Raw genomic sequence first — 72089 nt, forward strand, 5'->3', positions numbered from 1 at the left:
GCATATTTGTCTGTCACTTTGAAGCGGAACGAACTTTTTACAAGGACGTAAACCAACCTCTCACAACGGCTCATGAGCTCACAGACTACATGACTGACCCTGACATCGATGACGATGAAGAGCGAGAAAAACTGCGAGATATCAAGTACTTCAATGGCACCCTCTACTGGACGAAGGAAGGCAGTCACAAAGGCATCGCTGTAATGACTTACGATCAAGGCAACCCATTATTCCACATCATAGAAACCAGTGAGATTGACACTCCCTTTCAATTCCTCATCACTAATGTAGAGCCATGATCAATATTTGAACAGAGCCCGGAGGTCTATAGTTCATTTGATTCAGCGCAGTCAACATTGTCATGTCAGATATGACATGGGAAACCACCGAAAAAAACGCCCGTTTTTTGTTTTTATGGGGGGGGGGGGGGGGTTAATTTTTTTGGGGGTGAGTTTATCTAATGTAAATGAATGACAACAAAGGTCCTAAGCGTATTCACTGAATTCAGATACTGTTGTCAGATACAGAAATATGAAGCGCATTACACTTCATCATTACGTCATCTTAAAAATAAAAACACCGCCGAATTTTTGCCACGTCATATCTGAACGAGGTTTAAGAGACAAAATCTCCCGCTCTCCACCACTTTGGAAACACCGGCCCAGACCCCCCCCCCCCACTCCAGGAACGGAGGGACCGCATTCATGTTTCCAAAATGTCCGGTAAAGGGGTACTTTTCACGCAGCAAAGTCCAGCTCGTAACACACACAAAAATCGGCCCATATTGACTTATCACACCGGACTTAGGGGGGTGTTTTCATAAGGAGGGAACATGCTTATACACGTACCCTAAATAACGCTGTAGCTATAATTATGTAAAAGTGTACTCATCTTAAAGGGAGAATGCTTGAAAGTCTCATATCGACTCATTACAGCATATATTTCTAGAATGTAAGCTAGTGCTGAAGTTATCGGGGTTGTTTTAGAGGAACGATTAAAAGTTCTTTGTTGTTCATGCTATGTCTTGCTGGGGTGTTGCTTTTAATTGATATGCTCCTTGTATAATTATTCTGTTTTGCTTTTCAAAACGAAATTAATAGAATAATGTAAACCACGAGATACGAACCGTAATTTTCAGACAAGGCTAGTAACAAGTCTGTTTGCATGGTATAAACTACTTGAAGTGATAGGTTATTATCATGCTTGCTCGAATACTAGCTATCAAACTCTCATTTGTGGTCAAACGTTCCATACTCATAACTAAGATTTTTATATCTTGGCCAAAATAAAACACCATGAAACATTATTATAGTCAAATGTCATAGTGTACGGAATCTGAATGCAATCTTGTAAGATTTTGAGAATGCAGAAGTGTAACTTGAATTTTCATATTATTTACCGAGGTAAACCGATTGGAGACACTTGTATAAATAAATTAATCATTATCGATTGTTTGTTAATCATAATACTTGTACATAATATTTCAGTATATTGATAACTTTTCTACAAAATTGTTGTTCATAGCCTCATAGGTGTTACTGACGATGACGAAGATCTAATCTTCTGATATAGTTTACTTTGTGAACTTAACCTTGATCAGTTTATTTAATGTTTTGAGTGGGATTCGTTATATATACGTATGTTTCCTGTAGAGTGCAATATGTATCTGTATTTCAAATATTTATTTAATTATAATGAACAAAAATGGAGTCTTAGTTTTCTGATAGTACAGATGATAGGATATGTTACAGTTCTTTCGTAGGAATTATATAGGACTTTGTGCAGTGCTCAGCATTAGTCAAGACTACATTTCATTTAGAAATATGACTTTTTTAATCGAAATATTAGCATTTCGTAGCAAAACGTTTTAGATTGCTTTCAATCCTACTTTGCTGTTGATTGCTGTGAAACTAAGTTAAACTGTATGTGTTAAACCTAAAAAGAGAGAATCCTTTGTAACAGGGACGGATTCAGGGGGGCACAGGGGGCACGTGCCCCCCCCCCCCCGGCCGCCCCAAAACATGTTAAAATCAGCCCTAAATTCGCCAAAAATGTCCTGAAAAAAATGGACGTGCCCCCCCCCGGTCCCCAAAATTAAATTAAAAAAAAAAATAGATATATATATACCAATGGCTGACCTAAAAAGGTGACCTTACCCCCCCCCCCCCCCCACCAAAGGAGCAAAATGTCAACTTTACAAATTTCGTGACCAAAAACAAATTAAAAAAGTGTCCTCTTCCCCCCCCCCCCCCCCAATTTTTTTTTGGGACTAAAACAAAAATATATATATATATATATATATATATATATATATATATATGTTCTCTTACCCTCTGTGTGCCCCCCCCCCCGGGAAAAAAATTCTGGATCCGCCCCTGTGTAATGAGTGTGCATTGTGTTTTGAAACCAAATAATGTTGGGCGGTTTGAAGAAGGTGAGCAAAGACGAGCGATTTCCAAACAGTAGTTTGTTCGTTATGTTTAAGCGTTCATGGTTGTAAATATATTCGATGAACTTTAAATGTCTTTCTGTGAAGAAATAATGGAAATTCAAAAACCGAAAACACACACGAAAGAGGAATTTTGGTTAATGCTCATCAATGTTCTCTGACTATCGACATTATGTCCGGGAGATTTATCCTATCACATATTTAGGCAAACAGTGCAAATCGAAATATTGTAAAACCGTCAAAGTATTTGGTTTTTCATCCTTCCCCTTAATCACCTATCGTACACAAATAATATGATTCAATTTTTATGTAGGCAAAGTGATGTTGATCAATTATTCAAACACAATTTCTACCATTCGAGGACATTGATAACTTATTTCCTTCAAATTTGTTGTTCATAGGTGTTACTGACGATGACGGAGATCTAATCTTCTGATATAGTTAAATGTGTGAACATCAATATACCTTCATAAGTTTGATTAATATTTTGAGTGGGATTCGTTGATATATATAATTTTATATGCGTATCCTGTAGAGTGCCAAACTTTAATGTGTAACTGTATTTGAAATATTTATATAATCATAATGAACAGAAACGCATTCATAGTCTTTTGACAGTACAGATGAAAGGATGTATTATAGTGCTTTCGTAAGGATGAAATAGGCCTCGATGTACTCGGCATCGGTCAAGACTACATTACATTTACAAGTATGACTTTGGGAATTTAAATATTAGCATTTTGTTGCAAAACTTTCAAGAAAGCTGTCATTTCTTTGTTGTTGGTTGCTGTGAAATTAAATAATACTGTACGTGTTACACCTTAAAAAAAGAGAATCCATTGTAATGATTGTGCATTATGTTTTGAAACCAAATAATGCTATGCGGTTTGAAGAAGGCTAGCAAAGAGTAACGATTTCCAAACAGCAGTTTCTGTACATTTATGGGTTCATGGCTGCATGAAATATTCGATTAACTTCTAATGTCTTTCTGTGACGAACATTGGAAATATAAATACCGAAAATAAATACAACCTAGCGATAGAGGACGTTTGATTAATGCTCATCAATATACTCTGACTATCGACATTATGTCCTTCCGGGAGGCGGTGTGGAGGCGAAGCTTATGCACACTGCCATTGCCACTAGCTATAAACCTTTCTAAGGGTGCTATAACATACCAATCAAACTTTTACATTTCAAGACAAAAGAATTTTAATCTACCTAGATCTACTTCAGTTTCGTGAAAGCTGTTGTTGCTCAAAGACAAAATTATATCTCTGAATTTTTTATCATTCATCTTGAGGCTTGAAATGACGTCACGACTATGTGAAAACAAGTGCACGGCGTTGTAGATTTAGGACGACGGGAAAATCAAAGTGGACGCGTTCTCGATTCTGATAGTCGACGACGTAGACGACGTGACGCATGCGCGGTGCCTTAAAATGACGTCATCACGTAGCAGTCAACTATGTCGACGTGCAAATATAAAAGTCCTTATTCTAGCCAAGGAGCCTTCCAAGGTCCGCACACTAGCATGTTTTTTAATATGAAGTTTTTAAGGGTGAAGTAAATAATGATAATTTGTAGGAGACGTCATTTGCTTGGAAGCAGGCACAAACTCTAAGAAAATCGGACCCCCGGAAAGTGGTTATTTTCAAAATGACGTTCAAGAGTGGTATGGCCACCAGAAAACCTGGAAATCCATGATGGTGCACTTCCAATTTAGAAAATAAATAATTTACATAACCAGATTTCGATTCTCGTTTTAACAGTAAGAAGTTGTGAAGATTAAACAAAATGTATTTTCGAGTTATGGATTTTCATTGATATACAAAAAGAATCACATAGTTTTACGCGAGACAGTAATGTTTTGTAATATGGTTGCTACTGTGCTCTACAATTTGGCTGCTGGCATGAATGCAAGACATTATGTGTCACTGAGGTCGACATTCTAGCCTTAGATGAAATGTGATTTACATTTTTTCCCCATTCTGCCCTCCAAGATGGACTGCGCATTTGAAAACAGTATTGAATATCTTAACAAAACCTACAATGTACACCTTTAACGCTAAAATACACTTACACCTAACAATTATAATTATCCTCATTATTTTGTAAAATAAAAATGTTACTCACTTTCAATCATTTAAATTTGTCAGCCGTTTTTATACATTTTTCCAGCTTTCCTGCCCATCATTCTTGACACATATCAACTTGATCTTGTTTTAATAGAGTTTTAAATCCCGAAATCAATGAAAAGACACTAATATTATATTTATTGGAGGGATACCTAATGGATAGCAAATAAAAATAATAATAATAATAATACATGAGATTTATATAGCGCCATTATCCATTTTGATTAAATGCTCAAGGCGCTTCAAATTATAAGGGAACACATTACATCATGACAAAGAATCGTGTACATTTACATAAGAAAGAAAATGCAAAAATGAAAGAATGAAAGAATGAATGTCTGTCTTCAAAACGCAAAATTAAACAAATGGGATTTAAGGTTGCTCTTAAAAGATGTTGAAGAGTCGGAGTTCTTCAGCTCCTGTGGAAGTGAATTCCACAGGGCTGGTCCGGCATGAGCAAAAGCTCGTTCCCCCCAAGATTTCTTTGAAAGCGGTATGTGTAGAAGACCAGAGTTGGAAGATCGGAGGGTACGTGTGGGTTGGTAGAGGTGAACTAAAGACTGGTTGTATTCAGGAGCTGTTCTGTTCATGATTTGATGAACTAAAAGGAGGATTTTGAAAATTATACGTTCTTTTACAGGCAACCAATGGAGATTTTGTAAGATAGGTGTAATGTGACTATGTTTGCTTGACAGAGAAATGATGCGTGCAGCTGCGTTTTGTAGTTTTTGTAACTGTGCAATTTGAGAATTTGGTAAATTATAGAGTAAACTGTTGCCGAAATCCAAACGTGAAGAAATAAGTGAGTGAACAAGTTTCTCTGTTGCCGAACGAGTCAGATATTTCCGTATGAAGCCAATATTGCGCAATTGATAGCGAACTGATCTGGAAATGCTTGTGATTTGTTTAGACATAGACATTTGAGAATCAAGAATGACGCCAAGATCGCGACATGAATTTGATAAGGGAATGGTGTTACCGGAAATAGAAATTGAGTCTATATTTAATTTATTCAACTGAGATTTTGAGCCGAAAAGAATGAATTCGCATTTACTATGATTTAATAGCAGAGAATGTGACTTCATCCAGGCGTCAATATCAGCGATGCAATTTTCCAAATTTTGCAAGGTTTGGGAAGCTCGAATTTGATGCGGCGGAAAAGAAACAAAAACTTGTATGTCATCTGCATATAAATGATAACGAACAGAATGACGTTGAAAAACATTTCTGAGACCGGTTAAATATATTGAAAATAAGGTGGGCCCGCCCACAGAGCCTTGGGGTACTCCACAGCCAAGTGGCCTGGGGGAGGATGTGAAACCATTTAAAAGGACAGACTGTGAATGGCATGAAAGATAGGATTCAAACCATTCAAGAGCCTGGTCCTGGATACCCAGACTTGTTAGAGTATTTACAAGTATTTTGTGGTCTACGGTGTCGAAGGCTGAGGACAGATCTAAAAGGACCTAAAAAGTGTTGGCAACAACTTTGAATTGCCGTCTTGGATACATTGCTCTATAAAAGGCTATAACATACTTTTTCGTGCATCAATGAATATTTTTACACTTAAAATGTGCTTTGCACTTGAAAAATATCTTGTAAATAGTAAACTGAATCCAATACTGGCTACGATAAATTGTGGACGCCATCATGAGTTACCGGGTTTTCTGGCGGCTACTACACATTTTAAACAGTCAAAATTGATTTGTCGACCCCGAAGTCTAGGTATAGATACAAAAATCTCTTATATGGATATGTCACGATTTATGGCCAATTTCAGTTTTCGTGGGCCATCTCGGATTACAAAACGGATGCCATCTTTGAAATTGTTTTGAGTATAAGGCTATAGTAAGTGGACTTAAACCTTTATGATCATTTAAAGCACACTAGAGTATCCTGACCTCTTAAACATACATTTAATCTTGCAAATGACAGTTTTACTGCCAACTTTAACTCACTTCCGGTCATCTTTAGGAGAATGGTGGCCATTTTGGATGCCATCTTGAATTTACAGATATTTTGGTGGCCATAACACATTGTATGTGGTATGATGGATTCTTCGACCCCCGATACCTAGGTATGTTTCTTAAAATTTTAGTATGTTGTTCCGGATTTCAAACGTTACCGGAAACCTTTGGAAAACCTGTTGTTGCAACATTTTAGGGGTTGACGTATTTTTACCCATAAATGCCATGTTAACTGATATCAGCATACTAAGTTTAGAGCGCTATAACTTTAAAAAAAATATTTTTGATATCATATTGAACATATGTTTAGGCAGTTTTCTAAAAAGAAATTATTGAAGATAATTCATGAAACGTAGAGAAACATGCATTCATATTGTGGGGAAAATTTGGGGAAAATCACATTTTTGGCTCTCCATTGTTATTCAAACTATAATCAAGCCTACGAAATGTAGTATCATTTTGTAGAGAATTTGTAATTCTCTTTCAAATGACAGCTCACATGGGGTAAAATTGTGGTTATGTTAAAAGGTAATCTTCAAACTGTTCAATATTACATACACATGCATAGCGGCTATTTTGAAATATGGTACAACTGTTTTTCAGCAGAATATTTTTTCAACATATTGAAAACAATATAAAATGTCTCAAAACCCTAAAATTGGACTTTTGCCCCCAAGGTAACTGATCTAGCCCGCGAGTATGCTCCTAATTAATTTTAAAAAAAGACGAAATTCATTCTAACTCTCACCAATGACGAATGAAGTGCAGAGAAGTAAGAACGTGTCTCTCAGGGTAACAGCGGATGTATGTCTCTGCATCTATTGTATGGTCAAAAAGAAAAAAATCAAGGGATTTAGCACTGTAAAAGTAAAACCGTTTTCTCACTCTTACGAAAAGTGATGTATTTATTTGTATTTATTTATTTATTCAAGTTTTATTTGAAATAGAGGGTAGGTATACATTCAGTTTAACAGAACTGCTTTCCAAGTACGCTCTCTAGAACGACATAACAAGTTTGTGATATACAAAATACAAGGAATACATAACAATATAACATTCATAAAAACTAAACATTTACATGTTTGACATAATATAGAGTACATACATAAATAACATAAGAAAACTACTTAAACCGGTAGAGGGAAATAGGAACGGAGATTCTACAATAATAAATGCTTTGCCAATTGGCATCCGCGCTTAAATATGTGAATTGATTTGGTTGATTGAATTGGTTGATTGAATTGAGGGAGGAAGTTTATTAAATAGGGTGCTTGCTTTATACGAGAATTATCTTTTTTGAATTCGGTTTTCGGGTATGGGATGTCAAGAAGAGAATTCAATGAATAGCGGGTACAGTAGTTGAAGGTGCGATAATTGATAAGTGATTTTAAATAAGTTGGGGCCATGACATTTATAATTTTAAATGCTAACAAACAGTAGTGATATTTTAATCTTTGTTCGACCGATTGCCAGTTTAAAGTCGTAAGAAGCCATAAGAATCCTTATTTAAAATCAATCTCGCAAATCTTTTTTGTAACTTTTGCAGCTTTGATAAATCTGTCTTTAAGCAGTTTCCCCCAAGCAGTACAAAAATAGTCGATATATGGTAAAATTAATGCAAAATAGAGGTTTACAAGAGTTTTATGGGGTATTAGGCGTTTTATACGACGAATACATTCAATATAACGAGATATCTTAGTACTTATATATTTTATATGTTCAGACCATGCAAGTTGTGAGTCAAGTATAACTAGTATTTCATTGTTTCGACACACTGTAAGTTTTTATTCAATTAATTTAATTGAGAGACGATTGTTCTTCAAATTTCTTTTTGATCCAAAGGACATAACCATAGTTTTTTGAGGGTGTATATACATCTTTACCAAACCATTTAAATATTAAATCAAAGTCATTCTGTAAATTTTCTTGAACTTTAGAAAAATCATTAGAATTATTAAAAATGACAGTATCGTCAGCATTAAGTGATATTTTGGAATTATTATGAAATGTTTAATTATTATTATCATTAATGTACAAACACAAATCAATGGGCCCAGAATTGACCCTTGTGGCACCCGGACTTAACAGTTAAATACTCGCTACAATGACTATCTATAGTAAGACAATGTTGTCTACCAATTAAAGACGAGTAGAAAGATGAAGATGAAACCCTGAAACTATTGGATTGACTTAAAGATAAGGATGGGGATAACGAAATTAGTTTTAAAAAGAACGCTTTGTGAATGTTCTTATTGTTTTTAATAACAAAACATGCCACATGTGGTCATCAATATTAGGTAGGCACAACAAAAATTAAACTTTTAAGAAATGGGAAATGTTGATTCCCCACGTCCTTTAAACAAAAATATATTCATATTTCAAATTAGTTTTGCCTTGTATTTCTTTGAAATATTAATGTATACAATTCAGATCTTGATAAATTTGTTATCCAATACAATTGATCATTATCATCAAATTCTATGATAAAACCCAATATGACCCTTGATTCGTCTTACCTTTATATATTAATTGTTTTCTGCTCTTATAATTATTGTAAAGATACTTTTTCAGTCGAACAACAATCTTGACGTTTACGGCACCAACTGTTATTTTCCAAACAAGAAAGACGTGGAATGGTGTTTATTTGCACACAAAATAACGGATGGAAAATGCTTTAAGTGCAATAGATACATGTAGTTCATTTAATGAACGACACTACGATTTGGCGGCTAGTCAAAATTGATTTCTGTTCGAGATGTTATAGAGCGGGTGTGTTCCTGCTGTAGGAGCATGACAGACAATGGCTGGCTCAATGTGTGTGGTAGATATTGTATACCATCGGACCAATCAGAGAGCTGCATAGTGTGTACCTATAATCCCTTCCATGTGTACATCAATTAGGCGATATATTTATCTACGAAATAAAAAGATCATTTCGCACGCACGCCGAGTAGCCGAGAAGCCTGTTTCAGACACAGAACTGTTACATTTTACAGTTCTGTGGTTTCAGATCGAGCAAAGCTAGATTTCTTTGCAATCGAAACCGGGCTGACCAGATAAAACGTATGAAGACAAAAAAGCAGAAATACGAAGTTGTAAACCATCTAGAAACTCCTAATAAATTGCGATACTGATTAATTTATTACATTATTACAATTTTTTTTATTTCCAGTGTTCTTTACTGATAACTCAATTTTCTTATATAACTGAAGATATGGCGTACATATCCAGTTATGAATGAACGCCAGTACTACCAACAACAACAACAACTTATATCTACGATTTAATATGCAGCGGCGGATCTAGGATTTCGGAGGGGGGGGGGGGGGGGAACCAACGTTTGCACGTTAGCGCTAGCCTTTCTGGATGGGGTCGGGACCAAGGGCCCGCCTTAAGGCCCCAGTTGTGGTGCAGAGCCCCAGGCGTTCTCGAGTTTTAGCATTTCTGAATCTTCAAAATGGCCGTCTTGAGCGACAGAAAGACATTCACTCTCTAATATGGACAATTTTATACAACAAAGGGTTGTCTGGGGAATCACTTTTATCTTTGCGGATGGGGTCCAGGGGGAGATCCCCTGCCGGAGGAACAAAGGACGGAGCCCCCGGACGCTCTCGAGTGTTAGGACTTCAGAATCTTTGAGATAGTCGTCACGTCACGAGCGATAGCAGTAGTGATTTTCTCCTCGATATTTACACAGCCCCTATCATTTCTTCTCTAATTTTTTTTTTTAAAATAAAACTGTTTTTTGTATTGTTCTACCAACGACAACATCCTCCCTGGTTCTTATTTCGTATTCAGGGTAGCGATTCTTTCTCGTTCTCTCTCTCTCTCTCTCTCTTTGATCTTCTCTTATCTTTCTTTTCTATTTTGTTCCCTTTCGTTGCTCTCTCTCTCTCTCTCTCTCTCTCTCTCTCTCCCAGTGGAGAGGGGGGGGGGGGATGGGCTGGCCGATTCGGCCCCCACCTGGACCCACCACTGATATATATACAACATACATAAATACATACATACATATATATATATATATATATGCACATGTTTTTAATTAAATAAATAAAGGCGAGGACTTACCATTTTGACCGATGGAAAACAAATCTCAATTATTCGATAAAATCCATTCGAGCAACAGTTGATTGATTGTATTTTGTTTTTGCGATTTTGTCTTTACATCTCAAATAAAGTTAACTCTCAGAAGACAGCATATATTGGAAACGTGAAGCAAGCATTCAAGAATACTACAGTTAAGGTTGTCGAAAGACTTTGCTCATCTTCCTTGCTGTGTTGTCTTTATAACTCAAATATGACACTGTCTTGTTCACCTAGCAGCATTATAGTTTCTGTAAAGTATTTTTTGCAATGTAGTCTTTATTCCCGAACTAAAGAGATTAAATTATCCTGATATGTTTTTTTCTAAATATTCTCAAAATATAGGAATGAATAATACCTTTAACGTCACAAATTAATTAGATGATGAATTACGAATGCTAGCGAGCATATTATAGCGAGCAAACTATGCGTAAACTCGAGGGAATATACTGGTCTTGGATACTTAGATTAGGGAAACACACGTGAGGGAGGTTATGACGTATCTGTTGTTAGGGGGTAGACTAGGGGTGACAAAACACCTTGCCATAGTAAGCTATTATAAAGAGCACGGGCATTCGATAGCGGTGAACAACATTCCATTTAACAACAGGGGCGCACAGTTCGGTCTTATAATATTATGGGCATATTTCTCCCATGCCCCGTCTCTTTGTAGTGGTATAGAAATAGGAACCTGTTACTATGATGATAGAAAAATAGAGTAGTTGTAACTGCACGAAGCTACTCCGATTCTTCTTGAATCAAAATATGGCTCTTATAAGCTGAGGGCCAAAGTCAAATATCATGGTTAGATTTTTAGTTGTCTGCCACTGTCAGATAAACTAAGCACACCTTGTTTATTCGGAAGATTTCATCATAATACACAATATTTCAGAGATCTTTTATTTTTGTATTTGTAGCGGTCACCTCTAAATCGAAGAGAGCGTCCAAAAAAGCGGCTCTTTTGACGAAAAATTGTATTGTAGTAATAATATTTCAAGGAAAACTAGAAACACGGCCAAAAATAAAAATTTGCTTGTCGGGAAAATTTCCCAAATTCCCTACGGCCTATCTGCCCCTGGATGTTTCCTTAGGATACGTGTATCTTTTTTCTTCTTCTACCAAACATGACAGTTGTTGTCAGAGGAGAACCCCTTTTTTAGGCGTCGGTTAAGAGAGAGAGAGAGAGAGAGAGAGGGGGGCGGGGGGGGGGGGGGGGGGGGGGTAAAGGTATTGACACCATATCAATTCAAAATTTTGATGATAAACATTTTATCCTAGCATTTGACGAACAATCTTCAAAAAACTTACATTAACAAATTTTTCCCTTTTTATTTTACTGAATATTCTTTAATCTGGTCAGGAAATCCGAATTCTAGGGATGTGTTTGTGTGAATAAATATTCAATTGTCTATTTACTATAAATGTAGTTTTTATGTTTTGTTTAAAACAACAAACAAACCAATTTTGTGTATCATACCACGCGCCTGGTGATACAAAGCTCAAACATACACCCAACACCCATCTCCATATTAAGCAGTGTCTTCATGTATTATGCCTTAATTTCTTTCAAAATTCAGAACTAGTTAGCATTCTAAACACATCGTGGGAGTTTTTGTTCTCAATTTTTCTTTCAAGTTTAAATAGTAGGGGTGGGGGACTCGTTCTTAAACCCATCCAGGATGACTTCTTTTTTATTTCTTGCAAAAGCGTATGATATTCAAGCATTTTACATTTTAGCAATAATAGGGACTTAATATCTCCAAGATTTTGTCCACTTACGATCAAATAACATGCATATGCCGCATTTATCCATCATTTTTTTCTTCAAAATTAGGAACTTATTTGCATTATAAATATTTTTTAGGTGGTTAAAACCTCAGACTATATATGATATCGAAAAGGACTCTTTCACTAACCTACATGTAGTTCTGATATATTGTAGATGCGCAATTGTATTTTCTCAATCAAAAAAGCGCAATTGTATTTTCTGAATTAAAAAAACGGTGTTCTTAGCTTCCCCATCATTCTCTAAGTCTGAGTATCCTTCAAATTGCTCTTAAAGTTATAACATGGTGTGCATCATGGCAAGTCTAGATAAGGTAGATATACATAATATATCCATGTATGTGCCTCACCCCTTAGTCTTGACCATGGGCAAGATTATGACAAGCGGCTGGAACGGGCCGGGTGGGGAGGGGGCGGCAACTGCCCATGCCCATTTTTTCCATTTTCCTACATGCCCAAAATGTCGTTTGTGTGGAAGTCAAGTAAATAACTTTGGGTTTCGATAACTATTTCACTGAAAAGAGATACAAACAATCCTCCCTTTGCACAAAAATTAACCTTGTACATGAGAAAATTCCTGGAAATTTACGTGAAAAGACATCTCTACGATTTTGATGTATGGAAAATACCTTTTTTTGAAAAAATTTGAAGAAACAAAAATTGCGATGTTAATTAATCCCAATTCCGTCAAAATTGGTATCATAATGTAAATAATTAAATTTGATTTCATATGACATCAAACTAATTGTATTTTACGGTTTTCTTGAAATATTATTTACAAAATACTATTATTCATCCAAAGGGCCCCTTTTTTTGGACGCCCCCTCCGATGAAGCGGTGACCCCTACACAATAATGAAGTAGAAAAAACACCGTTGTATTATAGAAAAATCTTTCAAATAAACAAGGTATGCTTATTTTGTTTGGTAGTGGCAAGCAAAACCCTCTTTTCTGACTTTTCTGTAAAATGACACAACATAAAGCGACAACGGGAAATGTTGCTAGAATAATATTGGTCAACGGACACTTATACAAAAAAGGTGACGAAGGGAACTTATTACACTTTAAAAAAGGGCACTTATCACAGCATTGAAAGGGGCAATTTTAATCAAGGGAAAGGGCAATCTGAGAAGGGACACTTGTAAAAGTGAAAATGGAAAGGGGTAACTTATTAAAAGTGAGAAAAATTAAGCAGTAAACAGTGCGCTTTTCCTCAGCAAAAAGGGGCATTTTTTAGGAGCTTGAACACATTTGGAGAGGGGGAGGGAAGCGCCATGTAATCCTTTGTTTCGGGTATTACTATAAGCATGGTATTTTCTATTCGTCATGTGAAATCGTGGAATATCGCAATTAAGTAGGGACAACGTGGTGCTGTGTTTGCGACCTCCAGAAGATGCCGGTATATATATACACACATATGTGCACATGTTTGTAATCAAATAAATAAAAGCGAGGACTCACCATTTTGACCAGTGGAAAACAATTCTCAATCATTCGATAAAATCCAGTCGAACAACAGTTGCTTGATTGTATTTTGTTCTTGCGATGTGTCTTTACATCTCAAATAAAGTAAACTCTCAGAAGACAACATGTATTGAACACGTGAAGCAAGCATCCAAGAATACTAGAGTTAAGGTTGTCGAAAGACTTCGCTCATCCTCCTTGCTGTGTTGTCTTTATACCTCAAATACGACACTGTCTTGTTCACCCAGCAGCATTATAGTTTCTGTAAAGTTTTTCTTGCAATGTAGTCTTTATTCCCAGACTCCTCAAAAGGAAGTAAAAACGTGAATAAAATTTCCAGTATTATAAATAGTCTGTTTATTTATTTTTCGAAATTATATTAATGTTCACAATACCAATTGCCTTATTCCGTTTAGACAGCGAAATAAGAAACGACGAACTCGTCTACTGAAACACTCTGAAATTAACGCCAACTTTCACGGGTTAATATCCAATTTGCGGATTTCGCAGCTAACAGGTTCCCTGATCAGGAAGGTCTGCGTAGCGAGACACGCCCACTTCAAGTAACCAATCAACGCAAGGAACACCTGCTTGAACATCCTCGCAGTGCCCACGCCGACCGACCGCTTTGACAATCGCTTGTTTAACGAACCATGGTATCAATGTTTTCATTTTTCTCGCAAAACTGGAAATTTTAGTTGATATTATTGTGCAACAAAAGACGTATGCCGTTATACATAAATGGAACGTAAGAGGAATTTTGAGAAATGTAAGGAAATTCCATCAAACCAATGAAATCTGATGTTCTATTTAAAAAAAACTTTTATTTTGACGAGTTGAAACACTGCATGGTATACGAGCTTGACATATGATACAAAGGCTGCTTTAACTGCAGAGAGATGAATCACAAATAACGAAACTGCCGTTTTGAAACTAAGATTCGATGCCACACGTATAAGTCTGTTTGGGCACAAAGATAACTACGGTGATTATGAGGGAAAAGCACTAAGAATTTGGCAAGGAAGACATAGCCGGAAATCCCGGGCACTTTTTCTTCAAAATCCGTTCAAGATTTATCACGATGCTTCCGATGAATCTCATGTAACAAAACAAAAAACGAAATAAAATCTAAAGCTGTCTGAAAAGAGTCAAAACACCCTGAGATGAACATTCCGTTTCTGTAGGAGTGCCGTAAGGGTCCATTCTAGGACCCCTTCTTTTCTTTATCTATATTGATAATTTTTGGTTACGCAGGGTCAGACCTTAAGTTGATGAAGACACCCTAAAACTAATGTACTTATGATTTGTCAAATCGAGCCCCGATTATACATGACATGGCTCCCATTTAACGATCGTGCGACGCATTTTAAATATGCTTGCATGTACAAACGTTTCATAATATGTATGAGTGTGTTGACAATTTTAATCATTTTAACACAAGATATGGAATTTAAACATCTTATTTTGTAAACCCCTAAGTTTGTAATATCTTTTTATTCACAAACTGTTTGGTGTAAGATTGAATGATTATTGTTCTCTAGCAGTGAGTTGTTTACATATATGACACACAAATCTGTTGTCATTTGTATTATTGTTTTAAATCTATGTTCATCTATACTATATATCAGATTCAATTGTACACTTCTATGAGTACTTTTTTCATATTTTTACATGCATGAAGTTGTCACCATTTTCCCCAGGGCTTCCTCGGAAGACCAGCTTATTGCTGAGTGGGCCACCCTGGCTAAATATATTGAAATCGATAATGAATAAGTGATACATCATTAACTGTCGGGGTACGCTTGGTGGATTTCATTCTCTCTCTTGTACCAGGTAAGCAGACAACCAAGAAGAGAAGCTACATCCCCCAAAACCAATTAATAGGTAATGATAATCCCTACCGAAATATCATTTCAGGAATAAAAAGAGATCAATATATTGAGCCTTAGCAACAATAAACAAAAATACAATTCATACATGTGCAGTAAGAAGCATGACATCAGTGGCATAAATGATATCAGCCAATGAATGTACAGGTAGTAAGAGAGCAGCCTGTACGTCCCGTGACCAATCTCTGGGAACAAAGTTTTGAAAGTGTTTTTGTGTTCCCTGATGAATACCGAACAATTTTGACTTGGGCTGCCCCCTTGAAAATCCCAGGCATTTTCGTGAGGGGTCAACAAAGGTCATACAGGGTAGAAATTCAAATATATTCCAATCGTGTCGATATGCATATCAAATTACTCGTCCGGTCATAAGGAATAAAAAAAATGTATAGTTTGCTATACCTCCGACCTTAAATGAGGGCGCTATGGTCAAAAACGTTGAAAGGTCAACACACTTTTGACTGGTGGTCAAATTCACCAACACAGTTAACCTTATCAAATTTCATATCAATTTACTCGTCTGATCATGGGGATTCCAAAAATGTATAGTTTGTTATACCTCCGACCTTAAATGAGGGCGCTATTGTCAAAAAGGTCAATGCACTTTAGACTGGTGGTCGAATTCACCAACACAGTTAACATTGTCCGATTCTTATGATTTTAGGGTCTTATAATATGTTTTCTGACATGGCGATTTTAACTATACAACTTTCAAAAGTAAAAGTGCTTACCTTGACCATGTACATTCAAATGGCTGCTGTTTCGGTGACAAACATTTAATAACTTCTTATCCATGGGTTTGAGGGAAATTTCAAGGTTATGGCAACCACTTTTGATTTTAAAAGTTGCTTATTTATCATCTAGGATTATATATATCATTCATTATCTTGTATTATTTCATTTAAACTCTACTCTTCTACTTCTTCTCGTGGACTTCCTCTTATTGGAGGCCATTTTCTTCTTTCTTTCTTTTTTTTCAGGTCAATTGCATGTATACTCTAAAAGTTAAAAACTGTGATATTTGGTGTAAGTATTAGCTTGCACTTGAATCGAGCTTCACCATTGTCATGTTGATTTTTTTTTAATGATAAAGTGGCATCGTCAACTATGGAGGCGATTTTCTTTCTACTGTTTAAAATGTTTGTTGTTGTTGTTGCAATTGTTTGTGAATAATTGATACACATCACTTTGCCTACGTTATTATTTGCTTGCGCTTTCTCAACGCTGCACACATCAGATTATGATCACCTACTTATCCTAATCAAAGTAGAGTTAAATTCGGTTTTCAACAATTATACTAATAGCGGTGTTCATGACATGGCTCATTGCATGGATAATGATGATATGTGTATGTCATGCACGATTCATTGCACTTCTGGTCGCCATGGAGTTCATTCTCTCTCATCTCATTTCTATTTGTTACCAATGCTGATAAATAGTGATTTCATTTGGGCGGTTTGCAGTTCAGTGGAAGATTCATTTTTAGGGGTAATTTATTTCCATTTTATTCTTTGGGGGGGGGGGAGCTATTAGTAAAAATTGAATCATATTATTTGTGTGCGATAGTGGATTAAGTGGAAAGGATTAAAACCCCAATACTTTGACGGTTATACAATATTTAGATTTGAACTGTTTGCCTAACCATGTGATAGAAACAGTCTCCCGGACGGACATAATGTCGATAGTCAGAGTATATTGATGAGCATTAATCAAACGTCCTCTATCGCTAGGTTGTATTTATTTTCGGTATTTATATTTCCAATGTTCTTCACAGAAAGACATTAGAAGTTAATCGAATATTTCATGCAGCCATGAACCCATAAATGTACAGAAACTGCTGTTTGGAAATCGTTACTCTTTGCTAGCCTTCTTCAAACCGCATAGCATTATTTGGTTTCAATACATAATTCACAATCATTACAATGGATTCTCTTTTTTTTAGGTGTAACACATACAGTATAATTTAATTTCACAGCAACCAACAACAAAGAAATGACAGCTTTCTTGAAAGTTTTCAACAAAATGCTAATATTTAAATTCCCAAAGTCATAATTGTAAATGTAATGTAGTCTTGACCGATGCATATCAAGGCCTATTTTATCCTCACGAAAGCACTATAATACATCCTTTCATCTGTACTGTCAAAAGACTATGAATGCGTTTCTGTTCATTATGATTAAATAAATATTTCAAATACAGTTACACATTACATTTTGGCACTCTACAGGATACGTATATAAAATTATATATATATCAACGAATCCCACTCAAAACATTCAACAAACTGATGAAGGTATATTTATGTTCTCACAGTAAACTATTTCAGAAGATTAGATCTCCGTCATCTTCAGTAACACCTATAAACAACAAGTTTGAAGGAAATAAGTTATCAATGTCCTCGAATGGTAGAAATTGTTTTTGAATAATTGATCAACATCACTTTGCCTACTTAAAAATTGAATCATATTATTTGTGTACGATAGGTGATTAAGGGGAAGGATGAAAAACCAAATACTTTGACGGTTTTACAATATTTCGATTTGCACTGTTTGCCTAAATATGTGATAGGATAAATCTCCCGGACATATTGTCGATAGTCAGAGAACATTGATGAGCATTAACCAAACTTCCTCTTTCGTGTATTTTTGGTATTTAAATTTCCATTATTTCTTTACAGAAAGACATTAGAAGTTCATCGAATATATTATACAGCCATGAACCTACAAACATAACGAACAAACTACTTTTTGAAAATCATTCCTCTATGCTATCCTTTTTCCAACTGCACAGCATTATTTGGTTTCAAAACATAATGCATATACTTTCAATTGATTCTCTCTTTTTAGGTTTAACACATACAGTTTAACTTAGTTTCACAGCAACCAACATCAAAGTGGGGTTGAAAGTAATCTTAAACGTTTTGCAACGAAATGCTAATATTTGGATTTAAAAAGTCATATTTTTAAATGAAAATGTAGTCTTGACCAATGCTGAGCACACAGAGTCCCATCCCTACGAAAGCACTATAACATATCCTATCATCTGTACTATCAGAAGACTAGGAATCCATTTTTGTTCATTATAATCAAATAAATATTTGAAATAGAGATTCATATTTTGCACTCTAAAAGATACATACAGATATATTTATATATATATTTAAACGAATTCCACTCAAAATATTAAATAATCTGATGAAGGTATATTGATGTTCACACAGTAAACAATATCAGAAGATTAGATCTTCGTCATCGTCAGTAACACCTATGAACTACAAATTTGAAGAAAATAAGTTATCAATATAATGAAATATTATGTACAAGTATTTGATTTGATTAACACACGATTAGATCTTCGTCATCGTCAATAACACCTATGAACGACAAATTTGAAGAAAATAAGTTATCAATAAAATGAAATATTATGTACAATTATTCTATATGATTAACACATAATTGATAGTGATTTGTATACAATGTCTCTAATCGGTTAACCTAGGTGAATAATTCGATAATTCAAGTGACATTTCTGCATCCTAAAAAACTGTGCGATATTGTATTCAGATTCTGTATACACTATAACATGTGACTATATATATTTGTCATGCTTTATTTGGCCAAGATAATAACCTATCACCTGAAGTATGTTATTCCTGTTGCAACTATTGACTCCTTCAATTTCTCATACTACCGGAGAGCAATAAGGATCTGGAATCATCTGCCAGGGTCAGCAGTCAATGCAACAGGAATAACCAACTTCAAGGAGGCTACTCTACCCTCCATCAGAATGATGCAGCCCCATGTTGGTTCCCACATCATATAAGCTTACTAGCTTGGTTTTTACTTGCACTGGACTTAGCATATTTTACTGTAAATTAATGAGTGCTTTGTCCACACACCATTCCTGCAATTCATGACACTCCTTGTAGTTACTCGCCTCACCTACCATCCCAGTATAGCTTCCTGAGTGTGCTGCCAAAGGGATTACCTAACCAAGTACCAAGTACATATACCATGCATACAGACTTGTTACCAACTGTCAGAATGTTGCGGTTCGCATCTCGAGGTTTACATGGTTCCATTACATTATATATTAAAAAGCAAAACAGACTATAATAGGATCATATAAATCAAAAGCAAAACCTCAACAAGTCATAATGTGTAATATAAACAAGAAAGAACGTATCCTTTTTAATTGTCCTCTAAAACAACTCCCGATAACTTCAACAATAGCCTATATATACATTCTAGAAAATATAGCCTGCAATAAGTACAAATCGCTCTCGATAATGTGTAGCCACAGCGGGGCGCGTAATTTTCTTCCCTCTTGAGCTCTGGACCCCCAGTATGTACTCATTTGAATACAGCCAATCAGAGCTCATCTTGTCAATAACAAGCTTTACGCGTGCTAAAGATGCGAAATTCAAAACTGTGCGAAGCTCTGGGCCTGGGCTTCACACACCTCCACACAGCGCTTTGCCTTTATCAGCACTGATGCATGGTGTGCGTGCACAGGCACAGGCTTGCAAATGTTTCATTTCAGCTCTAACATATCTACCTTTAGCAAATTTATTAAAGATCTACAAATATCAGCTTATCAAATTGCTATGAAAAACTGTTATTTAGTACTAAGTTACAATTACTCTATCAATCAAGGATAGGCCTTTCTCGTCATCGAAGCCACTATATATATTATATAATAAATTCTCAACCGTAAAATCTTTAGAAATGAGTCCCTATAATATAGTGGCTTCGATGACGAGAAAGTCCTATCCTTGATTGCTAGAGTAATTTACATTTAGGTCTAGCGCTAAGTAATAACTTTACACGGCAACTTCATAAGCTGATATTATATTAGAGCCTTTTAGAGGTGTAAAGATCTATGATAAATTCTCAACCGTAAAATCTTTAGAAATGAGTCCCTATAATATATAGTGGTTTCGATGACGAGAAAGGCTTATCATTGATTGATAGAGTAATAGTAACTTAGTGCTAAATAACAGTTTTTCACAGCAATTTGATAAGCTGATATTTGTAGATCTGTAGTAAATTTGCTAAAGGTAGATATGTTAGAGCTGAAATGAAACATTTGCAAGCCTATGTCTAAAACACGCACACCATGCATGCTGATAAAGGCAAGGCGCTGTGTGTACGTGTGTGAAGCCCAGGCCCAGAGCTTCGCACAGTTTTGAATTTCGCATCTTTAGCACGCGTAAAGCTTGTTATTGACAAGATGAGCTCTGATTGGCTGTATGCAAATGAGTTCATACTGGGTGTCCCGAGCTCAGGGAAAAAAAATTACGCCAGCGGGGTTATATAGGCCGGCATATCCAAAGTGCTGAAAAGTGGAAATTATTACAATTCCGAGATTAAGTTTTCTACCAGCAACATTTAACAAAGTAATTGATCTTCAATTTGTATGTAAAACTTGGATAAATGGCCTGACCCCCCCCCCAAATTGTCTTATAAAGCTTTGTTTATACCCCGTTCAAACATAGACACCGTTTCTACTACGATGAAAAGGTAGCCGAGAGCGTGGTCAATCGGGGCCAATCGTGGGCCAAACGTGGGAGGATCTCCATGAGCGTGGTTTGGTCGGCAAGCTTCATGCTCTCCCACTATTTTGAAAGTGCACAAATAAGCGTAGCCGGGTCGTGGCCAACAAAAAGCTGGTCAAAGTCTTATTAAGAAAGAAGTGGGAACGCCATTATTTCCGTTTGGAAATTACATATCACAACTGCATATTCTGAGATTTTCATGGTCGCAGCTACCATTGTATGGCCGTAGGCGCTATTTGAATTTTATCAAAATTTACAGGGAGCACCTGTAAATTTTGATATTCAATTTTTCTCGAAAGCAGAAGTGTTTTAGGGGCTAAATTTTCTAGAGCTAATAATACATCCTCGGGGGCATCCAAATATTTCGAAATTTTAAGAATCGCTATCCGGCCATTTTCAACATTTTCCAAAACTTTGTATTAGGCTACCTTTAAAAAAACCAAAAACGGTTTTTCTTCGGTGGTTTCCCATGTCATATCTGACATGACAATGTTGACTGCGCTGAATCAAATAAACAATAGACCTCCGGGCTCTTTTCTATCAAATATCGATCATGGATCTACATTAGTAATGATAAATCGAGAGGGTGTGCTAATCTCATTGGTTTCTTTGATGTTGAATGATCGGCTGCTTTGATCGTAGTTAGTCATTACAGCGATGCCTTTGGGACTGACTTCTTTCGTCCAGTAGAGGGTGCCATTGAAGTAGCTTATATCACGCAGGTATTTTCGCTCTTCATCGCCATTGATGTCAGGGTCATTCATGTAGTCTGTGAGCTCGTGAGCCATCGAGGGAGATGTGTTTACGTCTTTGTAGAAGGTTCTTTGATTCAGAAAGTCACAGAAAAATATGCGTCTTGGATCTCCTGCCAAAACAAAGAAATTTGCAAATCTTACAAGAAAACAAGAACAAATATCTTCTTAAATAATTTAATCCTTAATTTAATAAAAATGTAATAACAAAAAAAAACACAACAATTGATATCAATTAAAAATCAAATTCTGAGAGGGAAAGACAAGACAAAATTACATAGAACTTGAAGATACTACGTGGTATACGTGACGTATTATATTTGGTCAGGTTGAATAAGTAATACCTTTCAGTTAAGTTCGATTCATTTCTATAATTTTCTCCTTTTTTTGCTAGCCCATGGTATATTATTATAAAAACTATACAGTTATATTAATACTACAAGAAGGACGTGGACATGGAATCATACATATTTCTAAATATTTGAATAGCTAAATTTGCCAATGCTAACACTGTCTCCCCGCGACTATTCAAAATGTTGATGTAATGCTTTTAAATGAAGGGAATATAATTATGAGGGATTTTATCACATCACCAAAGTCATATTTCCATTATGGAATGAAGGGAATATCGTGATATTGTAATACGAAAGCAAAATAATTGTCTTTTCTTGATAAATCCATGATTTTGCATTCCAAAGACCCTCATGAAAAATCGATTCGTCTTTCCACGTACACGGATGATGTCAATGACCCTTCTAAATAAGAAATACGTACACGGCTGATGTCAAACTATGGGTAATAACAGTGGAGCACCAGGGTCGTCAAGTGTGACATACTAGTGCTATACGAGAACACACAACAACTTTTATATTTTTCAGCGCTTGGCACTCACATGATTATTGCATTAATATATATCTTGTGTTTATCCTTTTTATTAAACCATACCGATGCATTGTGTTCAGAATTATAAAGAGTTGATGGCTATATACCCCCATCAAAACAACTCTTGGTTTCCCCATTTATCATTTTCATTCTCCCATCAAATTCATCTCTTTGTCAAGGTTCTGACATGCCTTAATATTTGAGAAACGTTATAAAGTTTGTTACCTAAATGATATTTCGAAAAAGTTCATGATAATTTAGCGTATACAAAATAAATAATAATGCAAATACCTGTTTCTTATGAAGCACTTAACAGTATTATAATTACCCCAGTTATTGAATTCTATCACCATTCTGCAGAATACCGTGCATATTCTTTACTCAATGGGGGCGTTAAAGTTAGTCGCCTACATGCTAATTAAACCACAATGACGTACCGGGTACCCATTAACACCTGAGTGGAACCATGTATAGATAAACTCTTGTTGAATTCTGATTCATTTATCTGAAATGACTTGTCATTTTACTGAACCCTTCTAAATATGAAATACGTACGGCTGAGATCAATGCTCAATCCGTTGATGAGGGATAGATCGGAGTTAGAGTATACAGTCTCCGTGCTTCCAGATCCATTGAGAGATTTGCGCTCGATATGTTTATTCATTGACCAATACAAAAATCTGAAGAAAAAAAAACAAGAGTGTCCTGTCAATACATATCGATATCGAGAAAAATCAGAAGTTGTCATGACGTCATCCTTTCACCAACATACGGGTTATCATTGATAGAATGAAAGTTATCGTGCATTATCATTTGAGTAAACCTGGTGTGAGATATCCCTAAAGTAAAAAGTCAAGTATTGCGGTGGCGCAAAAACGCCTCAGTGTTGAAAATCGTTTATAATAAGGGCAAGCCTCGCACTTTACTGTACTTGCTGCAGTTCATTTTTATTGTTAGGATTATAATTAATAACATTATTATTATTATTATCATTATTATTATTAGTAGTATTATTATTATTATTATTATTATTATTATTATTATTATTATTATTATCATCATCATCTTCATCGTTATTATCATGTATTTGATAAACACATAGTCACATAAACACTGAATACAAAACATCAGGAGGCTTTCAATTGACTGTATGTATAATCATGAGGGGTACTACTTGGTAGGGTCTGGGTGGGTCAATTAACAACCCACACCCCTCCTTCTGAACCAACAGTATGATGACGTCATAAACTTACCCCTGTTCCTCATCCACCTCCAAATGCCTAGGGTAATTGTTATACGTGGTTACAAAGTTTGTCTCACTCCCTGGAAAAGCGCTTCCTTGTCCAATATCCACAGTTGTTATTTCCTGTGACACTCTGTAGGCGATGTACAGAATGCGTGATGATTCAGCTATCGCAATTCCTCGGATCCCTGAGATTAAAAGGAAATCAGGAAATCGAAACATCTGGAAATGGGGGGGGGGGGGGGGGGGGGCTCCTAATTAACTATTGAACAAAAATATTTTTGGGGGGTAAAGATTCCAAATAGATACACAAAGTAATAGCAATCAATAAACTAACACACAAACAAACAAAGATTGCATGGTACATAATATAACAAATCTGTATACATTCAATGTTGGTTGATATCCATTTCATAAAGAAAATATGTTTTGGAATCAGCTTTATTTCGGTGTCATATTGTGTCAGATTCTTTGAACAATTTTATTCGTATATAATAAGATTCTGTATGTTTGTATAATCATTGGATAGAGAGCAAGTTTATCGTCTTTATCGTTTTACGTCTGAGTGTATTTCAAAGCTTTACTAAGGGACATTTTCTATGCCGTACCTTTATCGCTTTCAGAAGTGACTTCCTCCCTGTTTCCACCATCCACATCAGCACGATAAACTCGTTGTGTCACCCAGTCAGTCCAGTAGATCTTCTTCTCCACGGAGTCATAGGTAATAAAACGGGGTTGTTTAGTGGATGGAATGGAAGTGAAGTCTAGATCAGCTTGTAGATCTGCAACAAAAATCTTATACTTGGTGCCTTCATCTGTCACAAAGATCTTTGCAGTCGATGCTAAAATAAATGGGCGAAAGGAAGGTAATTTTATTCCATAACGTTTTGATGTTTCTCTTTCAATAGATGAACCGAATAGATCCGTATATCAAGACATATGAAGATAAAGAAATAAGCAAAGAAATTATTCAAAGAATATACGTTAAGATTGCTCTATACAGAACCAGGAACATACTGGCTCAGTTCTCCCTCAAGGTCTTAGTTCTATGTTAGAAGAGGTTTTCTGCCTATATACATCAACACGATTTTTGTTTTCCTTCAATGTTATTTTTTGTAGACTTTTTAATGTTTATTTTTTGCCTATTAGTCTTATTCTTAGTCTTACTTTAAAATCTTTAAAATAAAATTAAAACGAGTAAAGGCCACCGCACACTGTCTTTACTAGCGTTACGATTGTGAAGAAATTTTTTTTTTATACTGTATTAAATATGGAAATCTAAAACAGACATCATGTTTCTGATTTAGGTTCAAATGATGATAAGAATACTAACAATCGGAAATGAAGTGCATTTGAGCCCTCTCGTCAGAATAAAGGCCTAACCGGCTTCAAATCGTAAACAATCGCACTTTAGACTGACGTCACTACGATTCTGAGAATTTAAATTTGATTAATCATATGACTATTCATAATGTATTTATGGGCAATAACCAACATTTCAATGAATAATGCTCTGAATATAAATTGTAACTATGTGCTCCTTCAATTGTAAATAACAATGCCAATGTACAAATGAATATCTGTCGTTCTTCCTTCTTGAGAGCTGGGCCCCGTCTTACAAAGAGTTACGATCGATCCAAATCAATCGTAAGTCCTCCAATCAATCGCAAGTTTGCAGTCTCCTATCTCTTATGTACATAGTTACGATTGATATCAATCGCAAATAACTTACGATTGATATCAACTCTTTGTAAGACGGGGCCCAGGTAAAGAGATAATCAATTAAAGGTACACCCTTAAGTCACATCAAATCAATGTTAATGCTGATATACAATACCTTAACAAATCGTAGGCAGTATATGCCACTTCTCGATTATAAAACTAGTCTGTGTCACAGAGGGATCGAATTATTATCTATGCTACACGTACTACAATGGACTGATTTTTGAGGGTCGTAAAATTTGTGAATGTGTATTATGCAGGTTTTGAGGTGAGTAATTCCAGAATGTGGATATATATATATATATATATATATATCCACAGAAGGTGACTTTTCTCCTTCTATGCATGGTTTTCGTTAAATAGAGCTAAGTTTTAGGACTATGACTTACCTACAAAGTGTTATGATTATCGAACAATCTGACTAGCGAAATTGACGACGAAATATTTATCTCCTTGTACAATTTTGTTAAAGATGGCCGTATAGAAATACCTACTTTAAAATTGTGATTTGACAACAATTCTTGTACAAAATAAAAATAGGGTAAAGAATATTCTATTATCTATTTGCTTTTTGTATTAGGTTTATGCCAGTAAACTTTGGACTGATTTTCGCGTACGTGTATTTCCGAAAGTATATAGTATAGAAACATGCCATTACAAAAAAAACTAAAACAGGAGAGTTGTACCTATCGTTGGATTCGTGGGGAACATGTCGAAAAAATTTACATGCTTTTACTTTTGTTAAAGAAACAAAGCCTATTCATTTCATGGATAACGTGATGAAATATTCTGAAAACAAAGCAAACAATTAAAACAAAACAGCAACAGCAGCAACTACAAACAGTTTGAAATAACAAAAGATGATAGCCTCTTTCAAAGAAAGCGCTGGAAGAAAAAAACGAATCTAAGGAAAAAAGATATATATCAAATAAATGTTTGTACTGAGTGAAAGATAGATTGAGAGAGAGAGAGAGAGAGAGAGAGATAGAGAGTGAGAAAGAGAGGGAGTGTCGAGGTCAAGTGGGAGTGTCGTGGTCGAGTGGTCTAAGGCGCTGAATTGGAGATGCAAAGGTCGAGGGTTCGAATCCCGACACGGCACTAATATCCTTTGGCAAGATATTAACCTGCACTTGCTACTCTCCACACAGGTGTTAAATGGATACCCGGTAGATGCGACCGTCATTGTTGGTCAAACAGTTTTTGAGCGTCATGTAACGCCTGGCTGGAATGCTCCCCAGGGAGTGGAGATTGTGCACATATTGTGTGCGGGCAAGCACTGAATCCAATGACCGGGGTAATAGTATATTTGTAAAGCGCTTAGAGACATTTGTATTAAGCGCAATATACAAATAATATATTATAATTATCATTATTACTGTAGTTTTCTTACGAGTAGTTGTGGTAGGACGTGAGGTAGTTGAGTCCGTCGTAGACATCGATGTGGTGTCTTGTGTAGTAGTTGTTTCTGGATAATGAAAGATGATATAAACACAGGATTATTCGATATTGGGGCAACGCTTCTTTTCATTACAACCAGATTTGATAAACCTCAAGCAAGAAAAAAAAAAAATTTAAACAAAATGTAATTCAAATAGTAAACAACTAATTTATCGCCACAAAATCGTTTATAGAAGCTTGTCTATAGTATACTTGAAGCATGTACATAGAGATAATAATGATATGCTGTTCTTGTATATAGCGAATATTACAATGTGATACAAAGTTACTATTCGCTCCAAGGAATATAATCTAGTTTGAGACCTATTACATTTATTCCTTAAAAATACTATATGCCCCGTTTGCAGCCAACATGAAATTCTGTATAACTTGGCAGGAATTATGAATATGTCATGTATGTCCTATCTGTGAAATGTAAACATTAGCAGTGTCCTAGAATTCAAATTATGCAAGGATACCCGTTAACCTTCTAGACTTCACTGTCAGACACTATTGAGTGACTGATTGACATTTTTTTTTCTTTGGTAATAACATACATAAAATGAGCTGTAACAGGTACATGAGCATTTGTCTACATCAATAACCCACTACTTGTATTTGTAATGGACAACACTAAACTGATTGAATCTTGTGTGCAGCATAAAACGTCCGACCATTCGGTAAAAGGGTCTGAAAATCAGACTATTACTTAGGTGATTGCAATCACTTAAGTCGATTCGACAACTAATGGTCGTTCTTTTCCCAATACAAGCCATTTTCAAGCCCTTTCATTTTGAGGAGAGTTCTAAATTAGTATCGTCTTTTAAATGCCGTTGGAATTTAACCTTTTCATTTTTTGGGCCTGGAAATGGGACATTGTACCTTTAAGCGTGAAAATTTCGGGCCCAAAGTACTTTGAGGATATGACTAGAAAGCAAGTAGTACAGCGTTACGTTGACATAGTGGGCAATAAATGGCTCTACTAAAAGAAGATGAAGCAATAAGTAATTGTGAAAAATGAAAACGAGAGAATAATGGTGGGTAGCTGATCAAGTTCTTTAGCAAAAGAAAATATTTACCAGAGGTAAATATATATACATATATATATATATATATATACATATTTTGCTTAGTAAATTTTAGGTCTGTAAAGATAATATGAATACCATAATAATTAAATGTTGATTGTGCAATTTGGATACTTAGCATATATATTATGAAATTATGTTTGGGATTTGTGTTGATAATAACCAAGCTACCAACGATTATCAACTCATACCTCATATGAGAATCATTCTTCTTCTTTTTAATTAGTCCACTAAGCCGGTTTGGAAAATTGAATAAGAAACGGCAAAATAGAGAACTCTCGCAATTTAATGAGAATGTTACGAACAAATCATCAGATTATATTTAACCCCTTGTTTTAGGCGCCTCAGCGGTTGCAGAGAACAAATTATTTACTGAAGTTTTCTTACGAGTAGTTGTGGTAGGGTGTGAGGTGGTGGATTCCGTCGTAGACATCGTTGTGGTATCTTGTGTTGTAGTTGATTCTGAAGAAGAAATATGATATATACACCAGATTATACAATCTGAGGGTAGAAATGGATTTGAATTCATATTAACCCAAATTTGACAAGTTTACTGGACAAAATCATCACATGATATTCAATTCCTAGCTTTTGACACCTGAGCGGTTGCCTAGAACAAGAAGAGGCTTCACGTTGTAGGATATTGTATCCACGTGAACATGAAATCGAAAGAGAGAAGCATGGAGAGACGACGAAAGAAATTTGAAGAGAGAAAGGGGAATAGAGAATTCATATAACATAGAAATCAAGAGAGAAAGAAAAGATAGAGACAGAGACGGAGAGTGAGGGTGAATGAAGAAATGTAGAAAATGGTAATAACTAGATGGATCCTCGACTGCGCGAAGTCAAATATAATGCCTCCGCCAGTGAGCGAGTTTACAAACCAAAACATAAGCAATTTTTCAAATTCAAGCTTGATTGTAATCCATTAACAGGTTCTCAGAATATCGTGATCACAGGCTATTTTGCATATATAAGGTATGACCCTTTGATCTTTTACCTCATGACCCTCAAATCTAATTAGGTCATTGGCTCTGCAAGATACATACACGTCTTGAGTTTGATAGTAATCCGTCCGTCGGTTCTATTGATATGTTCACAAGCTATTTTTGCATACGTTATAAGCCCCATGACCTTTGAACTTTAACCTCATGACCCCAAAATCTAATCAGTTTATTGGCCCTGCAAGATACAGACATTTCTTGAGTTTGATGGTAATCCGTCCATCGGTTATAATGATAATGTAATCACGAGCTATTTTAGCATACATAATGAACCATGTGACCTTTGACCTTTGATCTCGTGACCCCAAAAATCTAATCAGTTCATTGGCTCTGCAAGATAGATACACGTCTTGAGTTTGATAGTAATCCGTCCGTCGGTTCTATTGATATGTTCACAAGTTTTTTTTTTTGCATACGTAATGAGCCCCATGACCTCTGAACTTTAACCTTATGACCTCACAATCTAATCAGTTCATTAGCTCTGCGAGATACATACATTTCCTGAGTTTGACGGTAATCCATCAATCGGTTCTAATGATAATGTAATCACGAGCTTTATTTGCATACATAATGATTCATGTGACCTCAGACCTCGTGACCTAAATTCTAATCAGTTCATTGGCTCTGCAAGATCAATACATGACCGTAGTTTGGCGGGAATCCATCTAAAGGTTCTTGAGATAAAGCGATCACGAGAACGGGACGTACAGACAGACGGACGGACAACCCGAAAACAAAATGCCCCAGGCTACTTTGTGGCGGAGGCATAAAAAAGGGTGAGCGTGGTTGGAGAGAACGAAAGAAAGAGAGAGGGAGGGAGGGTGCGATAGAGATAGGGAGGGAGAGAAGGAGAGGAGAGAGGAGAGAGAAAGAGAGAGGGAGAGAGAAAGAAAGGGAGGGAGAGAGATGAGAGAGGGAGAGAGAGAGAGAAGAGAGGGAAAAGAGCGATAGAGAGGAGAGATATGGTGTAAGTGAAGTTTTCTTACGAGTAGTAGTGGTAGTATGTGACGTGGCGGATTCCGTTGTGTACTTTGTTGTGGCGTGTTGTGTAGTAGTTGATTCTTAAAGCAATATGATATGGGGATGGAGATGGTGGTAAGCGAGGAACGAAGGAAGGGGGGGGGGGGGTGGTGCCTAAATGTACTCGTACATAATTATATTAATGGGCCTTCCATGCTTTCGGCGGCAATACCTTGGACAATCTTTGACAATTTCCGTTTGCACCAAAATCACCCACTTCCTTAGAGGGCATGTGTGAAAAGATCATGATTCTTAACACCGAGATGGTGGTAAGCGAGGAACGAAGGAAAGGGGGGGGGGGGTGGTGTCTAAACGTACTCGTACATTATTATATTAATGGGCCTTCCATGCTTTCGGCGGCAATACCTTGGACAATCTTTGACAATTTCCGTTTGCACCAAAATCACCCACTTCCTTAGAGGGCATGTGTGAAAAGATCATGATTCTCAACACCTATCCTTTATATACTATTGCATATTTCTTAGTCTGAAAATATTTCGACATTGACTCCTCTATGATCTCAGAAAGGTCTAAATTTTCTAACGCATGCATACATGTTAGTAGTTGATAGGTTCTAAATTGTATAGTTATCATTATTGTTCAAGAATCATAATTTTCCAATGCCTACCCGATATAGAAGGAAGAAACAAAGAATAACATAAGGAAAGACGGATAGAGAAAGTGATAGAATGATTAAAAAATAAAGAATAACAGAAGAGAAAGTGATAGAAGGAGGAGACAAAGAATAACATAAGGAAAGACAAAAAGAGAAAGTGATAGAAGGAAGAAATAAAGAATAACATAAGGAAAGACAGAAAGAGAAAGTGATAAAATGGATAAAAGCAAAGAATAACATAAGAGAAGGTGATAGTAAGTAAAAACAAAGAATAACATTAGCAATAAAATAAGGAAAGACAGAAAGAGAAAGTGATAGAAAGTGATATAGAAGGAAGAAACAAAGAATAACATAAGGAACGACGGATAGAGAAAGTGATAGAATGATTAAAAAAACAAAGAATAACACAAGAGAAAGTGATAGAAGGAAGAAACAAAGAATAATATAAGCAATAACATAAGGAAAGACAGAAAGAGAAAGTGATAGAAAGTGATATAGAAGGAAGAAACAAAGAATAACTTAAGGAAAGACGGATAGAGAAAGTGATAGAATGATTAAAAAACAAAGAATAACAAAAGAGAAAATGATAGAAGGAAGAGACAAAGAATAACATAAGGAAAGACAAAAAGAGAAAGTGATAGACGGAAGAAACAAAGAATAACATAAGGAAAGACAGAAAGAGAAAGTGCTAAAATGGATAAAAACAAAGAGTAACATAAGAGAAGGTGATAGAAAGTAAAAACAAAGAAAAATAAAAACAAAGAATAACATAAAAGAAAGTAAAAGAAGGAAGAAAGAAAGAATAACATCAGAGAAAGTGATAGAAGGAAGAAACAAAGAATAACATAAGGAAAGACAGAAAGAGAAAGTGATAGAATTTTAAAAACAAAGAATAACATAAGAGAAGGTGATAAAAGAAAAAAACAAAGAATAACATAAAAGAAGGTAAGGAAGGAAGAAACAAAGAATAACATATGGAAAGACAGAAAAAAAGATAAAGAATATAATAAGAGTAATAACAGTTTTTGCATCGGAGTGCCGCGCATGCGCATTACCAACTGAAACACGCAAAAACATCACTGAGTTTTTCAGTCGGTGTTGTTTCAACACAAGTGTAAACGTGTGCGCGAAACATCGCAATTTTAGGAAATGAGGTATTTGGCAGTATAAATGCGCCAAGAGAGGGAGGGAGAGAAGGAGAGGAGAGAGGAGAGAGGAGAGAGGAGACTGAGAGGAGAGAGAAAGAGAGAGGGGGAGAAAAAGAGAGGGAGGGAGAGATTAGAGAGAGAGAGAGAGAGAGAGACGGAAAGAGAAAGAGAGAGAGACAGAGAGAGAGAGAGGTGGGGAGAGGTGGTGTAAATGAAGTTTTCTTACGAGTCGTTGTAGTAGGGTGTGAGGTGGTGGCTTCCGTCGAAGACATCGCTGTGGTGTCTTGTGTTGTAGTTGATTCTGAAGAAGAAATATGATATATACACCTGATGAAACACCCTGGGAGCAAATCAATTTAAAACCATATTTACAACAAATTTACCAATCTCACTGGATAAATCATCACATGCTATTTAATTCCTAGAGAGAAAGAGAGAGACATAGTGTAAATGAAGTTTTCTTACGAGTAGTAGGCCTAGTGGTAGGATGTGAGGTGGTGGATTCCATCGCAGACCTCGTTGAGGCGTCTTGTGTAGTAGTTGATTCTGAAAAAGAAATATGATATAAACGTCTAATGATAAACCCTGGGCGTAAATCAAAATTTAAATTCATATTTACCGAAATTTAACAAATCTTACTAGACAAATCGTCACATGATATTCAATTCCTATCTTTAGACGCCTGAGCGGCTGCCGAGAACAAGAAGTTGCTTCACGTTGTAGCATATATTGTATACACGTGAACGTGAAAGCGAAAGAGAGAAGCATGGATAGACGGAGAGAGAAAATTGGAGAGAGAGAAGGGAAGTGAGAAATCATATAAAATACAAATCGAGAGAGGAAAAAAAGAGGCAGAGGGAAAGAATGAGACAGACAGACAGACAGAGAGTGCGGGTTTGTTAGAAGATTGTAAACCGAAAAAGTGAGCATGGTGAGAGAGAGAGAGAGGGAGAGAGAGAGAAGAGAGGGAAAAGAGCGATAGAGAGGAGAGATATGGTGTAAATGAAGTTTTCATACGAGTAGTAGTGGTAGGATGTGACGTGGCGGATTCCGTTGTGTACTTCGTTGTGGCATGTTGTGTAGTAGTTGATTCTTAAAGCAATATGATATGGGGATGGAGATGGTGGAAAGCGAGGAACGAAGGAAGGGGGGGGGGGTGGTGCCTAAACGTACTCGTACATAATTATATTAATGGGCCTTTCATGCTTTCGGCGGCAATACCTTGGACAATCTTTGACAATTTCCGTTTGCACCAAAATCACCCACTTCCTTAGAGGGCATGTGTGAAAAGATCATGATTCTTAACACCTATCCTTTATATACTATTGCATATTTCTAAGTCTTAAAATATTTCGACATTGACTCCTCTATGATCTCAGAAAGGTCTCAACTTTCTAACGCATGCATACATGTTAGTAGTTGATAGGTTCTAAATTGTATAGTTATCATTATTGTTCAAGAATCATAATTTTCCAATGCCTACCCGATATAGAAGGAAGAAACAAAGAATAACATAAGGAAAGACGGATAGAGAAAGTGATAGAATGATTAAAAAATAAAGAATAACATAAGGAAAGACAAAAAGAGAAAGTGATAGAGGGAAGAAATAAAGAATAACATAAGGAAAGACAGAAAGAGAAAGTGATAAAATGGATAAAAACAAAGAATAACATAAGAGAAGGTGATAGTAAGTAAAAACAAAGAATAACATTAGCAATAAAATAAGGAAAGACAGAAAGAGAAAGTGATAGAAAGTGATATAGAAGGAAGAAACGAAGAATAACATAAGGAACGACGGATAGAGAAAGTGATATAATGATTAAAAAACAAAGAATAACATAAGAGAAAGTGATAGAAGGAAGAAACAAAGAATAACATAAGCAATAACATAAGGAAAGACAGAAAGAGAAAGTGATAGAAAGTGATATAGAAGGAAGAAACAAAGAATAACTTAGGGAACGACGGATAGAGAAAGTGATAGAATGATTAAAAAACAAAGAATAACAAAAGAGAAAATGATAAAAGGAAGAGACAAAGAATAACATAAGGAAAGACAAAAAGAGAAATTGATAGACGAAAGAAACAAAGAATAACATAAGGAAAGACAGAAAGAGAAAGTGCTAAAATGGATAAAAACAAAGAATAACATAAGAGAAGGTGATAGAAAGTAAAAACAAAGAAAAATAAAAACAAAGAATAACATAAAAGAAAGTAAAAGAAGGAAGAAAGAAAGAATAACATCAGAGAAAGTGATAGAAGGAAGAAACAAAGAATAACATAAGGAAAGACAGAAAGAGAAAGTGATAGAATTTTAAAAACAAAGAATAACATAAGAGAAGGTGATAAAAGAAAAAAACAAAGAATAACATAAAAGAAGGTAAGGAAGGAAGAAACAAAGAATAACATATGGAAAGACAGAAAAAAAGATAAAGAATATAATAAGAGTAATAACAGTTTTTGCATCGGAGTGCCGCGCATGCGCATTACCAACTGAAACACGCAAAAACATCACTGAGTTTTTCAGTCGGTGATGTTTCAACACAAGTGTAAACGTGTGCGCGCAACATCGCAATTTTAGGAAATGAGGTATTTGACAGTAAAAATGCGCCAAGAGAGGGAGGGAGAGAAGGAGAGGAGAGAGGAGAGAGGAGAGAGAAAGAGAGAGAGGGGGAGAAAAAGAGAGGGAGGGAGGCAGATGAGAGAGAGAGAGATGGAGAAAGAGAGGGGGAGAGAGGGAGAGATTAGAGAGAGAGAGAGAGAGAGAGACGGAAAGAGAAAGAGAGAGAGAGGGAGAGAGAGAGGGGGAGAGAGAAAGAGAGAGAGAGAGAGAGAGAGAGAGAGAGGGAGAGAGGTGATGTAAATGAAGTTTTCTTACGAGTAGTAGTGGTAGGACGTGAGGTGGTGGATTCCGTCGCGGACATCGTGGTGTCTTGTGAAGTAGTTGATTCTGAGGAAGAAATATGATATAATCACCTGATGATACAACCGGGGGCAAATACAATTTAAATTCATATTTACAGAAATGTAACAAATCTTACAGGACATATCATCACATATTTAATTCCTAGAGAGAGAGAGATAGTGTAAATAAAGTTTTCTTACGAGTAGTTGTGGTAGGATGTGAGGTGGTGGATTCCGTCGTAGACATCGTTGTTGTGTCTTGTGTAGTAGTTGATTCTGAGGAAGAAATATGATATAATCACCTGATGATACCCCCTTGGGGCAAATGAAATTTAAATTCATATTTACAAAAATTTAACAAATCTTACAGGACATATCACATATTTAATTCCTAGAGTGAGAGAGAAAGTGTAAATAAAGTTTTCTTACGAGTAGTTGTGGAAGGACGTGAGGTGGTGGATTCCGTCGCGGACATCGTGGTGTCTTGTGTAGTAGCTGATTCTGAGGAAGAAATATGATATAATCACCTGATGATACAACCGGGGGCAAAATACCTTTAAATTCGTATTCACTAAAAAATTTACTGGACAAATCATCACATTATATTTAACCCCTTGTTTTAAGCGCCTCAGCGGCTGACGAGAACAAATTCTTTGCTGAAGTTTTCTTACGAGTAGTTGTGGTAGGATGTGAGGTGGTGGATTCCGTCGTAGACATCGTTGTGGTGTCTTGCGTTGTAGTTGATTCTGAAAAAAAAAATATGATATATACACAAGATTGTACAAACGATCTGAGGGTAGAAATAGATTTGAATTCATATTTACCCAAATTTTACAAGTTTACTGGACAAATCGTCACATTATATTCAATTCCTAGCTTTTGACGCCTGAGCGGCTGCCGAGAACAAGAAGTTGCTTCACGTTGTAGCATATTGTATCCACGTGAACATTGAAGCGAAAGAGAGAAGCATGGAGAGACGGCGAAAGAAATTTGAATAGAGAAAGGGAAGTGAGAATTTACACAACATAGAAATCGAGAGAGAAAGAAAAGACGGAGATAGAAAGAGAGACAGAGAGAGAGAGAGAGACAGAGGGTGAGGGTGAATGAAGAAATTTAGAAAATGGTAATAACTAGATGGATCTTCGACTGCGCGCAGTCAAAAATGATGCCTCTGCCACGGAGTGATTTTACAAACCAAAACAGAAGCAATTTTTCAAATTCAAGTTTGATTGTAATCCATTAACAGGTTCTCAGAATATCGTGATTACAGGCTATTTTTCATATACATGTATGACTCTTTGCTCTTTTACCTCATGACCCTCAAATCTAATTAGTTCATTGGCTCTGCAAGATACATACACGTCTTGAGTTTGATAGTAATCCGTCCGTCGGTTCTATCGATATGTTCACAAGCTATTATTGCATACATAATGAGCCCCATGACATTTGAACTTTAACCTCATGACCCCAAAATCTAATCAGTTCACTGGCTCTGCAAGATACAAACCCGTTTTGAGTTTGATAGTAATCCGTCAATCGGTTCTAATGATGATGTAATCACGAGCATTTTTTTCCATACATAATGAGCCCTGTCACCTTTGATCTTGTGACCTCAAAATCTTATCAGTTCATTGGCTCTGCAAGATACATACATGACCCAAGTTTGGCGGGAAACCATCAATCCGTTCTTGAGATAACGCGATCACAAGCTATTTTAGCATAATAATAATAATAATAATAAATTTAATTTTAAGCATACATAATGAGCCCTGTGACCTTTGACCTCGTGACCCCAAAATCTAATCAGTTCATTGGCTCTGCAAGCTACATACATGACTAAAGTTTGGCAGGAATCCATCAATGGATTCTTGACATAACGCGATCACGAGCTATATTTGCATACATAATGAGCCCTGTGACCTGACCTTGGACTTCGTGACCCCAAAATATAATGAGTTCATTGGCTCTGCAAGACACATACATGACCCAAGTTTGGCGAGAACGGGACGTACAGACGGACGGACGGACAACCCGAAAACATAATACCCCCGGCTACTTTGTAGCGAGGCATAAAAAAAGGTGAGCGTGGTTGGAGAGAACGAAAGAAAGAGGGAGAGGGTGAGAGAGAGAGATGGTGAGAGAGAGATAGAGAGAGAGGGAGAGAGAGAGAGAGAGATAGAGAGAGAGATAGAGAGAGAGAGAGAAAAGGAGAGAGAGGAAGGAAGGAAAGAGAGAGAGAGGGAGAGAGAGGGGGGGAATGAGAGAGAGAGAGAGAGGAGACAAATGAGAGAGGAGACAGAGAGAGAGAGAGAGGGGAGGGAGAGGGAGAGAGAAAGAGAGAGAGAGAGGGGAGGGAGAGGGAGAGAGAAAGAGAGAGAAAGAGAGAGAGAGACATAGTGTAAATGAAGTTTTCTTACGAGTAGTAGTGGTAGGACGTGAGGTGGTGGATTCCGTCGCGGACATCGTGGTGTCTTGTGTAGTAGTTGATTCTGAGGAAGAAATATGATATAATCACCTGATGATACAACCGGGGGCAAATACAATTTAAATTCATATTTACAGAAATGTAACAAATCTTACAGGACATTATCATCACATATTTAATTCCTAGAGAGAGAGAGAGAGATAGTGTAAATAAAGTTTTCTTACGAGTAGTTGTGGTAGGATGTGAGGTGGTGGATTCCGTCGTAGACATCGTTGTTGTGTCTTGTGTAGTAGTTGATTCTGAGGAAGAAATATGATATAATCACCTGATGATACAACCGGGGGCAAATACAATTTAAATTCATATTTACAGAAATGTAACAAATCTTACAGGACATATCATCACATATTTAATTCCTAGAGAGAGAGAGATAGTGTAAATAAAGTTTTCTTACGAGTAGTTGTGGTAGGATGTGAGGTGGTGGATTCCGTCGTAGACATCGTTGTTGTGTCTTGTGTAGTAGTTGATTCTGAGGAAGAAATATGATATAATCGCCTGATGATACGACCGGGGGCAAATACAATTTAAATTCATATTTACAGAAATGTAACAAATCTTACAGGACATATCATCACATATTTAATTCCTAGAGAGAGAGAGAGATAGTGTAAATAAAGTTTTCTTACGAGTAGTTGTGGTAGGATGTGAGGTGGTGGATTCCGTCGTAGACATCGTTGTTGTGTCTTGTGTAGTAGTTGATTCTGAGGAAGAAATATGATATAATCACCTGATGATACCCCCTTGGGGCAAATGAAATTTAAATTCATATTTACAAAAATTTAACAAATCTTACAGGACATATCATCACATATTTAATACCTAGAGTGAGAGAGAAAGTGTAAATAAAGTTTTCTTACGAGTAGTTGTGGAAGGACGTGAGGTGGTGGATTCCGTCGCGGACATCGTGGTGTCTTGTGTAGTAGTTGATTCTGAGGAAGAAATATGATATAATCACCTGATGATACAACCGGGGGCAAATACAATTTAAATTCATATTTACAAAAATGTAACAAATCTTACTAGACATATCATCACATATTTAATTCCTAGAGAGAGAGAGATAGTGTAAATAAAGTTTTCTTACGAGTAGTTGTGGTAGGATGTGAGGTGGTGGATTCCGTCGCGGACATCGTGGTGTCTTGTGTAGTTGTTGATTCTGAAGAAGAAATATGATATAATCACCTGATGATACAACCGGGGGCAAATACAATTTAAATTCATATTTACAGAAATGTCACAAATCTTACAGGACATATCATCACATATTTAATTCCTAGAGAGAGAGAGATAGTGTAAATAAAGTTTTCTTACGAGTAGTTGTGGTAGGACGTGAGGTGGTGGATTCCGTCGCGGACATCGTGGTGTCTTGTGTAGTTGTTGATTCTGAAGAAGAAATATGATATATACACCTGATGATACAACCGGGGGCAAAATACCTTTAAATTCGTATTCACTAAAATTTTACTGGACAAATCATCACATGATATTCAATTCCTAGCTTTCGATACCTCAGCGGCTGCCGAGAACAAGATGTTGCTTCACGTTGTAGCATATTCTATATACGTGACAGTGCAAGAGAGAGGCATGGACAGACGTAGAGAAAAACAAATTGGAGAGAGAGAAGGGAAGCTGGGAAAGACAGATAAAATAGAAATCGAGAGAGAGAGAGAGAGAGTGTGTGTGTGAAGGGGGGAGAAAGAGAGAGAGAGAGAAGGAAATGGCGAAAGAGGGATAACAAAAGCAAATTCGAGAAAGAAACAGATATGCATGCACATCAGAGAGAGACAGAGAGACATACAGAAAGTATGAAGGGCAAAGGGAAGGGGGAGAAGAGAGAGGGGGGCAGAGAGAAATGAAAAGGGGGAAGTCAGACAATCGGTTGATTATAATGTACACTCACGCTACCCTTCCTTTTGACAAAGTTGATCATTTTGCTCGAATTTTACTGGACAAATCATCACATGATATTCGACTCCTAGCTTTTGACACCTCAGCGGCTGCCGAGAACAAGATGTCTCTTCACGTTGTAGAATATTCTATATACGTGAAAGTGAAAGCGAAAGAGAGAGGCAATGAAGAGTCGGAGAGAAAAAAAATGGAGAGAGAGAGAAAAGGGAAGTAGGGAAAGACAGATGAAATAAAAATCGAGAGAGAAAGAGAAAGGATGAGAGAGAGAGAGAAAGCGAAGGAGAATGAAAAATAAGTTGTGAGCATGGTGATAGAGAATGCTTGACAGAGAGACAGACAGACAGAGATAGAGAAAGAAAGAAAGATAGGGAGAAAAAGAGAGAGAGGGGACATGAAATGGAAAAAGAGAAGGAGAGAGAGAAGGAAATGAGGAAAGAAGGATAACAAAAAGCAAATTCGAGAGAGAAAGAGAAAGGCAGGGAGAGAGAGAGAGAGAGAGAATGGAAATCGGGAAAGAGGGATAACAAAAGCAAATTTGAGAGAGAAAAAAAAAGGCAGAGAAAGAGATAGACAGACAGACATAAAGTATGGAGGTAAAGGGGCGGGGGTAGAAGAAGAGGGGGAAGGGGGACAGAGAGGAATGAAGGGGGGGGGGTGTAACAATCGGTTGGTTATACTGTACACCGTTCGGTTGCTTTTTACAAAGTTTATAATTTTGCTCGAATTCAGGTTACTAGAAAAAATTAAGTTGTATATTTTAATTCCCCTAACCGACTTGTCAGATAATTATTGTGTTCTTTTTTATTCTCACGTTCATCGCAACGTTTTCCTCGATATCCGGCAGAGCAGTGGCATTTGAAGTTCGTCATAGTCTCCTCACACCAGCCGTTTCGACAGGTATTTTTGCCACAATCTGTAGTCAAAAGAGGGGACAAGACACTGCAATTATTGCTCAACCATAGGAATTTGATTGTTTAGGAATACTGGTAAACTTCTGCGACTCCCTCATACCTTTGATGTATATGATGTATCACTGTATTCTTTCAGGCAGGCTACTGCTACATGATGAAAAAGAGGAAGCCATGTAGTTACAGGCCAAACATAAACCTAAATCTACATACAATGACAAATTCAATACTAATAATAATGATAACAGCAATAATAATAATAATAACAATAATATAAATAATAGTTATCATTGTAATAATAGTAATACCACTGCTATTACTACTACTACTACTACTAATAATAATAATAATAATAATAACGATATGATAACAGTGATACTACTGCTGCTGCTATTACTGCTACTACTACTACTGACGTACGTTTTTGTATTGATTTGTATCCTTATAATTTATACACAAGTATACCATATTCCCTACAATTTTTTATTTATATATTTATTACAAATCTTTAAAAAGAAGGGTAGCCCAATCAGCAAATAAATACTGGTTTTCGTTGGGGCCCTTCATGACAAAAACAAATATATACATTTCAACACAACACATAAAAATTACAAAATACGACTTTAACTAACAACAAATTGCAAACCAGGTTATAAATAAGGATTTAAACATAGAGAATAACGAAATGAGTAATACGTATATGATACAAATATGTAAATGCCATATATCCAAATTGAAGCAAACAGTAAAAAAAAAAAAAAAAAAAAAAAAATCAACAGCAACAACAACAATAACAAACCAACAAGAGAAATCAAGATGAATATATAATAAAATATAGGCCTATACAAAGATGAGAGAAAAAAGAGTCATATTATACCATGATCATATTACAACGAGGACGTCTTTTGCCGTTTTTCCATTTCTCGTTTAAATGGTTTCATATTTTCTATAAATCGAATACATTCGGGTAATTTATTCCAAATTGATGGACCTGTGACAAGAAATGACTTCTGATAAAAGGTCGTACGAGCATGTGGCATTCTTATTAACATCTTATGTGTGCTCCTCGTTGTTCGAGATGATATCGCTTCGATATAAATGAATTTATCACCGAGTACTTCAGGTGCAGCTTTATGTAAACATTAGTGAATCATACAACAAGATGCTCTAAAAAAAAAAAACAGATCTATTTTCTGCCAGGATAGAATTTCAAAAATTTGTTCAGATCGGGGTTCCCAGGAACAACGAGAAATAATATATGCTGCCCTCTTATGTAATCTCTCCAGTTTACTATGAGTTGCTTCAGATCTCCCGACCAAACAGTACAGCAGTTCATTAAATGGGGCACTAAAAAATCCCAGTAGAGTCTGTTCAATTGTGCTTTATCAAAATAATGTTAACATCGACGACATGTTCCTAATTTCTGTTTCACAATTAAAGCAATACTTCGATATGTTTTTTAAAATCAAAACTGTTATCAATTATAACTTCCCAACATTTATATGTATATACACATTCCAATCGGCATCTATTTAATTCAATCGACATCATACTGTTGTCTAATGATCTAGGCTTATGCTTTGATCCTAGCAGCATCGATTTGGTCTGATCACTATTCAAAATCAACTTATTTTTATTCAGCCAAGAATTCAGTTCACCAAGAGCTTTTGTGAGTTTGAGTTCTACCTCTTGCTTAGTTTTACCACATACAGAAATAGTTGTAACATCTGCATACATATAAACAATGCCATTTGAGATGGAACATGGGAAGTCATTAATAAATAGAGTAAAAAGGAGCGGGGCCAAGGTGGACCCTTGTGGAACTCCCATTGTTATATTTCTAAATGTTGATTTTTCTTTCCCTAATGAGACAAATTGCTGGGGATTTTTTTTTAGGGATGATTCAATCCATTTAATTACATTTGGGGAGCAACCATATTGATGTAATCTATTCAAGAGGAGAGACTGGTTGACTTTATCGAATGCACGTGGAAGATCTATAAAAGCTACACCATTCAAATGTCCTTTGTCTACATTGTCTGACCACTGGATGCGACAGCGCTGTCAATTATGATGGGAACGACGCCTTGTGAACGTTCGTTATTATTGTTATTATTAGTAGTATTATTAGTAGTAGTATTATTATTAGTAGTAGGAGTAGTAGTAGTAGTAGTAGTAGTAGTAGTAGTAGTAGTATGAGTAGTAGTTTCTTAAACAAAACTTCTGTCACAATCATGAAAAAGAAGGGGGCTGGGAATGATGGACTTCGAGTCGAAATGCCGGTCACTCCGTCTATCATGGACTTATAAGTATGAGTAGTAGTTTCTTAAACAAAACTTCTGTCACAATCATGAAATAGAAGGGGGCTGGGAATGATGGACTTCGAGTCGAAATGCCGGTCACTCCGTCTATCATGGACTTATAAGTATTTAAGAGGTGAGCAAAGTGCTTGGAAAATTTTGTTTAAATACTGGATCCACAAAATTTGAGATTTGCCTCTTTGTTTGCATTTTAATTGCAAAAAAAGCAATATGTATCGTATTTGTAGAAACAGTTGCCTGACTTTAATGTTGACATGTTTTGTTCCTGGGCTGAATTGAAATATATTGATATGTTTAAAGTAACAGATATTGAAAAATGAAACGTTTTGATATAATACTAAGAGCAACATTAAATATAGGAATGAGTTATGGCATTTTCCAAACTGAATAAGAAAACAATATCCTCAAAGTGAAACAAGTCTTACAGTAAACATAATATGGAAAAGTTGATTCCATTTTTGTTAAATTTCAAGAAAATGAATTACTTTCCGCCTTAGGGACGCATGGGGGACGCACGGCCCGCGCATTGAAAATTTGCAATTTTTGCCAGTGCGTTGTCGTGCGTTATGTTTGCGTCATACTGCGTTACTCGTTCGTCTACTGCGCTGGACCAACGCTATGCATTCGACGTCATTCCCTGTGTGTGTCAGGATTTTTTGTGCACGCTCAAAAGTGTGCGTGGAGCTCGACGCATGGATGTAAACGCCAATAGGACGCCAGACCCGCGCAAAGCGCGCTAGACCAACGCCAGACATACGTGGAACACACGCCCTGTTTACGCGCAGCGCGCTAGCAACACGCTACACGTTCGATGTCAGCTCGCTAGCTTCTCCCAAATCCTGACAAAAGTCGGGCGCACGACCTTTTCTGATTTTCAATACGCGGGCCGTCCGTCGTCTATGTGTCACCGGGCCTTAAAGGCCCGTTCACACAGAGGGGACGCATGGGGGGCTCACGGGGAGAAGCTAGCGAGCTGACACTGACCAAATGCATAACGTGTTGCTAGCGCGCTGCGTGTGCTCCATGTATGTCTCGCATTGGTCTAGCGCGCTCCGAGCAGGTCTGGCGTCCCTTTGGCGTGTACATTCATGCGTCGAGCTCCGCGCACACAGCGAATGACGACGAATGCATAGCATTGGTCCAAATTTGGAAATTTCCAATGCGCTGGCCGTGCGTCCCCCATACGTCCTCTCTGTGTGACCGGGCCTTAAAATTGGCAAAGTTAAAAAGTGCATTTACCGACTTTTGGGTTGCAGAAGTTACGTAAAAGGGTACAATATGTACAAAGTTCATCGTCTGCAATGGAATCCAGTGCGATATACAGGTGATTCCATTGAAGTAGCGGGCATGAGAGCCACAATTTGATGTCAGCAAACATTTAACAGGGTCTGCCGTGTGTTTTCTTTTAAACGCATATTTTGAATTACCTAATGAGTTTAACTGGAAGACGGTGCTTCATTACAAATTTTACTTAATAAATGATAACAGAATTAAGCATATAAATTTTTAATTTATTCATTGAATATTACCCAGTAAAGACAATCTATATAAATGGAGGATTAAAAACAATAATCTATGTGATATCTGTAAGATCTCCAAAACAACTTTACAACCTTCTCCTGAATTAAGAAGGTTTCGCTTTTGTGGAAGATTGTATCCAAATAATCGATACTTTATTTAATTTAAGAATAATTTTGAACGATAAAAATCTTTTAATAGGTCATGAAATAGAGAGAAGAGAAATGAATCTTGTCGATCTTATATTAAGCTTTGCTCAGTTTATTATCAATAGAAACTATATTAGAGAATGTTTTGGAAGTGAAAAGTATAGGATACATGCTGTATATTTGGTAAAAAAAAATTAAAGGTAGAAATTCGCATCTATCTCGATATGAAATGTAATCAAAAGAAATTCGATACAAACGAAGTAACAAAAAAAATCAATACTTTAGTTAGTTAGTGATTATGTCACATTAGTTTCATGTTTTGTACTATATATGATATGTTACGAATGCATGAATACTGTACATCAGCATTGTTGTAAATAGCTGTTATTTTATGATATCAACAAATAAAATAGAATACAAATAGTATTAGTTTCTTACAATATCACTGCTAATATAATTGATCTATATTGACAGATCTTGTTTCAAAACCTCTTGTCCAGAAATAAGGGAAGCAGAGACCAGTCGTTGTCACCAGTGCCAAAATGTATGCTACTATTGATGGTAAACAGACTATACTTGACTGATTAATTATCCACTAATTAGATTAAATTTCGAATCTCTCGGGTGTATCATCATAATTATTGTTCGTCATGTTGTGTTGTTAAGGAAACCACACGGTAACCGTACTTGATATGAACAATTGAAATTAATATACTTGAGTGTTGCTCGTTCTTGATATCATGGTGGAGGACGGAATATATTATATTACTCGTGAATAAGCAGGCAGATCAATCATGATATGAAAGTATAAACCTGAACCGAATACGACAAAAAAAAAATCACATGCACACACGTCCATATTCACCCATACCCCACAAAATAATTAATTATTTTGGTATTGGTTGTCAGTTGTTCCGACATGTCCTTCAAAATTAGCATTGGCTGGTTTCTGTTTGACTTGTTAACAGATTGATGTTATAGAAAGTATACAAAAAAGAGCCTGTAAGATATATTAGGATTAAATTATACTTCATATGACAATGCTCTATAGAAAGACTGAAATTGCCAACCCTTGTGACTCGAACAGTAAAACTCACCGAAGATCTGGCTACTGCACTAGAAACGACTTTATTGTGCAAATCATGGTTACCGCCACAGAAAACCAACAAATACAATTTACGATTCGTAAATAACAATCAGGGATTTTCTTGAAATTCTAAGAGATTCCAGAATAGTGCTCTTCCCAATCTAACGTGTATGTTAAATGTTCACTATGAAAATCCGAGCTTATAATTGCCTTAACAGCTGTGCGACATTATGTTATATTTGACAGTGAAGCAATCTCAATCAGTCATTTTAAATTCCGTATATATTTTACTATAATTTCACCAATCAAATTTTAAATTATGCTTGTACATATTATATTTAATTCCATTTTCATGATCTCATGTTGTTATCTTATACTTGTATTATATTTTACCTGCGCTGTGAAAGCATGTACAATTCAGTCTATGACTGCCATTCATGTCTTTAATAAACCTTGATTGAATTGAATTGAATTAAGAAAATGCCTTTTCAACTATCATCGACTTCAAACTTTTTTAGGAAACAACACTTGAATAGAAATTAATTGATATTTGTATAAATTCAATATTTAATCATCTTATATACATACTTAATCAAGGCCAAAATGGTCATTATGTAAAGCAGTTTTGTAACTAACAATGTTACCCTGTAAAATATAACTACAAAATTAATACAACACCCCTCCTCAGGAACTTTTCTTTTTTTAAATCGAAGTTTTAAGCTTTTGACAGTTTTTCGTGTTTAGTGATGTATACATTATTTCCTTTTCTGGATGAAGTCAAGCCACCTTTTTTTGTTTAGGGGGGGGGGGTTCGGCTACTCCTCAGACTATAACATCCGACTGTTATGGATAGACTGTCAACGTTTGTTGTCAATGTCTTAAAATGGTCTCTAACATAAATATCGAATGTTATGACACTTTTGGCTAGGACTTATATTATTACATTTTCAAAAGAACAGTAGAACAGATTATATGTTTTATAATGTTTATAGCAGGCAAAGAACGACTTACCAGGTAATCTGCACACTCTGTGTCCGGGTGGGATCCCCAGTTTACTCTTCCTTCTTGGACAAGCAGCTTCCTCATTAGATGTGTGTGAGATGAGCTTTGGAATGGTCTGTACCATGCTGCCATTATAATGCAGTTCCTTCTTACACTCGTTGAACATTGGTAAGGTGTAATTCAGCCCTAATCCGTCCGAATAACAGGTACCTGTGTACTCATTTGAAGAAACGAGAGAGGCTTTGAACGAGATATAAATCAAGAGAGAATCTAAAATTGAGTTAAAGGTGAAATTCAATCACAAACATTTCAACTAATGTATCACTAGAAACTGGTAAGCTAACAAATGGCCATCGCACAAATTTTAGGTCAACTACATATCGGGTGATTTATAAAAAATACAAATACAACCACCTTCATCGCAGCCGGGATATACGAGAGATTCGCCGGAAAAATAACGATGTTTTAATGACGTCACTATATGGACCAATACTGCCCAAGTAGACGACATCCCATAAAGAATGAACATAATTGCACAGCTATTATTTGTCAAATTATAATGAGTTTAGTGTATATAAATGTAATGGCCTGTCAAACCAATCAAAAGGGGACATGACCCGATTATGATAACTAAAATCTTTTGCCTGTAAATACACAGGATAGGGGTTAATTAACAATCAAAGAAACCAGACTTTCAAATTGAACCCCCCCCCGGAATGATATGAAGGACGGCATTTGTACCCTCCTGAAACGCCGAACATACCGCGGTGTGTGCAGCTGAATATACAATGGCGTTTAACGTTGTTTACAAGCGACAGATTCCTTTATTTTTGTATCGCTGCATTTGTCATCAAAATAAAACCATGCGCGGGGTTTAGAGTGAGGCAATAGATTATACATTTAGCCTGACGGTAGTAAAGTAAGAGAAGGAACTCAAGAGAACAGATGAAAACACAGGCACTGAAAATGTGTGAGATGTCATGGGACATCGTCTGCTTGTGCAAATCATGTCCATACACTCTAAAAAAAAGATACCCAATATTGGGTAAAATTTTACACTTTACGAGGGTAAAAAGGGAACATGCATGTTTGTTGGGTAAAATTTGACACAGGGGTAGTCGGGTAAAAATTTACCCAGCAAATGTTTAATGTTTTACCCAACTGATGTGCAATATATTTGACCCAATGTAAAAGGTAAAATGTTACCCAACGACAACCATGTTCCCTTTTTGATACAACATTGGGTAATTTTTACCCAACTCATCCTGGGTACTCGTTTACTTAGTTCTTGTGTAATTTTAAACCCAAAAGTTGGGTAAAATTTTAACCCAACCTTATTGTATGATTTTTTTATTTTTACACAGATTTGGGTAAAAAAAAGAAAATTTGTCCGAGGAGTTGGCTGGAAAAGTACATGCTATATGTAGTGTAGTGTAGTGTATAAGTAGCAGACCTCTCTCTCTCTCTATTGGCTAGACAGTCTTTCGCTTGGCGTGCTCGCAGTAGGTGACTGCATCGCGGATGACATTCTCCTTACGAATAATGTGTTGTCCAGAATTATGAGGAATTTCAAGTCCACATTGAGAAGATTTACACGCATTACATGCAAATAAATGATGCGGAAAGACACAAGTGCATGATCGTAGTCTATTTCGAACAAAGTCGTCGATCTTCTGTCGATCTTGAACACGATTAATTCGATAAACAGCTAATTCGGAACGACCGACCACGCTAGCGCTTCAATCATAGTTTTTAACATCAGTTGTGTCATAATACCAACGTTTAGGTGTCAAAACTTGTGTTTACCCAACGCGTGGTTCAAATAATAATCTGCATCGTTACTTTCTTACCCCGGAAATGCGCACAGTCGAATTTTGATATGACACTATATGGCAAGTGTAATGAAATTTCGAAGGGACTTGGTGTTTGGCACAAGGTTGGGTAATACTTTACCCAACTTTTTAAACAGCGATTTTGCACAGCAAAATTTTGCACTCTATTTTTAGAGTGTACTGTGATCTCACACATCTCAGCAGCGTTCTGAGAGCTCTTCAAGTGCTATGCCGGGGTTGTATTTAAGCGTTTTGTAATATATAATAATCATTACTTCGACTGTTTCCAAGCATTGAATTTTGATAACCTTGTCGAATCAGAGTTTCAACTTTGCAATAATGAAAATAAAGTTAGTTTTTTTTAAAATCAATAAATATCTACTTTAAGATTCTGTCGTGGTATTAACCGATTAGAACCCAGTAACTACAGTTTCATTGTATTACTGTTGAAGACTCCTAATGCCACTATCAATGTAATGATAATAATAATTATAATAATTATAATAATTATGATGATAATGATGATGATAATGATGATGATAATGATGATGATGATAATGATGATAATAATAATAATGATAATAATAAGATTAATATATCATCGTTGATCAAAATCATACGTACCGAAGGAAACACATGTCAAGAAAACAAGGACCACACCTCGGATGAGATCTTTGTCCTTTACATGTCAAAACAGAAAAGAAATGGAAAATGCGTGATATTAGATGATGATGAAAGGCTTGAAGTTCGATATTCAAAATGTCTATTAATTAATACTGATAAATGCAGCACAGTTACATGACTGAAGACTGACGTACATGTACATAAGAATACAAAGGCTACATGTGACATGTTGCCATTTCATCTTCAAGAACTTAGTCCCTCTACATAGGCCATTTTCGTAATGTAACCAAATGTATACTTCAGTGCTTCGATACGAATCATTTCATTCACCTGTTATGAATAATTGTATTTCAATAGTCGGAAGGCGAATTGCATATTGTATTACGTGTTGTAACGTAGGGCAAGCCATATGTTTGCCTGGTCCTACTTAGCAAAAACTTATATATCCAATTTGAATTCTGACTATTGAGATACAGTAAATTTGTATCGAGGCGCTTCACAAAGGCGTAGGAATAAATTTGGTTACATTATAAAATGGCCTATTAAAAATATCAAGAAATTTGAGATATACTCTGTTAGGGGGTAGACTAGGGGTGACAAAAACATATTTTCATAGTAATGCAGGGGCATTTGATAGCGGTGAAAACGAGCACTATTAGATTCAATAACAGGGGCATAGTTCGTTCTTATAAAATTATGGGCATTATGCCCCCATGCCCCATCTTTTTAGAAATAGGGAACCTGTTACTATGATGATAGAAATATTGAGTACCTGTTACTACACCGATTCTTCTTGAATCAAGATATGACTCTTAAGATGACTGTAAAATGACATAACATGTAAGCGACAAAGGATAATTAAGGTAGAATGTTGCAAATATGAAGGGAAAATGGACACTTAAAAAAAATTGACAAAGAAAACCTATATACTTAAAAAAGGGGGTACTTATCAAATTTGAAAGGGGCACCTTTATTAAGGGAAGAGGGCAATTTTAAAAGGGGCACTTATCAGAGGCGAAAAGGGGATACTTTATTTGAAATGAGAAAGGGCATTTAGCAGTAAAAAGGGGCATTTGCGTAAATAAAAAGGGCACTTTCCCTCAGCAAAAAGGGGCACTTTTAAAGTACTTGATTGGGGGGGGGGGCATGTATTCCTTAGTTCTTGGTGGCGTGGAATTTTCTATTCTTCATGTGGAATCTTCTATTCGTCATGTGGAATCGTGGAATATCGCAATTCAAAGTAAATTGAATCCCCCCCCCCGGTCCCCAACAGAAAAAAATCTTCATTGTGCCCATGCCTTGAGCCATTATGCATGGCCGTACAGAGGATTTTTTTAATGTTGGGGACCGGGGTAAAATGCAATGAATTATTGATAACTTATTGCATTTTCTTTGTTTGTTTTTATTTGTGGGAACTACCCCTACCCTAGCCCCCGCTGCGTACATTCATGGTTCAGTGGCAAAGCAATGGCCTCGTAACTGTGAGGCCCCAGGATCAAAACCGTGTCGATGTGCTATATTAGTGCCCTTTTTGGGGGCATTAATCCTCATTACTGTCATTTATGACTTAAGGGCGTAGGTTCCCTGGTTGGTAAGCATATTAGCATACACATACTTTAGCAGTCACGCAAAACAAACACTGGCCAACTGTTATTCAATAAAATCTGAGAATGTATACTGTTATCTAGATCTATTAGTAATAAATCATTGTCAAAATAATTCCATTCGAGGACTCACCATTTTGACCGTTGGAAAAGAAATCCGAATTATTCGATAAAATCCTGCCGAACTAAGGTTGATGATTGTAAAGAAAATCTCAAAAGATGAAAAGTATTGAAAACGTGAATCAAGCATCCAAGAACACTACAGTTTAGGTTGTCAAAAGATTTTGCTCATCTTCCTCGTTTTGTCTCTATAACTCAAATACGACACTTGTTCATCCAGCAGCATAATATTTTCTGTAAAGTTTTTCTTGCGATGTTGTCTTTATTCCCGAACTCCACAAAAGGAAGTAAAAACGTGAATAAAAGTTTCGGTATTACAAATAGTCTGTTTATTTATTTTTCGAAATTTACATTTATATTCACAATACCAATTGCCTAATTCCGTTTAGACAGCGAAATAAGAAACGTTGAACACGTCTACTGAAACACTCGGAAATTAACGCCAACTTTCGCGGGTTAATATCCAATATGCCTTGGATGTCGCAGCTAACAGGCACCCTTATCAGGAAGGTCTGCGTAGCGAGACACGCCCATCTCAAGTAACCAATCAACATGTGGAACACTTGATACATACCCGGCGTGTCCACCCTGACAGCTCTGTCAATCAAGTGTTTCAAGAGGTCCATGGTATCAGTGTTTACACCCCCCCCCCCCCCAAGTCAGGAAATTTCGGAAAATTGGGCTTTTTGAAAGAATTTTTTAGGAAATGAAATTATTCCACGAAAATACAGGAAATTGAAGAAAAGTCAAACTGAAATTAAGGACTGTAGTGAAAAAGTAAAGAATGTCTCTCTTTTATTATCATCTATTTAGCTAAAGAAACGTTTAATTTTTATCTATTTCCTCTGAATGAAATGGCTTTTATTTTGCTCGCTCGTTTCCCTCGCTCGCAAAAAATGGAGGTTAAAGTTAGTATGTTGAAACAAAAGACGTATGACGTTAGCAAAGATATCCCTTTTGAAATATCATTCCAGTAATAAGGAAATTAATATATTGAGCCTTAGCAACAATATGGAAAAAACACATTCATATACATGCGCGATAAGAAGCATGACATCCGTGGCATGATAATAATTAGCCAATGAATTTACAGGTGTTTAATTAAACCAGGAAGCTGTAATTTTCTCAAAGCTATAATTAATAACATCGTCAAAAGCGCTTGTCAAAAGGAATTTGTACCACTCCTAGACACGATTGAAAAGCTAGAAGGTCGTTTGCTTGATCTTGAATCATCCACTGTTCATAAAGACCAAAAGATCAACCACCTCACTCTGAAAGCTGAACAACAATCGTCACAGATCAGTGCCCTGATGCGGATATGCATGCAACGATCAAGAAGAATACTCGCGGTGGAATTATGTTCGCTTGTTTGGCGTTCCTGAGAATATAATAGGAACGAAGTGCAAGGTCGCAAAGGAAAAGCTTGGTATTCAGCTTCAGCCTAGGCAATAGGCCATTTTCGTAATGTAACCAAATTTAATGCATAAGTCTTTGTAAAGTGCCTCAATACAAATTATTTCATTCACCTGGTAAGAATAATAGTATTGCAATAGACATAATCCAACCTGCATACATTAGTTGTTGCCAGGTTGGGCAAACATTATGGCTTAACTCAAAAGCTTTCTCCCATTCCTTACTTTATACAACTTCTGAATTCAACTTCTTAGTTATGCCCTCATATGTTCGCCATTGTGAATTTTTAAATGTTAATTAATTATTGCATAATGATTATGTCAAGTATTAGTATTGTGATCTCTCAAAGCTGTTTTAATTTGTTTTTAATTTGAATTCCAAGTCCTTTCACTAGCAATGATCGTATTATATATAATTATTTATGGTAATTGTATATAATTATTTATTTACTTATTACTATATACTTATATACTTATTATATTTTTTTACTTAGTAATGATTTAATTTATCCATGTGTTTTTTTACCTTGTTATTTTTATTGTTATGCATTTTATATTGTAAACTGACTTGTTTAGTCTTCAGACTTTTTAATCAGTACTTGAATAAAACCAAATATCTATCTATCTATCTATCTATCTATCTATTTGTCAGCTTAATCACTGAAGTTAATCAATAATCCTACACGAGTTACACCTCATAGTAGTGCACTCATTGATTTAACACTTACCTCGAATTCTATTGCTAATTTGAAGTCCGGTGTAATGTCCGTTGGTTTAAGTGCCCACTGTTTAATATTTCTAGTCGTAAAAGGCAAATATCCAATAATTCATTGGAAAATGTGTAAATTTAGATCTTATCGAAACTTTAAGAGGACTTGAGAAATCAAAATTGGGCTGATTTTAGTGAAGAAAATGTTGATAACGTGTGGTCTCATATCAAATCTGTGTTTACATTATTAAGTGATAAACATGCACCTTTTATTTCTGTCAGAAGAAAATGAAATGGAGTGCCGTGGATTACAGATGAATATATTACTTTGGCACGTGACCGTGATTACTTTATGAAAAGGTATAAAAAGACGAAGTGTGATTGTTGCCGGGAAAAGTTCAAGTATTATAGAAACAAAGAAAATAACCTAAACAAAAATTGAAACAGACTATTAACAAAACGAGTTCTCAGAATGCAGAAATAATCTGAGCAAAAATAAGAAGGGGTTTTGAAAAGACTCTTGCCTTCAAGGCAAAAGGAGGTAAGCAACACAATCTTAATTTATGATGAAATAATAACTGACAAAGTAAAGTTTATTGAATGAAACTTTTAATGATGTGAGTTCAAATCTACAAACTGGTATGTCCTAGGATTGTAGATGGTAATTTCAATTCTTTACAAACGTTATTGCAAACCGATTGTTCTTTCGAATTTCGAGAAGTCAAATCAGAATTTGTTAGAAATGAATGAACTACGCAATATTGATTGTAAAAAGGCTATAGGAATGGATGGTCTACATCCCAAGTTACTCAAATTAACTGTAGATATCATTGCAAAAACCACTCCTTATATTATTTAATCAATAAGACTTTACGATTTCCATGTGATCTCAAGGTTGCAAAAATCAATCCGAAACACAAGGGAGGTACGTTTATTGTTGATAATTCCAGGTGTATGATCGAATCTCTTTGCAGGCCCATTTCAATACTGCCCTCTTTGTCAAAACCTTTAGAGAAAGCCGAACATAAACAATTGTATTCTTATCTGAACCAAAATAATTTATTATCCGAATGTCAGTCTGGATTAAGACCACTTCTTTCCACAACCACATGTCTCAAAGAAATTACTGATTACCTTCTTGATAATATGAATTCTGTTAGATTACTGGAACAATATTTTACGATCTTAGGAAAGCGTTTGACGTTATTCCACATAAAATAATTCTTGATAAACTAATTTTCTATGGCATAAGTAACTAGGTGTATACATGGTATAAATCTTACTAAATGGGTAGACGACAGTGTGTTACTATAGATAATCATCGTAGTGAGTATTTAACTGTTAAATCTGGGGTGAAACAAAGGTCAATTCCGTGTCCCTTGATTTTTTGTTTGTATATTAATGATATTGATAATTTAAAGTGTCATTATAATTCCAAGATATCACTTTATGCTGACGATACTGTCATTTAAAATAATTTTTCTGAAGTTCAAGAAAATTTACACTGACTCTGATTTAGTGTGTATATAAATAAGATGTATATACACCCTCGGAAAACTATGGTGTTGTCCTTTGGATCAAAAAGAAAGTCGGAGAACAGTCATCTCCCAATTAAATCAATAACTTACAACCATTGAGGGAAGTTCTAAAAATAGTATTGTTTTTCAAATGCCGTTGGAATTTAACCTTTTCATTTTTTGGCCTGCAAATGGGACATAGTTCCTTTAAATAAAACTAGAATGAATAAATAAATTTATTCGTGTAGATTATCCATTTATTTTTTAATTATTATACTATTACGTAGTTCTGTGTTCATTTCGTGTTGTTTTGTATTATATGTGATGTGATGTGATTTGGAGTGGACTTTATGTTATGTTATGTACCTGTAAAATGTAGGGCTTCCTTGAAAAGCAGGCCATTAAATTTATTTTGGGGCTTGAATGAAACCACCCTACTGAAATATAACTTAATAAATAAAGTTCAGAGTAAGTGTGTTTGGATGTTTGTAAATAAGAACCATTTGCAAAAACAGTGAAAACGAAACATGCCTTGACCAGTAATTTTGATCATAATTAATCTCCATTCATTTTGACCTCAATAAATGCAGGGAAGAACAAGCACAGGGATTTATCAGAAGAGAAAACAAGGTTATTCTAAGCGCAATATCTTAATTAATCGATTCAGGTCAATGAATAATTCTAAAATCTCGTCCATTTTTTTAAGCACCGTGCTATTCAAATCAAATAGCGATCGAAAGCTATATTATTTCAGAGGAAGGAGAGAGGGAGAGAGAGAGGGTAAGGGGGGAGAGGGAAAGAGAGGGAGAGAGAGAGATAGAGAGGAAGAGGGAGGGAGAGGGAGAGAGGTTGAAGGTAGCGTATTTTCTCTTAATTTATCGACTCGGGAGGGACATGTACATACATAATATAGTCCGATCAAAAAAAACGAACGAAAGCTAAATGTGTCGAAAGAGAGAGAGAGAGAGAGGGGGAGAGATTGAGGGGGGGGGGGAGAGAGAGAGAGAGAGAGAGAGAGAGAGAGAGAGAGATAAATTCTAGGTATCTTACCATATTTTTTTCCACGTATACCGGTAAATCATCGATTTTTCCTAATACTTTTTACAAATTAGGGCTGCTGTTAAGTGATATAATTAAACCGTCTATGTCATCTACGGCCCATTTGATGAAGGTCACAATCATGCAAAGCCGGGGTCACACAAAGAAGCGCGGTAATCATAAATTGTTATTCATGGGTAAGTTACAAACATATATAGGGGTATTGATCCATTCCAAGATCTGAATTGGGGGGGGGGGGAGTGAGAGAAAAATAATGTAAATGTATTAATGGGGAGTAATAATATAAACTAATGGGAAACAATTCTATTAAAGGTATTACAAAGTTTTGGGACATTTTGAAAAATGGGTGGATAATGATTCTTTACAATGTTGATATATTTGGATGCCCCTGTGGATGTGTTAAAAACGCTAGAATTTTTTGCCCCCAAAACACTTCTGCTTTCGAGAAAATTGAATATAAAGATTTACCGGTGCTCCCGGTAAATTTTGATAAATTTCAAATAGCTCCTACGGCCGTACAATGGTAGCTGCGACCATGACAATCTCAGAATATGTAGTTGTGGTATATAATTTTCGAACGGGAATAGCTTATCGGTCGATTTTAGTCAAGAAACATTGTTTTATAGCTTAATTTAATAATATCTTGACCTTGAAAGGGAGCTATACAACATAAAGTGTTTATTATTTACAATTTCATAACTTTAGGGTCGATTTCGACCGCGACAACGATCAGTGAATATTGTAGGATCGCATATGCTTCCGACCCCATGCCAAAACTTTGTATTACCTTTAAGCACGTAATGTGCAATGTTTCGTATAAATAATAACAAATTGTGAGAAAATGTCTAAGATATAATAAGTTCCAAACAAAAAGTACATGTACAGTACGTATAGTATGAAGAACTAAAGACGTTGCGGAGAGAGAGAACGATCGAGACATATTATTTATTTAAAAAAGAGGTTGATACGACCCCTCCCACACATCCCCTCACTCTATTGTCTTGCTCTCTCGCATTTCATCAAACTAATTTTTTTTATTCCCAATACCCCACCCATATGGAAACGTTGTATCATCCGCTCAATCTGACTTGCGTGCATATAACAAATAAGCATTTTTCCATGAAAAAGTGAAGTTTTCTAAAATGTGCTTTTCTTTCCAGCATTGGGGCGCCCGGAAGTCACTCGGGTAACATTTCATAAAGTATAATATAAAAAGACCATATGCAAATTTTCTGTACTTTTGTCGGAAAAAACACATTTATCCAGCACAATGTCGTCTCTTTTTGCGTTGGAGAAGAGCAAATAGCGAGTTTCAATTACACTTTGGCCGATCTCGCAAGCTCTCACTCGTTTCACTGTGGTCAAAAGACTTTGGGGCAAGCGGTTAATGAAAATACTAATCGTTAGCTTTCTTCTGGTATCAAACTTATTTTGATTGATTGTATAATTTTGTCGGAATAAAGGAAACAAAAATGCTCGACCAACAACTCATCAGCGTCTGAATTGACCTTTTGACCTTGAATTCCCTGATGCAAGCGCACTAATGACGTGATCTTTGCTAAATCGGTGTCTTTTATCGTAAAATGCGACACTTTCACAATGTTTATACATCTTTTTTAATTATTAGTAAGATATAACATATTTTTTCTGATATCACTGAAGTTTTGGGTTTCATTTAATGAGTAATTTTAAAATAAGAGCCATTTTATTGTTTTAATTTACTGGATCGTACCATTAAAGTTGCAGGGTAGAAAGATGCATTTTCCAACCGCGCCAAATTTAATTTACGTTCCGACATTATGTTAAATGGGTTCGTGTTGTTAAGAATCCACTGCTTTCTGCTCCAACAAACGTCCACATGCGGAGTCGTTTATCAACTAAATTATTCAAATTTATGGATGATTCCTAGCTTCCCAGGTGTTTGTGTTGCTGTTGAAGCATTTCATTCACCTGCTATCATTCTTTGTACTCCAATTGCCAGAACGCAAATTTCATTTTGGTTTTATAGTTTCATCGGAGTCGTTTATCATATATATGTATTCAAATTTATGAATGCTTCCTCCCCAGGTGTTTGTGGTGTTTATGCATTTCATTCACCTGTTATTATTCTTTGTACTCCAATTGTTAGAATACAAAATGCATTTTGGTTATATAGTTTCATGCAATAAGTAAGTCAATAAAAGAGTATGTTCTGCACAATAAAAACAATGTGTGTCCCTATTGTACAATGTAATGTGTCCCCTCATTTTGTAATAGTTAATTTACCCATTCACATAATGGAACTACCTGCCCGATGAAGCCATTGGCCTGTGACCCCTGAGCACTCAACACCGTGTGGGAGTCAGTTCGTGCTCATATTCTTTTATGAGACAAATACAAGCAAACGTTTCCATATGAATGATGGAAGTACCCCTACCTATGGCTGTTCGATCTCTATCTACGCCATGCATTGCAAATTATATCCATAATCCATGGTAAACAGGTACATAATTAAACAAGTGGAAAGCTAACATGCTTCGAAGGTGACCCATAAGTTCCTAATTGATCAATTTTCGCCCTCAAAATGCAATCAGGCTCATGGAGCGGACAAGCCAAAGTACTCAACTATAAGGTCATCTCGCACGGTTTCGACTTGTTGTTATCACTTGAATGGCATCTGTAATTAAAACACGACTATTGACGAGTTCAGCGACGTCGAAAGAGAAATCGACCATCGTTGCCATCTCAAAGCACTGATGCAAAAGCTGTCTCATAAAGGAACTTGATGTTCCCAGGATACGTGCAGGGCCATGGTGAGCATGTACTCCCAATACTAAGCGTCTCTCTCTCATCTCTGGAAATTAATTTGAAAGGTATTTATAGCTTCGATTTTCAGCTGTCAGTTGTGATTCTCCCCCAGAATTAAATGTCATTCGAGTCGATGTAAGATTTTCGACTTCATCCTACGTTGACACCCTCAGTCAAATGAGACTGTTGATATATTTTACAGCAGTAACTTGCGAAGGAAACTTTTGAGTGATACTTGCTCCTCCTAAGAACATGTCAAATATAATGTTCTTTCTGACATCCACTATTATGAGCTTTGATCTTATCGCGATTTGATTACATCCTTTGATTTAATTTGGAAAACTAAAGTCACCTACTATTTGCATTATGCTGTGAAATTGTTGCTTCGTGTTCGCTTATCTCAAAGTGACATGCACCGGCAGAATATGTTCCCCAGGATGAACGTTACAGTTTTGGATGATGATCGGGAAGGGCAAGACGACGACGATGGCATCAACAACAATGTCGCTATTATCCTGACTTATTACGCTCTCGTCTTGGTGATCGGGATTCCTGGCAATGTCATCATCCTCCTCATATACGGCAGGAAGAAACGAAAGACGAGCACAGATGTGTTGATCATCGGCCAGGGTATCGTCGATTTCCTCGCCTGCGTCTTCACCCCCGCCCTCATCATCCGCAGCTGCTTCTATTCGTTGGTAACGACCGGTCTTTGCCGCTTCGCCTACCTCGCCGAGACATCGGGTGCATTCATGTCACTATTCTTCACAACCGTCATCAGCGTCGACCGCTACCTGGCGGTATGCCGTCCCCTACGACGTCACGGTCGCCTCACGAAGAGGTCGTCGATTTTGGCATCGATGGTCGTCGTGGGCGTCGGCGTCGCCATCAACATACCCGGAACGGTATTCGAGGTCGCGCGTTCGGAATTGAGAGGCGATAAATGCACCCAAATGATATCGTACATGGCGACCTTGATGATGTCAGTAGCCTTTGTGCTCATATTCGCCTTGTCGTTGATTACGAGCTCGATCATGTACATGATCATATACGCTTTCCTCCAAAAGAGAGCTAAGATTCACGACAAGCTCGTAGGCAATACAGTCCCCATCGCCACCATCCAACCTAGCAAGGTTGTGAAGAGCTTGGTGACTGCTGATTCTCTAACCTCCAACTTCAAAATGCATATTGATAATAGCCTCTTCGTAGAGAACATATCAACGGATATAACATCGATAAAAACGGACAACCTTTCACCGACAGCCAACTTCCTGCCATATTCTGCTGGATCGACGAGGCTGTCGAGGTCCGATCCGATGTCCAAGGTAAGATGATGTAGGCCTAATTGGTTACGTGCCATCACCAGAACACTTGCTATTATTGTCTTGGTTTGTTGTACAGGCTTGAACTAGAAACAAATTGTATAATATAAGAGGTAAGACAGATGATCTAGAAAAACATGTTTCATGACATTGAATTACTCTTACAGACTTCTTTTTAAATCCCCGAGTTTGGAAATACATATGAATTTACGTTGTTCTGAAATAGCTAGAGTTGTGATTATGCGGAAAGAAAATTCAGATTTGTAATTATGCAGAATTTCGTAATTAGTAGCATACAAAATATGACGACCGCTATAATATATTAATCAAACTATGGACCTACTACAAATGAACACTGATCGGTACCATAATATATTCATGCACCTGACTCTGTCAAAAGAATCATTATGACATTGCTTACATGCTTTCAAGCTTTGATGTCATCACGACCGCCGCCAGTCGGCCATAAAAGACCAAAATTGTGCCTTGAAGAATCTATAAAATACCTGCGCAAAAGAAACTGGATCGCTTTAAATCACGGAAATGCATGTGCAGTTGTGGCGTACATAATATGAATATTGACGTATATTAAGTTTTCAATAGGAAATTAGAAGTAGTTTACGAGAGAAACGTGTAAATTTGGCTGTTACACAATGATTTTACCCCGGATTTTACACTTCATTTTAAAACTTATCCTATCCATTTCCAAGGAATGGAAGGTAATATTATACAAGAATATGTATTTTTCAAAGTTAGGCAAGTCCAGATGTATGTCCACCAGTGTCCACTTATTTAACAATCAATTTGATATCACACAAATTGTCATACATTGGGGTTCACTGCTCCTCTAACTGGTCTTAAATCACGATACTTTTCCTGAAACTACACTCTCGGCCTTGGCCCAGCGAAAAGAATCTGAAGAAATGTAAAAAGTTCTTTTGACTGTGATGATGCGTGATTACATAATCAACATTGTCGCGTCAAATGAATGTCCTCATCAACATACCGGTGACGGCGGTCATGATGTGATCAAAGAAAGACTCTCATTATTAGTCTATCTGTAGTAGGTTCCATGGTCAAACCATCTTCCTTCCTCGATCTAATTGTGTCTAAAAGGAAAATTCTATGCAATAAAATCTTTATACCTATCATTTTATCGACAGAGGACACACCTGGACCCCGATGGTTCTTGCCAAGCTGTCATTGTCACACATGGCAACGCCCAATCACCGCCATACCCAAGTCAACCCAGGAAACAATTTTCACGACCTTCGTTTCTCAGCCGCCTTTGCCGTCGTCAACTTCCGAATCGTGCACGTGCGTCGAAATCAAAAGAGTCCGATATGGGTCGGAAGACGACGCGGATGTTGCTCGTCATCACCGTCTACTTCTTCGCCACTTGGATGCCCCAGATCGTTTACAGCGTCCTCTCTAAGAACGTCCTCATCGCGATCGATCGAAATCGAGTTCTTGATACAATCTTCGAAGTCCTGACTGCACTGCGGCTCACCAACCACATCGTCAACGCCTTCGTCTACTCCGTGATCAATGACGGATTCAGGACTTCGTTACGGCAGATGTTTTCTCTGAGCCGTAAAAAGTAGCGTCGAGAATAGACTCTTGCAATTGGCATTCATGTGATCATTCCAAAATTCACGTGGCATAGTAAACACGGTTTCATATCGATTTACCGAAGGTTTATCAATCCGGAGGTTCCTTACTACGAACGTGAATAATTCCGAAAATGAGATAGAACCTTGTATCATCTTTTTTGTGGGGAAATTTGTGTTTCAGAATTATGAACCTTCAGAAAAAATGAAAGTGGGAAAATTGTAGCACTTTCATCATTTTGGCAAAAATGTCATTTAATCATCAATATACACTAGATAAAATACAAGATTATATATTCGATCATCTTGTTGCTAGGAATCATCCTGATGTATTAATTTTGTGAAGCGAACGAGGGCAAAAAATACACTTTGTTGTGGTATAAATTTCATTTCGATATAAAACTACAATAAATAAGGATATATTCGGACGCCATGCTGCCCGAATATCATCATGTCATCATATGGGGATGTTTATGGACCTATCCCGTTTCTACATTTTGCAGGAGAGCGACGCGACCGAGAAAAAAATACACTTTACTATCTCTAAAATATATTTCTTCACAGGAATGCCCAGCGGGATCCGTTTATATTATGCTTGGGCACAGGTATGTTTGGGCATCTTGCAGTGTTTGAAGTTGACGTTATTTTAAAATACATTTTTTTATATAACTAAAATACTCTCGCGGCACTCCAGTTGAAACACTCTGATCATAATTTGAGGGGGCAGATTGACCAGGGCGGGAGGGGATCACTGGCTCCTTTAGAGTGGAAACATCAAACAAATTGTATTTCAAAGTGAAACAGACACACGTACATACTCCCTCTGTCTCTTTTCCCGTATGTCTTCTATCTTTCACTCCTATCTCCATTCCTTTTTCTTCTCTGCTGTACGCTACATCAAGGACGCAGATCGGATCATCAAAAAGCGTGTTTCGATAATCGTTTGATGCACCTCTTATAACAAATGATGTCCCCACGTCCGGGCCCCATGTTACTGATTCACAAAATATTATAATCTTTGAAGAGCGTTTTCGAGCAATCTATCTCTTCATTTTAAAGTTAATAACGAAGTTATTGATAATACCCGGTTCTAGGACACCTACCCCCTGGACATCCACCCCGGATAACCACCCCCAGTCAACTACTCCCTAGGGCAATCACCCTCTAGGACGACTACCCCCTGGGACAATCACCCTCTAGGACGACTACCCCCTGGGACAACTACCCCTTAGGACAACCAATCAGAAAGCACTGGGAATCATAATATATCACACCAATTTCCGCGCTCATACTCATGAACTCTTTCACGCAAGTAATGTGTTGAACATAAGGAATTTTATGTACACACTTCAGAAAAATGAATTGCATCAAGTTCTCTCAAATATGTTTAACAAAAATACTGAATAACATAGTTATCCCACGAGATTGGCAAGCTCGTATCACCTACCAAAATCGAGAACGGTATTTTTCAGCAGAATCTTTACTTTCACTACCCCAAAATATTGGAGTGCCCTTTCCGGCACATTGCAAGAAAAGCCCTCATTAAGTGGATTCAAAAGTGCCCTTAGCACTTTTTTTTTTTATTTCAGACGTATTAGAATATCTACCCAGTTTTTCGTATTTGGCCGAACTGGCCATTTGTTCACATCATGACTCGTGTATGATTTGTTTCCATATCATACTACTCAAAAATGATTCCTCATGGCCATGCACCCTTTCTCTCTTCTCCTTCGTCTCTTTCTGCTGTTTTCCCGCTTTCCCTGTTTGTCACTCTCTCACCCTTATTTCCTTCATCTACCATATTCATCTTGTCAGCCTGCAACTTTTCTTATATGTTTTTTTTTTTACTCCGTCATCTTTTTTTGACTCGGTAATCTTTCAAATGTATTTCACCCAACAAGCATTGCTTCCGAGAAGGTTCTTCCAAGTAGGCTCGTTTTTTTTTCCATTAAGACTATACAAAAAAATGTCAAAGATATTTCAGTGCTACTTTTTTGCTATGTCATTGTTTGTATAATGTGGTAAATGAAATAAATTAGCTCTGCACAGAGCTACTACTACTATAAAGAGTTGCGATTGATCCGAATCAATATTGGGGGCATTTATCAGAGGTGAAAAGGGGCACTGACCAGATATGAAAAGAGGCACTTATGAGAATGAAAAAGGGGCACTTATAATAAATGAAAGTGAAAATAAAAGGAGCGCTTACCTGAGTTCAAGTCAAACGGGTAGTTATTAAAAGGGGCAAAGGCACTTTTTAAAAAGGAAAAGGGGCACTTGTCAAAGTAAAAAGGGCACATCTCAGATTTGAATGGGGCAATTATCAGAGGTGAAAGGGGGCACTTCTCGTACCTGAAAAGGGGCACTTGCTAGAGATTAAAAAGGGCGCTTATGAGAATGGAAAATGGACACTTATTGCTAAGGAAAAGGGAACTTGTCGAAGGATAAGGGGCACGTGTCAAAAAAGGGGCACTTATCAGAGTCGAAAAGGGGAAGGGGCACTTTTACTAAGTAATAGGGCACTTGTCAAAGTAAAAGGGGCACTTTTGCAAAGATAAACGGGCAATTCTTTTATGTAAAAAGGGGCACTTTTGGGATACTTGAAAAGTTGGGGACACTGTGCCCCCCCCCCCCCCGAGCGCCGCCTCTGCCTCACTTTCTCAAAGTTCTTCTCCTCTCTTTGGGTTATATCTTTGTAGAGAAGTGATGGAGTTAAGTGTGGGAACATATAAATCAGGTGCGTGAAGGGGTATGTAAAGACACCAGGATAAACTTACGGAGGCATGGTGAAGCTACTCTTTTTCTGGTTACATATCAGGAACATATAACTTTTCTCCACATACACACACCCTTCACAAACCGCACACACACGGCAGTCATACCAAAAGACGTTAAAAGACGGGAGTTGCTGCTACCTTGTTTGGCGTTCAACAATACGGGATAGAGCAACGTCGATATGGCGCCGCTCAGTGGCTGCCGGGCTCACGATCAATTGGGCAAAAAGAATTTTAGACTCGTAAAAGAGAAAATGAAAAAAAAAATCCATGAAAATTAAATCTGACCAATTCGTTCATGAATCAATTTTCTGAGATGCTAGGATTTATAATCAAATCCCAAATAAGCATGTAAATTACCTCAGATAAAAGAAGAATGTAGACAAAAACATGAAAATGCGATATTTCATAACCAAGTCACGTGAAAATATCATACTCCATTTTACCGTTTCTAATCTAATTTTCCAAACCGACATTGTGGAACAATGTAAAAGAAGAAGAATGATTCTCACATGAAGTACGATATGAAATTGCCGGTAGCTTTTTTCCAGTGTTTACACGGATTATTAACACAAATCCAAAACATATTTTCACAATATAGGCCTATATGATATAGCATCAAAATTGCATAATCAAAATGTTATTATCATGGTATTTATTTTATCATTACAAACCTAAACAATACTAAGCAAAATATGTATTTATGTGGGTTAACTCCTCTGGTTATTATTTTATGTTCTTTATCATCATGTCATTGTAAGTTTTTGCCAAGGAACTTGATCAGTTACCCACCATTATTCTTTCATTTTCTTTTTTCACAATTACTTATTGCTTCATCTTCTTTCCATTGCTTTCTAGTCATTACCTCAAAGTATTTGAATCGGAAAACTTCTCGGTTAAGGAATCAATTATAGGTCTGAAACTAGACTACATTATTTGGAAGCAAATAAAAACTTTGTATCACATTGTGCTATTTGCTGTACAAGAATGGCACATCATTATTATTTTTTCCTCTCAATGATGGAGTCAACCACCTCACGTCCTATCACCCATAAGAAAGGTTCATTTAAACTATCCCTCTCCCACTCTGGCTCTTTTCTCTCTCCCTCTCTTCTCTCTCTCTCCCCTCCTCTCTCTCTCTCTCTCTCTCTCTCTCTCTTTACCTTCCTGTTCCCATTTCTTGCCCAATGTATGTGTTACATTTTTCTGTTTCTCTCTTAAACCTAATGTTCACGAGTAGAAATTTAAAAATGCATTTTTGTATCGCTCGAAATCAAACGTCTACGTTAAACTTAAAAGGCAAGTCCACTCCAAAAATAATTTACTTTCGATAGAAGCAGAAAAATCAGACAAACTAATGAAACAAAGTTTGAGCAAAATCGGATAACTAATAAGATAGTTTTGAATTTTTGAAAAAGTAAGTAAAACTATGGAATAATGAGAATCACAACGCAAATTGCCATAATGATTATGATAATCAGTTTATGACGTCATGTCCTCACTATTTAACAATTGCTTTATATAGTTTAATCCCATTAATTTCTCTTTTTATCCCCCAAAACTTGATATCCCAATGTCTTAGCCCAGGTTACATGATTTGTATCATATTGCGTACATGGAATTGCATAAAATCTTTTATGAACTTTGAAGAATTGATACTATTTTCTGAATATTGTATATTCATAATTATTAATTTTTAAATAAACAGTTTATCAAAATTCACATTTTCATAATTTAACTAAAAACAAAAACTCTATATTAGTGCATCCACACAAAAACATATTACGATCAATCTAACTTGGATGCTGGTGTGAAGAAATAAGATTCTTAGTGAGAAAATTGGAAATTAATGGGATTAAACTATATCAAGCAATTGATATATAGTGAAGATTTGACGTCACAAACAGATAACCAAATTGGCAAATTTGTGTAGTGATTTCACTTGTTACATAGTTTTACATACTTTTTCAAAAACTTTCTTATTAATTTTGATTGGTTTTTCTGATTTTTCTGCTTCTATTGAAAGTAAGTTATTTTTGGAGTGGACTTGTACTTTAAATTCGTTTTCAGCATCCACTACTTCTCGTAAAGCAACAACCAATCCTATGTCGGACTCGACCACACATAATCCCACTACAACTACAAGTTAGCATGTTATCTTTATCTCTCTCCCCTCTCCCTCTCTCTTCATCTCTCTCTCTCTCTCTGTCTGTCATTCCCCCTCTCTCTCTCTCTCTCTCCCTCTCATTTTCACTAGTTGGTCTTATTCCGTAAATCATTCATTCCTGTACACAACACAAGCTCACTACTGTCTTCTTGCGCTCTGTATAATAGATAATGGATACTTTGGTCTTATTTGTACAGGGTAGCCACATCTGTATTAATACTGCTCTTACTGGGGGCCACAGAAACCCATTTGATATACCTGGGTCAAGAGGGACATATCTGCTTGGGCAAAACACATTAACTAAGAATGTAAGCACCAAACAAGGATCGAACCTAACATCTATCTTATGAGAGTCAAGATCCTTCATCAATATACCCCAGTGCTCCCACTTTAGACAATATTACCCGTGAAACTCTATACCAATTACGTGCATAATTATTGTTTTAATGTGAATAGTAAAGTAACTGAGAGAAATTAAATGTATGCTCGTAAGATCAAATATCAACATCTTTCCTGTTGATATTATTTTCTGGGCGTTCCTAATGCTAATGGCTACTGGACGGAGGCACCAATAAAACCCAAGTGGATGTTTCGAGTTTCGCTTCGCATATAATGACTATAAAAGACACTATACTTAGTACAATAAAATTGGTTAAATTATATCTTTCTTCTCGTCCAGGAAACGCATTAAAACGTGAATAGTTTCGAGTACATGCTCAGAACCATTTCCATTTTACAAACCATACAATCATTGTGAGGGATCTATTTTGGAGCGTCAATCTACTGGGCCGGTTGAACAAAGTTATGGTAAAATGCTCAAGAGTTTTCTTCTCCATGAACCTTAGTTGAAACGGCACAGTTTAACTCTCGTCAAGTGTGTCTCCTCATTGTTTGGTAAGCTTATGCCATTAATGTTAGCTTAAGTAAAGTTGAAATTGCAGCCTGAAAAATATCTCATATGAACCCAAACAAAGATGTAGCAGCAGTAGTTGTAGTAGTAGTATCAGTATCACAATATAGGCCTATGTGATATAGCATCAAAAATGCATAATCAAAATGGTATTATCACGGTATTTATTTTATCATTACAAACTTAAACAATATTAAGCAAAATAGGTATTTTGTTGGTAAACTCCTCTGGTTATTAGTTTATGTTCTTTATCATTTATGTCATTGTAAATTTTTGCCAAGGAACTTGATCAGTTACCCACCAATATTCTCTCATTTTCTTTTTTCAAAATTACTTATTGCTCCATCTTCTTTCCATCGCTTTCTAGTCATTACCTCAAAGTATTTTGGACCGGAAAATTTCTCGCTTAAGGAATCAATTATAGGTCTGAAACTAGATTACATTATTTGGAAGCGAATAGAAACTTTGTATCACATTGTGCTATTTGCTGAACAAGACCGGCTCATAATTATTAGTTGTTCCCCTCATTCTCTCAATGATAGAGTCAACCACCTTACGCCCTATCACCCATAAGAAAACTTAATTTAAACTATCACTCTCCCAATCTCGCTCTTTTCTCCCTCCCTCTACCCTCTCTCTCTCTCTCTCTCTCTCCCTCTCTCTCTCTCTCTCTCTTTCTCTTTCTCTAGCTCTCTGTCACCCTCTCTCCCTCTTTCTTTCGTTCTCTCCAACCACGATCACCATTTTTTATGCCTCGCTACAAAGTAGCCGGGGGCATTATGTTTTCGGGTTGTCCGTCCGTCCGTCCATCTGTACGTCCCGTTCTGGTGACCGGGTTATCTGAAGAACCTATTGATGGATTCCCGCCAAACTTGGGTCATGTATGTATCTTGCAGAGCCAATGAACTGATTAGATTTTGAGGTCACAAAGTCAAAGGTCACATGGCTCATTATATATGCAAAAATAGCTCGTGATTACAATATCATTAGAACCGATTGACGGATTACCATCAAACTCAAGAAATGTATCTATTTTGCAGAGCCAATGAACTGATTAGATTTTGAGGTCACAAGGTCAAAGGTCACAGAGCTCGTTATGGATGCAAAAATAGCTCGTGATTACATTTATCATTAGAACCGATTGACGGATAGTTCTAAAGTCATGGGGCTCATTATGTATGCAATAATAGCTTGTGAACATATCAATATAACCGACGGACGGATTACTTTCAAACTCAAGGCGTGTATGTATCTTGCAGAGCCAATGAACTGATTAGATTTGAGGGTCATGAGGTAAAAGATCAAAGAGTCATACATGTATATGAAAAATAGCCTGTAATCACGATATTCTGAGAACCTGTTAATGGATTACAATCAAACTTGAATTTGAAAAATTGCTTCTGTTTTGGTTTGTAAAATCGCTCCATGGCTGAGGCATCATTTTTGACTGCGCGCAGTCGAAGATCCATCTAGTTATTACCATATTCTAAATTTCTTCATTCACCCTCACTCTCTGTCTCTCTCTCTCTCTCACTCTCTCTGTCTCTCTTTCTATCTCCGTCTTTTCTTTCTCTCTCGATTTCTATGTTGTATGAATTCTAACTTCCCTTTCTCTCTTCAAATTTCTTTCGCCGTCTCTCCATGCTTCTCTCTTTCGCTTCCATTCCACGTGAACATGGAAGCGAAAGAGAGAAGCATGGAGAGACGGCGAAAGAAATTTGAAGAGAGAAAGGGAAGTGAGAATTCATACAACATAGAAATCGAGAGAGAAAGAAAAGACGGAGATAGAAAGAGAGACAGAGAGAGAGACAGAGAGTGAGGGTGAATGAAGAAATTTAGAAAATGGTAATAACTAGATGGATCTTCGACTACGCGCAGTCAAAAATGATGCCTCTGCCATGGAGCGATTTTACAAACCAAAACAGAAGCAATTTTTCCAATTCAAGTTTGATTGCAATCCATTAACAGGTTCTCAGAATATCGTGATTACAGGCTATTTTTCATATACATGTATGACTCTTTGATCTTTTAACTCATGACCCTCAAATCTAATCAGTTCATTGGCTCTGCAAGATACTTACACGCCTTGAGTTTGAAAGTAATCCGTCCGTCGGTTATATTGATATGTTCACAAGCTATTTTTGCATACATAATGAGCCCCATGACCTTAGAACTATCCGTCAATCGGTTCTAATGATAAATGTAAGCACGAGCTATTTTTGCATACATAACGAGCTCTGTGACCTTTGACCTTGTGACCTCAAAATCTAATCAGTTCATTGGCTCTGCAAAATAGATACATTTCTTGAGTTTGATGGTAATCCGTCAATCGGTTCTAATGATATTGTAATCACGAGCTATTTTTGCATATATAATGAGCCATGTGACCTTTGACTTTGTGACCTCAAAATCTAATCACTTCATTGGCTCTGCAAGATACATACATGACCCAAGTTTGGCGGGAATTCATCAATAGGTTCTTCAGATAACCCGGTCACGAGAACGGGACCTACAGATGGACGGACGGACGGACAACCAGAAAACATAATGCCCCCGGCTACTTTGAAGCGAGGCATAAAAAATGGTTAGCGTGGTTGGAGAGAACGAAAGAAAGAGGGAGAGAGGGTGACAGAGAGCTAGAGAAAGAGAAAGAGAGAGAGAGAGAGAGAGGGAGAGATAGAGAGAGAGAGAGAGAGGGGAGAGAGGAGACAGAGAGAGAGAGAGGGAGGGAGAGAGATGAGAGAGAGGGAGAGATAGAGAGAGAGAGAGAGAGAGAGAGAGAGAGAGAAGTGAGACAGAGAGATGGAGAGGTGGTGTAAATGAAGTTTTCTTACGAGTCGTTGTGGTAGGGTGTGAGGTGGTAGCTTCCGTCGTAGACATCGCTCTGGTGTCTTGTGTAGTAGTTGATTCTGAGGAAGAAATATGATATACACCTAATGACACAATCTGGGGCCAAATGAAATTTAAAGTTGTATTGCCAAAAATTTACCAAATCTTTCTGGACAAATATCATCACATGCTATTAAATTCCTAAAGAGAGAGATAATGTAAATGAAGTTTTCTTACGAGTAGTAGTGGTAGGGTGTGAGGTGGTGGATTCCGTCGTAGACATCGTTATGGTGTCTTGTGTTGTAGTTGATTCTGAGGAAGAAATAAGATATAAACACCTGATAAAACAATCTGAGGGCAAGAATAGATTTGAATTCATATTAACCCAAATCTAACAAATCTTCACATTATATTCAATTACTAGCTATTGAGACCTGAGCGGCTGCCGAGAACAAGAGGTTGCTTCACGTTGTAGCATATTGTTCGCACTTGAACGTGAAAGTGAAAGAGAGAGGCATGGAGAGACGGAGAAAGAAATATGAAAAGAGAAAAGGGAAGTGAGAATTCTTAAAACACAGAAATCGAGAGATAAAGAAAAGACGGAAAAGGAAAGAGAGACAGAGGCAGAGAGTGAGGATGATTGAAGAAATTTAGAAAATGGTAATCAAAAAGGGTGAGCATGGTTAAAGAGAACGAACGAAAGAGAGGAAGAGAGATAGGAGAGAGAGAGAGAGAGAGAGACAGACAGACAGAGAGAGGGGAGGGAGAGGTGGTGTAAATGAAACTTTCTTACGAGTCGTTGTGGTAGGGTGTGAGGTGGTGGCTCCCGTCGAAGACATCGTTGTGGTGTCTTGTGTAGTAGTTGATTCTGAGGAAGAAATATGATATACACCTGATGACACAATCTGGGGCCAAATGAAATTAAAAATTTATATTTACCAACATTTAACAAAGCTTACTGGACAAATCATCACATGCTAGTTAATTCCTAGCATTTGACGCCTGAGCGGCTGCCGAGAACAAGAGGTTGCTTCACGTTGTAGCATATTGTTCGCACTTGAACGTGAAAGTGAAAGAGAGAGGCATGGAGAGACGGAGAAAGAAATTTGAAAAGAGTAAGGGAAGTGAGAATTCATATAATTTAGAAATCGAGAGAGATGAAAAGACGGTGAAAGAAAGAGAGACAGAGACAAGAGTGAGGGTGAATGAATACATTTATAATAGATAGAGAGAGAGATTTAAATACAGAAGGTGCAGATGTCAGAGGACACATAGTTCAGTGCACCGCACGGCACCCGGCCGGGCCCCGGCAGGGCACCTTCCGGGAGGCCTGGGTGTCCCTGCTCATCGGACGGAGCCCGTAAGCTTAACGGCCGGCACCCGGCCGGCACCCTGCCGGCACCCTTACGGGCGCCCTGCATTTCACTCGACCAATTTTCACCGGTCACCTCCCGGGCGCCGCAGAATATGTGACCACACATGCCGTAGAAATGGAAATCGGAAGGTTCCCGTACGGCCTCTAAATCCACGGCAAGCCGCCGGGTAGGGAAAATCGCACGGGGCCCAGTTTATATGTGACTCAGGCATAAAAGAGAACGAAAGAAAGCGAGAGAGAGAGAGAGAGAGAGAGAGAAAGAGAGAAAGAAAGAGAGAGAGAGAGAGAGAGAGAGAGAGGGGGGGGAGATGTGGTGTATAAAATGAAGTTTTCTTACGAGTCGTTGTGGTAGGGTGTGAGGTGGTGGTTCCCGTCGCAGACATCGTTGTGGTGTCTGGTGTAGTAGTTGATTCTGAGGAAGAAATATGATATACACCTGATGACACAATCTGGGCGCAAATCAAAATTTAAATTCATATTGACCAAATAGACAAAATTAATCGTCACATGATATTCAATTCCTAGCTTTTGACGCCTGAGCGGCTGCCGAGAACAAAAAGTTGCTTCACGTTGTAGCATATATTGTATACACGTGAACGTGAAAGCGAAAGAGAGAAGCATGGATAGACGGAACATTGGAGAGAGAGAAGGGAAGTGAGAAATCATATAAAGTAGAAATCGAGAGAGAAAAAAGAGGCAGAGAGAGAGAAAGAGACAAACGGAGAGTGAGGGTTAATTGAAAAAAATGGAAAGATTTTAAACCGAAAAAGTGAGCATGGTGAGAGAGAGAGAGAGGGAGAGAGAGAAAAGAGGAAAGAAGAGCAATATATATATATATAGAGAGAGAGAGAGAGAGTGTGTGTATTAAAATGTCGTTTTCTTACGAGTAGTAGTGGTAGGATGTGTGGCTTCCGTC

At 36.8% G+C, this 72089-nt stretch overlaps 3 protein-coding genes and 1 long non-coding RNA gene across 4 annotated transcripts in view; 1 reads left to right on the forward strand and 3 right to left on the reverse strand.

Annotated features, from left to right (window-relative positions):
• Positions 1–21646: 21646 nt before the first annotated feature.
• LOC105442169 (low-density lipoprotein receptor-related protein 1-like) lies at positions 21647–32541 on the reverse strand. Its single transcript, XM_030984168.1, has 7 exons — positions 32470–32541; positions 28843–28917; positions 27321–27395; positions 24817–25050; positions 24219–24396; positions 23521–23645; positions 21647–22196 (listed from the first exon to the last, which is right to left on the reverse strand). The coding sequence occupies exons 1-7, from the start codon at positions 32513–32515 to the stop codon at positions 21883–21885; spliced, it is 1047 nt and encodes a 348-aa protein (XP_030840028.1). The 5' UTR covers positions 32516–32541; the 3' UTR covers positions 21647–21882.
• Positions 32542–35091: 2550 nt separating this feature from the next.
• On the reverse strand, positions 35092–35887 carry LOC105438810. Its single transcript, XR_004064064.1, has 3 exons — positions 35816–35887; positions 35346–35420; positions 35092–35190 (listed from the first exon to the last, which is right to left on the reverse strand). It is a non-coding gene; the product is annotated as an uncharacterized LOC105438810 (long non-coding RNA).
• A 22736-nt stretch (positions 35888–58623) lies between these two features.
• Positions 58624–61112, forward strand: LOC115923723 (somatostatin receptor type 2-like). Its single transcript, XM_030984996.1, has 2 exons — positions 58624–59511; positions 60672–61112. The coding sequence occupies exons 1-2, from the start codon at positions 58624–58626 to the stop codon at positions 61110–61112; spliced, it is 1329 nt and encodes a 442-aa protein (XP_030840856.1).
• An 8687-nt stretch (positions 61113–69799) lies between these two features.
• LOC115923724 (histidine-rich glycoprotein-like) overlaps positions 69800–72089 on the reverse strand; it is a 6069-nt gene continuing 3779 nt past the window's right edge. Inside the window, exons 4-8 of the mRNA XM_030984997.1 lie at positions 72058–72089; positions 71511–71585; positions 70592–70666; positions 70036–70110; positions 69800–69878 (exon numbers count right to left, since the gene is read on the reverse strand). The exon at positions 72058–72089 is cut by the window's right edge and continues 37 nt beyond it. Of these exons, the coding sequence (XP_030840857.1) occupies positions 69800–69878; positions 70036–70110; positions 70592–70666; positions 71511–71585; positions 72058–72089 (336 nt within the window). The remainder of the gene's footprint in view (positions 69879–70035; positions 70111–70591; positions 70667–71510; positions 71586–72057) is intronic.

This window comes from Strongylocentrotus purpuratus, unplaced genomic scaffold (assembly GCF_000002235.5).
Source record: "Strongylocentrotus purpuratus isolate Spur 01 unplaced genomic scaffold, Spur_5.0 spur5_scaffold_14, whole genome shotgun sequence".
Taxonomy (NCBI): domain Eukaryota; kingdom Metazoa; phylum Echinodermata; class Echinoidea; order Camarodonta; family Strongylocentrotidae; genus Strongylocentrotus; species Strongylocentrotus purpuratus.

Coding starts and splice junctions, on each gene's coding strand:
- LOC105442169 (XM_030984168.1), bottom strand. CDS start 32,515: ATGTCTTCGACGGAAGCCACCACCTCACACCCTACTACAACGACTC. Junction 27,396..28,842: donor ACACCCTACCACAACTACTC/GTAAGAAAACTT, acceptor TTCATTATCCAG/AAACAACTACTACACAAGAC. Junction 23,646..24,218: donor GAGGTGGATGAGGAACAGGG/GTAAGTTTATGA, acceptor TTTTTTCTTCAG/ATTTTTGTATTGGTCAATGA.
- LOC115923723 (XM_030984996.1), top strand. CDS start 58,624: ATGAACGTTACAGTTTTGGATGATGATCGGGAAGGGCAAGACGACGAC. Junction 59,512..60,671: donor GGTCCGATCCGATGTCCAAG/GTAAGATGATGT, acceptor TTTTATCGACAG/AGGACACACCTGGACCCCGA.